Below are 72,089 nucleotides of genomic sequence, written 5' to 3' on the forward strand. Positions count from 1 at the left end.
TATGGTATGTGAATATAAAATATATACCAATAAATAATAATTTTTTTTAACTTTATATAAGATAAGAAGCATCAACAGTCTCTTCTGCTATGGCTGCTAATTTCCCAGCACTGCCAGCACTAGCAAGTTCTTTCATGAGCATCTTGGGGAATATAAGAGAGTGTAGTGACATAATCTTTCTACTCTAGTAGTACAATCATGACCAGAAACCTTGGTTTCCTTTCCTGTAGTGAATCTTTTTTTCACTATAAATGAAAGTGAAAGAAATGTTAGACATTTTGCTAGTTTAATTATTTCTCCCAGCTTGCTGATATTTGTACCAAATCTTTAACATAAAGGAATGAGGAAAGATGCCATATCTTTTCATAAACAGGGAAATAGCAAATAGGTTACACCATAACTTCTAAAATTCTTACTCTATGTTGTAGAAAGCATTCTCAAAACATCTCCCCCATGGTCTTGTTGAAATAGCATACTTCATTCTACTTAGGAAATGATCAATGTCTAATGAACATAAAATTGAACTACTCCCTGTTGCCTCAATCTCTTTAAAAATAAATAAAGCTCTCCAAAAGGGTAATATTAATAAGAAATATTGCAGATTTTAAGAAGGTACCTAAAGAAGTAGAATGTCATCTAAGAAGACTAGCAACTGCCAAGAAAGGATACCCAAGATGGTTGCTTTCCATGGTGAATTCATTGCAGACATAAGCTGTCACCACAGTTGAGAATAACCAGATCCTTAGGAACTGACCCACTTTACCTAAGCACTCAGATATTAGAATCACTGTATGATCACATCAGAGCCTCTTTCCCTGTAGACAGACTACGTGGGAATGCAAATTGTCATAAACTGCTTAGCAAGCATGGAATCAAAATAAAGGGATTTCTTACATAAGATACAGCTCTCAAGTAAAGGATAGTCTTGCCACCATGATTTCTTCACAATTTCATTCAACTTATATTTAATGGGTACCTATTATGTGCTAGTAAACAACAAATATAGGGTGCCTGCTCTCATGGAATTTATCTTGAGGAGCACATATACACTTGGCTACAATGTTCCCCTGAATGGAGCTTAGATAGTGTTCTAAGTTCCCGGCATCTAAAACAAATACCATACAATGGGTTTGTTTAAACAATAGGAGTGTATTGGTTGATGGTTTTAAGGCAGAGAGAAGTCCAAAATTGAGGCATCAGCAAGTGATGCTTTCTCCCAAAGGATAGTCTCATTCCTAGGCAGGATGCCAGCGAACCTTGGTCCTTGGCTTTTCTGTCACATGGCAATGCACATGGCAGCCCCTTCTGTTTCTCTTTGGGTTCTGTTGACCTCCAGCTTCTGGCTCTCCTCATGGCTTTCTCTCTCCATCTGACTTTCCCCTCTGCCTATAAAGGACCCCCATAATCCAAATTAAAGCCCAACCTGATTCCCTGGAGCCATACTTTACATTAAGTGGCATCTTGAAAAGCTCTGATTTACAATGAATCCACAACCACCAGAATGTGGACCAAGACCAAGAACAGGTCCAAACTGGGGTTCACAAGTCAATCCACCACAGCCAGGCACTGTCATCATCAGCTCTTGTAACTATCCTGAATCTATGTATCCAAGGCCCATCACTCCCTAATAGTCACAGAGCCTTTCTCCATACTGAGCATGAAATCACTGGTGATGTTTCCACACCCCTTCCCAATCACAACCACATTCTCATTCTTTCTCCTAAATAATGACTCATTCCAGTTCACTTTTATCGGTAATTTTAGTTGTTGCCTGACTTTGGGTCACATGTTTGCTCTCACAGATAAGCACATTTGCTGTGTTTTTATTTTACCAGTTGAACTCTCAGAAGAAAATGTAATTTTCTAAGTTACTGAAAGATATTTCATTGGGTTCTCCATATCCTGGCACCGAGAACAAAGTTCACTTTTTCACTTTTGTACACTCCATAAATTAACCATATGTTTGTATTTATTTTATCAACCCAACAGATGTTAGACTAAAATTCTATTAAAAAAAAAAAAAGGATTCTATTTTTGGAATTCATCAATGTAAGACCTGACACAATCTGGTTACAGAAGCACCTTGAATCTTGGACAATGGCTGCATTCTAAATTCGTTCCCTATGTGTGCCTGCAAGGTTGCAGCAAGAGTCTGGATATCATTGAATCTGAATACATTTTCAACGTTAATGGGCCAATACTACGCATGGAGAGTCTTGAAATTATCTCTTCTTGAATAATACTACTTGGTTATGGCTGAAAACTTTCATGTGCCACTAACCAAATTGTGTTCAGATGGGCAGGCATTTATATTGTGCAACCTAATATTACTTGCTGGTTTGATGGCTTGGCAGCCCAAGTAATCTATCTATAATCACAGCCTGATTGCACTACCACTCACTACCTCTGTGCCTTCACAGTGACACTCTACACCAATATATCATTTCCTTTTCAAAGAGGTTTTTGCTGCTTTGTTTTGATATGATCTTGAGAGAAAATAGTCTGCTATTTTCTACCAGATCAGGTGCAGAGATTTGAATTACCCTTTTGATAATAAATGGCAGGGCCAGTCTAAAATATGAAAGAGTTTTTCTGCTAAAAGGAATTGTATTTCCTTGCCATATTTGAAAAATGTATGCTCTTTACTACAAATCTAGTTCTTGAAGTATATATTAAAGAAAAAGACACTGGAAACTAAGATGGTCCAGGGAAGTTTTCAACTATGCTCAAAAATGCCTTAAGGGCTTCATAGGGTCTTCCTACGGGAAAGGAAGAAATTAGTGGATTTCATGGGCCTATCTCCAGTCCCCTATCTTACCCACATACCCTGGGTGAGGCCTTAGCAACGTGTTTACAAAGTCATCTATTCCGTAAACTTTGCAAAAGAAAAAATTTAATCATGAGTAGTTAAGATCCCTGTCTCTTTCCATTTTAATTTCCCCTCTACCATAATTTCGCTGGTGTTAGGTGGCACTGGATTGGTCACAGGCATTTGAGGGGGAGAAAAAATTAAGGAGAAATCTGAAGAAAAATTTTGTTTAGGTTTAGTGATATATATGGGTGAGCTTCACAGTCATATCTGTGTATGGTTGAGTTCTTACTAGCCACCCCAACATAAGAATGGCTTCTAGGAATGCACCCATCATTCAGTGTACAAATTCACAAAGCTTCGTGACACACAGGTGTAAGGCCAGAGATAGCACAGTGATTTGAACATGTCCTATAAAAGGGACTGTGCTGGTTTGAAAGGAGTATGCACCCTAAGAAAGCCATGTTTTAATCCTGATCCATCTTGTGGAGGGGGCTGTTTCTTTTAATCCCTATTCAGCACTGAAGGTTGGAGACTTGATTAGATTATCCCCATGGAGAAGTGACCACCCAATTGTGTTATTAACCTTTAATTAGATGGAAATGTGACTCCACCCATTCATGAGTCTTGATTAGTTTATTGGAATCCTTTAAAAGAGGAAATATTTTGGAAAAAGCTTCAGAGCCATGAGAACCACACAGCTAGAGACCTTTGGAGATGAAGAAGGAAAATGCCCCCAGGGGAGCTTCATGAAACAAGAAGCCTAGAGAGAAAGCTAGTGGATGTCACCATGTTCACCATGTGCCTTTCCAGTTGAGAGAGAAACCCTGAACGTCACTGGCCTTCTTGAACCAAGGTATCTTTCCCTGGATGCCTTACATTGCACATTTCTATAGGCTTGCTTTAATTTGGACATTTTCACAGCTTTAGAACTTAAACTTGCAACTTAATGCATTACCCTTTTTAAAAGCCATTCTGTTTCTGGTATATCACACTCTGGCAGCTAGCAAACTAGAACAGGGACCAGGATTTGCAAATTCAGAAGCCAGAAGTTAATTTATAGAAAATTTTTTCAATCATCAAATCTGTAAAAAAAAATAAGTAGACTGTTTATTTCTCATCTATGCCCAGTCAAAATTTGTCAAGAATCTATTTCATTATTTAGTATGCACAATTATAACATACCATACAGTTAAATTATTCTTATAGGTTTCTGTATGCAATCAATAGAAGTTATTCTGAAATGGGGAAAAAATGGTAACAAAAATCCTTTTCTGACCATAGTAAAAGCAGCAATTCATTAAGGAGAAGAGACAAATTTCAAATAGAAGTAACAAATCATTGGATTGTTTGATAATCCAGTATATGAATAGGAATGAACAAGACTTAATGAAAAAGATCTAAATACCTTGTTGATTTGACACTTAACATGTCACTGGTAAGGATAACCTGCAATTCAGAAATTTGAACCCAAAACTATGTTCTGTTAAACCACTTTCCTAACCTTTATTTAAAACACTCTCATCCAACAGCTGTATAATATTAGGCATGTTACTTTATATCTTGAGCCTGAGATTCCTTTATCTTCTTAAAATAAAAATAAAAGCAGATAGAGAGAGAATGAATGAGAATATACACAAAGATTAAATAAGATAAGGATTAAACAAGATAATGCATGCAAAGTAATTAATTTATGATAGGAGCAGAAAAAGTGCTAGGTCCTTTCCCATTTATTGAGCACCCACTACATACCATAGGTATATATTCCTTTCTATAATTGGCCACTTCACCAAAAATATCAAATATTTGGTGGTGGCTTTTAGCTAAAAATGCACAAACTTTTGACTCTCTGTTTTATACCCTAAGCCATTTCATGTCCTACATAAAGGCGGGTAGTTAGGAATAAAACTACACTCAAGTGGTTAAAAAGTTCAAACTTTAATAGCATATGCTAGACATAGCCCAGTGGTGGCTTATACTTCAGTGAGGGGCTTCAGTACTGCACTTAATTTATGAGGGTTAAACTTTTATTAGAAACTCTTAATAAAAAAGCATTAAAAAGATGTTTTAGTCTGTTGAGCAATTATGGTGAGAAATGAAGAAACATGACTGAAATTTGACTCAATACAAAGTGCTAGTTCTATTAAAAGCAATAAAAATGTATATATTTTTTCCTTGTTGCCTCAATTCTAAATTGGCTTATGAAACTTACTGTGCAAACACAGGCTTTTCAATGATTCTATGGATACTTTATTTAAATTTGCCTATGGCTAAGCTACCTAAGATATCCATTTTTGGTGGGGCTAAATGCATTGTTTGTTTTCTTAAAAAAAATTAATAAAAAAATAAAAAAATTTAAAAAAGCAATTGAATATGCATTCTGCTAGATATAATCAACAATTATAATATTTAAATGAAGCAGTATGGCAAGAATCTGCTGAGATTAAAGGAACCCTATAGATGCTAGCAGATGCCAATGAAGAATCTATAAAATATTTTTCATTCAATTTTTCCTGAACTCCTAAGGGTATTTTACTTTTTAGCCCAAATTCTCATGCTTCATATTTCATTGGAATGGTTTTATTCTCTTTGTTATTCCCACTCTTCCTAATATTTGACCATTAACAAGGTAAATTATGTGTCATATACATAGAAGGAGGTGACACAAAGTTTGAAATCCAAACTATGAAGTGGTATAAGGCTTGTTTTGAGTTTCTTCCAGGATTAGACTCTGAATAAAGATCAATATACATAAAATTTTTTCATTAATTATTTTTAGGTCCTTCAATTAAAAATCCACAGTCCATCTCTGTTGAAATAGGAATAAATTTCTTATAATTCTATAAAGTCAGAGAAGAAGCATTCCTCTTAAATGACTGTGGTAATTTACCAAATAATCTTGGTAAAATATATACATCAGAGTTAGCAGTGATTAGACTTATGGTATTATGTTATAGTTATCCAGGGCCCACTACCATTGTATTTAAGAATATGAAGGATACTTTAATTGTATAATTATTTTCTTCTTATAATCACAAAAACACATAGTAGAGGTCAAACCAAAATACAAAGACAAGGCACTTATCTTTGCTTTCTCACTTCGAAGGGGGGTTTCTCAACTCCACAAAACTTCTGGGAAGCCTCGTTTAAAAATCCACTAGTACCTGTATGTCCAGAGATGTCTTATTTGTTATTTTTTTCTTAAGCATGCTAGTGGAATCTTACACAAACCCAGCTCTTGCCTTTGTGGTTTTGTTTGTTTATTGATCCGTGTGTTTGTATGTTTATCCAGATATTCCTGAAATGGATGTTGTGCTGGTTTGAAAGGACATATGTACCCTAGAAAAGTCAAATTTTTATTCTAATCCCATTTTGTAGCGGCAGCCATTTCTTCTAATTCCTATTCAGTACTGCATGATGGAAACTAATTAGATCATCTCCCTGGAGATGTGACTCAATCAAAAGTGGTTGTTAAACTGGATTAGGTGAAGACATGTCTCCACCCATTCAGGTGGGTCTTGATTAGTTTACTGGAATCCTATAAAAGAGGAAACATTTTGGAGAAAGGAGGAGAACCTGAGAAAGCAGGGAATGCCACAGCACCACGAAGCAGAGAGTCCATCAGCCAGCGACTTTTGGAGATGAAGAAGGAAAATGCCTCCCGGGGAGCTGGAGAGGAAGCTAGCAGATGACACCATGCTCGCCATGTGCCCTTCCGGCCAAGAGAGAAGCCCTGACCATGTTCGCCATGTGCCTTTCCACTTGAGAGAGAAACCCTGAACTTCATCGGCCTTCTTGAATCAAGATATCTTTCTCTAGATGCTTTAGATTGGACATTTCTATAGACCTGCTTTAATTGGGATCTTTCCACAGCCTAAAGGCTGTTAACTTGCAATTTATTAAATTTCCCTTTTAAAACCCATTGAGTTTCTGATGTATTGCATTCCAGCAGCTAGCAAACTAAAACAGATGTGCTAAACTCTTTTCTTATTTGACATACAGGGAAGAAATGAGCATTAGTCATAGAAGTAAAGGACCCTTAAAAATAAAGAAGAAACAAAAACAAAAATTAAATAAATAAATAAACAAATAAAAAAGAAGTAAAGGACCCAATATAAATCAGGTTTTTCCAAAATAAATTTTTTATGCATACCAAAAACAAACCTGCAGCATTATTAAATTTAGATCATGGCTGTACATTTCTGCCTTCATTGGTGATCTTTAGGACTATGACAATGGACCAGATCTTCTATTTTTTCTATCCCCTATACAGTTTTCTAACTAGTTCTTATCTAAACAGCTGTTGGAATTAAAGGGGGCTTAAACTTGCAATTCTCGGATGCATTCTCCCAGTGAAAGTCTGAGTTGGTCCCTCAAAGCTTTATAATAATGCATATTATCATCCACCTCACTGACATATATTCCATTGGCATCTTTTCTCCAAAATAGAATTATTTCATCCTTTTTTAAGTGAAGAACTCCCCTTCTTCTAAGAAAAAAATTATATTATCAGCATTCGCAGCCTCTCTTTTCACTGTGGTGTTGTACAGATTTACATAGGCCTTGAACCTATAGAACCAGCCATAACTTGCAGCAATAATATACATCAACCTCACTTGCATCGTGCTTTGCTTTGGCCTCTTCTGAATGTACATTAAGTTATAAACATTCAACTTGGATGCCAATCCTCTAGCCACACAATCAAAGACTTTCAATTTTGTCAATCACTTTTCCTATTATCAATTGCACCTTTCACAAAGAACAGATGATTACTTCTTATGCTTTCCAATTGTTTCTACTGTAAAGTGATTCACCCTATATCCTGAATTTGCATGCAATATTTACCTTTCGATTTTGTCACTTCAGATTTTACTACTTATACCTCTTCTGAGCACATGCGTGACCAACTGTACTTCTTACCCAGAGTTACAAACTTAAATACCTTTAAATGCCAGACAGGTAACTTTAAACTCTAAAGTGGATAGGCTGTAGATAAAAGGGAGTACTGGGGTTCATACCAAACTAAAAGGTACATATTCACCTTAAGCACACAAATTAAAGAAAATATAAAAATAAAAGCAATGAATTAGCAATAAGACAAATGTATGAGTACCACCTTACGAGTAACCAACACATAAGCGAGTACTAAAGTGACTGCAGATCATTTGTCAATGGAGAGCAGTGCTGAGACAATTTGCTCTAGAACATGGCTTTGTCTTCTTTTGTCTTTAAACTGACGACAAGTAAAGGATCCCTGGGATAGCATTATTACCACAAGCAAAATAAATAAGAAAATGCTGTTGGTAACTATAGGAAAGTTGTGAACATTTTGTAGACTGGTAATATTTTTGTTTATTTATTGCCAAATTTTATTCTGAATTGGATGATAAGGTTTCTGGACATTTATATTTTCATGACCTTGGATTTTAATTTTAATCAGACAGAGAAGAAAGGAAACACCACTCATTTAAGTACTTGAATTCCTCAGAGGTTTACATTATATAAAGGCATTACCCAAAGAAAATAAATTGAAAATGCTCCATAATGTTTCAAGCTAAAACTACAAAATCTATTTTCTACACGGAGAACATAATTAAAACTGGGTTAGCATCTCAATTTAGTTAAGAGGTACTCCATGCTGTTTCAGTAATAGTACGAAACCGATGATTTGATTTTTTTTTTTAAATAAACAGCTTTCTAGAATGTGGTGAAATGCAAATTTGCCACCTGCCTTGCAGGGTTGGTGAGTGATAAGTTGAGAATACTGAGAAAACCTTAAAAAAAAGATTTAAAAGGTGATATTGTCGATGAGGAAGCAGTGAAGCAGAGGTGAGCATCTGTGAGAGGATGGCATGGGATTCGAGTTTGTAAGGCTGATTGATGGCTGTGTATCCTGGGTTAAATTTTTGCTGGTGCTGCCTTGTTGCTGGTGTGTGTTTCCCTTCTTTCATTTCAGCAGTACATGGTTGGGTAAGATTAATATAATGATTAATTAGACACTCAAGAGCCCCAAATGACCCAATTTTTTTTTCTTTTCATGAAAATTGTCATGCTTCTTATTCTCTAATTCAGAGTCTGCCACACAATAGGGACTTAAGAATTCACAAGTGAACAAATGTTCAAAAAGTCAGGAACAAGTAGAAATAATCACTGAACTATTCCAAATTTTAAAAATTATTTCAAAATTTTTTAAGAAAAGGATTATCTATGTACTAGTGATTATCCCACAAAATTGAGCATCTAATTATAAAGCATAATCTTTCATACATGCATTTCTACATGTATTAATATTTACTTCACTTATATCAGAACTGCAAAAAAATTTCAGAAGGAAACAAATGTCATAAATTTAACAATTTTCACTATTTTTTATTTCAGCATTCGACTTTGTTACAATAAAAATCTAGTGAAGCAAATATGTTCATTTTTTATAAATAGGCTGAACCTATGAAAATACAGGCAGTTACACACATTACATGACACCAGGAAAGCAACATGGACTCACCAGGCCACTTACCTTCCACAACACCCAAAATTCTTACGTTGTCATCACTCCCTTGGGCTTAACACTTGTTCCCCAAGGGTCACTTGTAAAATATATATATACAGATTACAGAGGAAGCATAGGAAGCGTGCACAATCTTTGATCAGAGTAGCTAGTTGTTATTTTGAATAATAGCACCTTGTTGAGACAGGAGCTATACAGCTTTTGATGATGGAGGCTCTGATAGGTGTAGGGATTGAAACCACCCAGATCTTGGGCATACAAGGCCACCAAGAGATAATACTTGAAGATAGGCTTGGTGGGTAGAGAATAATAACCTCATACATTTGTCTCTCCTGCATACAGCTGGCAGGAAAGACTGCTGTAGTGCAGATATCTCCACCCCACCACCGACCAGTAAGCACGGTTTTTAATTCAGAGCAGGTACTCAATAAACATTTGTGAATTGTTTTCTAAAAGACTTTGTATGGAAGATACAAAATAAAACATTATAATGACTCACTCATGTTGCATTCTTAGAAACTCAAATACCTTTTCAGTCAAGTCTACGCTAAGCATTAAAATAGCCATGTTAATATAAGAAATTTAAAATTCATTAACTTTGCTATTAAGAATGCAAGTTTTCTTTTTTCACATGTTTTTCTTAGAAATTTCCTTATACTCTCAAATGTTAGTTAGCAGCATGCATGCACACACACACTGGCACAGTTCTCTTTCCCTGCTACGTAACTTTGGAGAAAGAGAACCTAAACATTGATTTGGAAAACAGAAGATAATCGTTTGTTTAATGAGATAAATGACACTACTGCCCCATATGGCTATTAAATGCATATCTTTATTTGTTTTACTGGCAATGATGATAGATTTGTATAAAGCTATCATACGCTCTCAGCTGGCCTCTCCCATAGCCATTTGTCTCTATTTACAACATCAGCCAAATAATTTAGGATAAGAGAAGCAGTCTGTGGTTATGTACCTGAGGGACACAAAATCTATCTGATTTGATTTATTTACTAGCCTGTCAGTACTCAGAGAAGTTGTGGCTATTTTAGCCACCCTTTCAAACTGCAATAGCTGAAAACAAATGATATTAGTTTTTAATGCTAGTATCAGACACAGACGAGACTATAACATGTTAAGTCTTCCAAACTTAGAATACTGTCTTAAAAATGAATTAATGAGAATTATGGAGGGCAATATTAGGGTAGTTTTGAATGTCCCCTTTTCAACCAAAATGGACTGCTTTTCATTAAAAGACATAAAACAGATTATAGGGTTGGATTTATTTCTCTTTAAATATGGGCAATTATCATAGTTATCTCCTTGTCAGGTTGACCAGCAAAAGACACTTGGGCACAAATGACAGTGCTATCTAACTTATCTGTCTATCTAGAGAGAGAAAGTTATTCCACATGATTTTAGTTCCTTGTGTCCAATATTTATCCTAAGGGAAAATTGCAAAGGAGTCTCTGGTCATGGGCTATAATGCACCAGTAAACATTGAAAGTCAGGCATGAAATCTCCTGACTAAAATGTTCAAGTAATTTAACTGATAGATACATAAAATAAAAGCAAATCCCTCAAGGATTTTTATGTCATCTATCAGAAATTATCCAAACATAATTTCTGTCTTGCCTGTTTATCAAATGGCTTAGCCCTAAAAACAAAAACAAAAACAAAGAAAACATGCAAGAATTGCTTTTCAACAAAACTGGTTTCAAATATATGAACCATTTTTAATTATGGGAAGATAAAAGAGGCATCTTTGAGAGTAGGAGGAAGAAACTATGGTTTAGGTTGGGATCCAGAATTCCTTCACACATAGAATATGATTCTTGCAATTCATTGAATGTACTTCAGACATCATTCCCGCTAGAGAAGATGGTGTCTGGTATTAAATTAAGAGTGCAGCTTCTCTATGTCTGTAAAAAAGCATTTTACATAGGACTTGGCAAGGGAAATGGTAAACAGTGCATAGAAAATAAATTACCTTTTCCTTTGCATATATTTTTGTAACCATTACTATCTATAAGAGGTTCATCTAATTCCGGGGTAGTGAGTATCAAGACACCATCAGGAGAGTGCTGAGGGCCAAAGAACAGAGGCCTGGAAATATATGCACACAGATATGCTCAGTTGATTTTTGACAAAGTTGCAAAATCAATCCAATAGCAGAAAGATTGCCATTTTAACAAATGGTACTGCAGCAGATATCCATAGACAATAACTAAACAAATAGACAAACTCAAGCTAAGTCTCACACCTTATACAAAAAGAAACTCAATATTGATTATAGACTAAAATGTAAAATCCACAACTATAAAACTTTTAGGCAAAATCATAGGAGAAAATCTTCAGAAGCTAGGGCTAAGTAAAGAGTTCTTATACTTGACACAAAAGAACTATCTGAAAAAGGAAAAATTAATAAATCGGATTTCATCAAATTTAAAAACTTTTGCTGTATGAAAGCTCATGTAAAGAGGATGAAAACACAAGCTACAGAAAAATTTTGCACACCACATATCTAACTAGGCAAATATATCTCGAGGACGCTATGTTGAATGAAATGAATCAGAAATGAAAAGACAAATATTAAAACACCTCACTAACATGGATTAACTAATGTGCAAACTCTGAGAATTGAACTCGAGAGTGAAGCAGAATAAAATAGGGCAACTGTAAGTCCAAGGTTTCCTATTTAGCTCTGAAAGATTTAACAGACAACTGCAAGTCCCTTGCTTCTTATTAGCTCTAAAGGAATGAATACAGAGCTGTAAACTTCCTGGGACAAAAATTTCTCTAAATCTCTAAAACTAGTGAAACCTCCCCAAATCCTAAAAGCTTGTAAAATTCTAAGCCCAAAATAAATTCTTAGTTAATGATAGGAAGCAAAGGGTCATAAAGTTTGCTAACCAATTGCCCAAAGACAAATTTTAGGTATTTGACCCCAAACCACAAATTCTGCTAGCTATTGCCTCCTAGAACAAAGAAAACACGTAGTATTCAAAGATTACTAGGTGTTCTAGTTTGCTAGCTGCTGAAATGCAAAATACCAAAAATGGAATGGCTTTTAAAAGGAGGAATTTAATAAATTGCAAATTTACAGTTCTAAGGCCGTGAGAATGCCCCAATTAAAGCAAATCTATAAAAATGTCCAAATTAAGGAACCAGGAGTTACCTTCACTCAAGAAAGGCCAGTGAAGTCCAGGGTTTCTCTCTCAACTAGAAAAGCACATGGCGAACATGGCAATATCCGCTAGCTTTCTCTCCGGGCTTCTTGTTTCATGAAGCAACCCTGGGACATATTCCTTCTTCATCTCCAAAGGTCTCTGGCTGTGCAGACTCTCCGCTTCTTGTGGCTCTGCTGTTGTCTCCAAAATGTTTCCTCTTTTAAAGGGTTCCAGTAAACTAATCAAGACCCACCTGAATGGGTGCAGTCACATCTTCATCTAATCAAAAGTTAATACACACAATTGGGTATGTCACATCTCCATGGAGATAATCTAATTAAATTTTTCCAAACTGCATTATTGAATCAGGATTAAAGAAATGTCTGCTCCCACAGGATTAAAGCATAGCTTTTCTAGAGTACATAATCCTTTCAAGCTGGCACACTATGGAAACCTGCAACCTACAAAACTTAACTATACAACAAGCTAACCCACTCCACTCAGTATGTGTCCCTCCCTTAGGCACGTCCGTGTTAACCTTTCTAGTGTGTATTCTCTCTTTTTAATAAACTTCTCCTTTTAATAAATTTTACTACTTATCCCTACTGTTCCTTTTGTCTCTAAATTCTTTTAGTTTTAAGACTAATGAATCTGGATGAAGGCTCAGGTGACACCATTGCCAGACGGGCATCGGTTATGAGAGCACTGGTTAGCAGGTGAAGGACTATTGTAAAGGGCCCTAGATTGTAAGCTCTTACAGCAGCCACATCTATTCCAGAGTTGTAACTGTTATTTTTAAATTCCAAGATCCTGAGCTATTTGTGTATAACCTCGCCATTCCCTGGAAGTTCGGGTATTTGTATGACACCTAAGAGTGAGCATTCTGCAGCTACAAAAATCAGCATTATCCAATACGGCAACTGTTAAAAACACTGAAAAAGTGATCAGATTTCAATTAGAGATACAAATGAAGCCGATCTTGGTAAGACTAAGGTAAATCAGACTGAAGGGTAAAGATGATTATTGACTGTATTTTAAAACTTCAACTTCTGTGTGAAACCAAAGGAAGAGCTGTTTATTTGGTGCAAAACTTATGTTCTCTGTAACATACTATCTGATGTAACTTGTATTGTCAGCGTATATGAACACCATAACTTGATGGAACCTTGAATAGGGAGTGAGAACTTGTTGGTTTGTACAGGTCGATGTGATGCCCTAATAAATCCCAGAGTAATCTGAGCAGAAGATTAAAAAATATTTGCAAAGTCCCCCTGAGGGGCTGGGGAAAAAGGAGGAAATGTTAAACTTCCCCAACCGGGGAATTCTTGATTCTCACAAGAATTAAGTACTCCCAAATTAATAGGCCAAGCCATCAATCTTGGGGCTTGCCCTTATGAAACTTACTCCTGCAAAGGAGAAGCTAATCCTACTTATCATTATGCCTAAAAGTCCTCCCACCCAGAGAACCTCTTTTGTTGCACAGATGTGGCCTCCTTCTCTAAGCCAACTCAGCAGGTGAACTCCCTGCCCTCCTCCCTACATGGCACATGGCTCTTAGGAGGCGTAAATCTCCCTGGGAACATAGGATGTGGCTGTCCAGGATGGGCCTGGATCTGGCATCATGGGATTGATTCAAACTTAAGACTGTAAAAGACAAGGAAAATAGCCAGAAATTCCCTATTCCCAAGTATTTATAGTTCTGTATCAAGATAAGGACTGAAAAAAAAAAGACTTGTCACTTGCCTTATGCACACATCTCAATTTCCACTAGAGAGGAAAATACTTGTTTGCTAAAAGGCATAAGAAAATGTACCACCAAGCCAGTTAATTTTAATAAGCTAAGGGTGACCACTCAGGAGAAAGAGGAAAATCCAGCCCTATTCCAGGGAAAGTTAGTGGAAACCTAAAAAGGTATATCAATGTAGGCCCAGACTCCTTGGAAAGTCAGATTTTTCTGGGCTCCCATTTCACCAGCCAGTCTGCCCGTGACACTCAGACATAGCTGCAAAAGCTCTCCACAGGCCTGCAAATGCCCACTAATGACTTATTAGAAAACTGCCTTTTCAACCTTTAACAACCTAAACAAGACTGAGGAGAAAAAGGCAAAGAGAGGTAAGCAAAAGACCAGAGAACCAGCTCAGATTATTGTGGTCACTATTAACAGAGTCCTATCATCTCAAGGACACCCAAATCATGGCTCCAAGCCTCAAGAGCCTTGTTTCAACTATGGGCCAGAGGGTCACTGGCAAAGAGGATGCCAGAAATCTTGAGACAGCATCAACCTCAGGACCCACTGGTGCCTTTCCCCAGGTGCCACCAACAAGGGCTTCAGGCCAAAGGACTGCACTGTCTGTTGAGGGAGGGGCAGGACAACCCCTTGGGTCCTGCTGGTAGCAGATGAAGAAGATTCCTTACTTTAATATTTTCAAATGTGATGATGAACATTTGAGTGTTTCCTTTTTTTTATTTTGGTCCTGTTACAAACATGCTGCTGTGAATACCTTCTACCTGCCTTCTGGAGCACATGTGCTAGAGTTTCTATAGGGAATATATCCAAGAGTGCAATTGCTGTATCTAAACTGGAGTTGATATTCTTCAATTTTACAGGATAATCACAAACTGTTTTCCAAAGTATTTATAACAATTTACCTCCTTACCAGCAACATATAAATTCCAACTTTGCCCTGCCTCCCTCCTTTCACTCAGTTTTAAGGTATCTCATCTCTCATATTGCCAAAAACAAAAAGAAAAAAATCAATTCTCAAGCCATCTCATGAAGAAATGATAAAGGAGTTAGAAGTAAAAATTCTGAAGCCCAGATCCCTGGGTTCAAATACTTGCTCTGCTACTTATAAGCTGTATGACCTGGACAAAATGGATAACCTCTCCATGCCTCAGTTTCCTCATATTTTAAATTTTAAAAAAAGGGTTGTACCATATAGGACTGCTGTCAAGATTAGATTAGTTAATACATAAAACATTGTATCCTCAATGTAGGAAGCAGTAAACAACTGTTCGCAGTTGTTGTTACTGCTCTTGTTCGATTAAACTACAGAACCCTGAAGTAGTACAACGTAACTTGATGTATTTGTACATGGCTGCTTTCTTATACCGAAATGTCCTTCCCTCCATGCTCCATCTCAACTTCCTTCTTCAGGAGTAATTCTGTGACACATCCTCAGACCAAGGCAGAATCGATCACCCTGACTTAGGACTGCTTCCTTTCTATGCCTCTAATACATCACTTATCACATTGTCCTCCAATCATTTGTTTTCTTCCCGTCTCCCTTACTACAACTTCAGTTCTTTCATGGACAGAACTTTTATTTTTATTCCATACATTTGATGCTTTAGTAGCCTTTTAATAAATGCTTGATAATTAAATGATGGATAGATGAATAGATGGATGATTAATTATGAATAGTTATTCATAACTATTATGATATTCATAACTATAATAGTTATAGGCAAACATCAATGGTACTAGCCACAATTATTTATTTAGCTTCCCAAATTCAACCAGAAAGAAGTTAAAACATTTATACCACCATATTTTCCTGTTATTATTAGCATATTTTAAATATATTAAAATATTATAATATATTATATATAATATATTATAAATTAAAATATATTTGATATTTTATTAGCTATGTCATACTATTAACAGATACTGAGTTTTATCTGGAAAATGTATTTTTATTAAATTTCACCTCCTTAGTTTTGTACCATCATTGCCTATTCAATAATACAAATTTCTAATTCTTTTTTCATATAGCAAAATCATTATCTCACTTGCATCTTTATCACCTGAAAATTTGCTGAGTATGATGTCCTAGTTTGCTAGCTGCTATAATGTAATATACCAGAAACTGAACAGCTTTTAAAAAGGGGAATTTAATAAGTTGTTAAATTATTTAACAACTAATATATTTCTGTTTAGAAATATATTTTAAACGTTTAGTAAAAAAAAAAAAAAAAAAAAAGGCGGCGGTAGTGAGAGCCGCGCCGCACTCCAGCCCCTTTTCCCTCCATGGTTTCTCTCCGCTCCCGCGAGTAACTTGGCTCCGGGGGCTCCGCTCGCCAGTCCGCCCGCCGGGACTGCACCGCCACTGCAGCCAGCAGCCCTCCCCGACGGCCTCGCCCCGCTGGCCAGGACGCCTCTCCCCCCGCCGCCCCCGCCGCGGAAAGTTAAGTTTGAAGAGGGGGGAAGAGGGAGTCATGGACGTGAAGAGGAGGATCCACCTGGAGCTGAGGAACCCGACCCCGGCGGCAGTTCGAGAACTTGTCCTAAATTATATATTAGTTTTTAAATTTAATAAGTTGTTTAGGCCATGGAAATGTCCCAATTGAAACAAGTCTACAGAAATGTCCAATTGAAGGCATCCAGGGAAAGATATCTTGGTTCAAGAAGGTCAATGAAGTTTAGGATTTCTCCCTCAAGTGAGAAGACACATGGCGAACACAGTCAGGGTTTCTCTCTCAGCTGGAAGGGCGCATGGTGAACACAGCATCAGCTGCTATCTTCCTCTCCAGCTCCCTGGGAGGTGTTTTACTTTCTCATCTCCAAAAGTCGCTGGCTGGTGGACTCTCTGCTTCGTGGTGCTGCAGCGTTCTTTGCTCTCTCAGATCTCACGACTTTCTCGTCATTCTCCAAAATGTTTCTTCTTTTATAGGATTTGAGTAATCAAGACCCACCCAAATGGGTGGATTCACATCTCCATCCAATCAAGTTTATTACCCACACTGATTGAGTCACATCTCCATGGAGATAACCCAATCAAGTCTCCAACCTATAGTGCTGAATAGGGATCAAGAGAAATGGTTGCTCCCACAAGATTGTTTAGGATTAAATCATGGCTTTTCTAGGGTACATAAATCCTTTCAAACTAGCACATACGACAAAAAGTTCTTTACAGGAATGCCTAACTGACAGTCCCATTTGGTGCTCAGCAATTGACACAATGTCAGTAGTTATGTGAATACTAACACAGTAGGTATTCAATTTAAATTGAATGAATGAATTCTTAATGAGTGGGTATTCTTTAATATTAAAGTCAGTACAAAATCAAGCTCACTTCATCTAAACATGTTCCCTTTTTATCCTATTTTCCTGTCTTATAAAAATGATATACTGATCCTTTCATATAATCCAAATCCTAAACCTTGGGCTCCTTTTGGATTGAAACTTTTTTTTATCACCCCCTGCTTTGTTTGCTCTTGCCTCTTCTCCACCAATAAATTATTCTATTTCAATTGCTCATTAAGGACAGTGACATTAATAGCTTTTATTGCTGATGAGACATTTGTCTTATGATATCAGAGTTGCCATCATAAGTTATGCTTTAGCTTACTGGAAGTATGCTATTTGCAGAATTATTCCTTTTTCCAGACAAACTGCCACATCAGTGAGTGTGTTCACTCAAACAGCTGCACTTAACAGCAGGAATCACACACAGTATTACAACCGTGAACTGCCAACAATCAACTGCTGCCATTTTATATTCAGGGTAGAAATGAAAGAAATTGCATATAAATATCCAAAATGTTTTTGATTGTTTATCTAAGCACACAACAAATGTCAGATCTATTCCATATCCATTAACAAATCCAATTGTTCCAGGAGGTCTGCTGTATGAAAGATGAATGAGACAAAAATTCCTTCCCTCAAGTTCAAGTTCAGCAGAAAAAGACAGACATATGGGGGGGTGGAATTTCAACATGAATTATCTATAATGATGCAAATATGTACAAAAACATAGAAAAGGTTGTCCAAATACTGAGACTTTGGGGAATAACATTTTAGAAAAAGGTACAGGAATAGAATTAACATTCATCAAATTCATCTTCTTTGCAAAAAGTTTATTCATATTGTTTTATGTGTAACAAGAAATATATTGATAACTAATGCTGGAGATTTCTTAGTTAATAGAAAAATAAGGTTGATATCTTTCATCAAGGCACCTATGCAAATATTATATCAATGACATCTAGTCAAGATGAAACAGTGAGATATACTATCCCTGTTCCAAAATATAGCAATGATAGATAAAATATGGAAAGGTACAGTCAAAAAGACACAGCTGGAGCAAGTTAAACATCTCTGTTTTAATCTGGGCTGCCAAAAATACATGTCCTGGAGCAAAGGCTTGCTGCTCTATTAGATAGTACAATTTGGTTGTGCGTGATTGGGACCATAGCATTACTTGCCGCTCTTCAATAAGAAGCCACAGGACAAGAGAACAGAGAGTTCATGGTGAGTGTTATTTGCTTGCACTGGTGAGGATATTGTTTTGCTTTAGCAGAGTCGATTGCCAAAGAAGTGGATGTAGCAAGAATGAGTAGACCAAGTCCCCAGAGACAAGTTATAATGAGAGGATCTGAAGCATCTGAAATGTCTAAGAAGTGTCTGATATAATCTCTACACATTTGAAATGCAAAGCAGTAAACAGAGCTAAAGCCATGGTCTGCTGGGCTTTGCGCCTGGAAACAGACAATGGCCACCTTAATTACATATGAGAATGACAATCACAAATTCAGTATGGTGCTTATCCCTAGGGAGAGAGGGAAAAAAGGAAATAGGATCAGGAAACAGCATACAGATATTCAAAAGTGACAAGCACATTTTACATTTCTTCAAAAGAACTCTGAAGCAAATACGGAAAAACATAATGATGGTTTAAAATTGAGTGTTGGATATATAGTTATTTGTTGCATTATTCTCTTTATTTTGTATTTTTTAAGCATAGCTTAATAAATAAAATTTGAGTAATTATATGTGATCATGGAAATACAAAATGGTACAACCACTTTGGAAGACACTTTTGAAGTTTCTTGCAAAGTTGAACATGGGCTTACTATATGTCTTAGTTTGCCAGGACTGTTGTGACAAAAAGCCCCAAACTGGTTGGCTTAAGCAACAGGAATTTACTGTTTCCCTGATTTGGAAGCTAGAGGTCTAAAATGAAGGTCTCAGCAGGCCATGCTTTCTCCCAGAGTTTGTTGTGTTTTGGCGCTGGTTTGACTCAATGCTTAGCATTCCTTGGCTTACCCCTCTGCCTCCCTCACACAGCAACCTTCTTCTGCTTGCTCTTGTCACTGCCACTGGTTTCATCTCCCATTTTCTGTTTCCTTTGCTTATAAGGCCCAATCTGATTCAATTTGATCTCACCTAAATAAGGTTTTCAAATATCCTATTCATAAATGGGTCCACAACCTGACTCACCTTAATGTATTCTAAGATGCAATTTGGCAATGGGTTTGCATCCACAGGAGTAGAGATTAAAACTTGAACATGTCTGTTGTGGAGTACGTGATTCAATCCCCAACACCATATTGTACTCCTATGTGCTCACCCAAAGGAGTTGGAAACATATGTCCACGCAAAAATTTACACACAAATGTTCATAGCAGCTTTGTTCGCAATTGCCAAGAATTAGAAACAACTGAGAAGCCCTTCCATAGTTGCATAAACAAACTTTGGCACAGCCATACAATGTAATATTATTCAGCAATAAAACGAAATGAACTATTAAGCCATGAAAAATACATGGAGGAACCTTAAACAGATATTGCTAAGTGAAAGAAGCCACTTGGGAAAGGCAACGTTCTGTGAGTCCAACTATATAACACCGTGGAAAGACAAAACTATAGAGACAGAAAAGAGATCAGTGGTTGCCACTGATTGGAAGTCGGGATGGAGGGAAGAGATGAACAGATAGAGCACAGAGCAATTTTAGAGCAGTGAAACTATTCTGTATTCTATTGCACTGGTGACTATATGTTGTTACGTATTTGGCAAAACCCATAGAACTGTATATGCAGAGGATGAACCCTAATATAAACTATGGACTTTTGTTACTAATAATGTATCAATATTGGTTCATCAATTGCAACAAATGTACCACACTGATACAAAATGTTAACAGGAGAAATTGTAGGTATGAAAGTGTATATGAACACTCTGGACTGCCTGTGCAGCTTTTCTGTTAAGCCTAAAACTTCTTTAAAACAAAGTTTATAAAAATATATTTGTGGTCACTAAAATGATACTGAACATTTTTATAACACTATTTCTATTTACAGTGTGTTACAAGTGTTTGAGCCCAAAAGTCATATGTGTTTTAATTGATGATATACCGCTGATTAATTTTTGTGAAAAATCAGTGTTTCAGGAGTTATTTCTTGTTAACAAAAGTATCAAAGGAAATAATAATATTCTGTAATATATTTCTAGCTCTGAGCTCACCTTTAAGAAACTATTAAAAGTAATTTGAAAGTGTGGCTTGTATAGATCCTTTCACCCAGTGTCTCCATTTTTAGCTATAGGGTAAGTGGTTTGTTGTACTGACACAATTGTTTCGTAAAGAAATGCAATGAGAATCCACACTGCCAACTCCAGATCTTTCCATTAATATGTTCTGCCTTTGTATCTGCAAGAGTGCTTTGATGTCATTCTATTTGGAGGCAGGAGTACAGATGTGAAATGACTTCTCCAGTCTTATCATTCTGCCACTTCCATGCATTAATACTGAAAATCTACAGAAATCCATTTTTCCTTTCACTGTCAACTGTGTACCTTCAAAAACAAGTTGTTGGCTTCACTTACCAATTAAAGAGCAATTAATGTTTGAACATTTCTACTGGACAAAACTCAGAGTCTACAGTGACCATTTAACCTGACCAATCTCCTTTGTTTTTTTTTTTTTTACATGGGCAGGCACCGGGAACTGAACCTAGATCTCCAGCATGGCAGGTGAGAACTCCACCACTGAGCCACCATTGCCCACCCACCAATCTCCTTCTGACAGCCCAAATCAGATTATCTTTCTCAATAGAATACTCACCATTTCCTTCAGCAATGGACAAATCAATCCCACTGATTTCTTCAGGCTTTCACAGCTAATCCTTGGCCAGTCTGTGGAAGAATTACATTGAGCATCTCTTTGACAACACAGGAAAACCAAAACTCTAAATATAATTAGTGGCTTCTTTTCTGCAAGACACTTCCTATCCTGGCGATGGGGTTCCAGGAGCAAGCAAAGGAGGAGGAGGGCATGGAGAAAATGAGGAAATTAACAGGATTTAGGAAAAAATTTTGAGCCCATTTACAAGGACTTGCAATCTCTTTGTGAAAGCAGTCAAGCCATGGCATCACTGGAGCATTTGATACCCAGAGTAGATCATTTTCAGCACTCTCCTACTCTGCAAGAAAATTGTTTTCAGTAATTATCAGGGACTGGAATGAATAACAGCCAGAAGAGATATAAAGACAATGAACTTTTTCTTTTATTAAATTTTGTGTGTATAATATCATGCCATTAGAACAAAAGCAGATTTTAATAAAACAAAACTGTCTACAATTCCTAAATCATACAGATACACTGTTTTAATTTCTTGCTTAGTTCTTTGGTTTTAAAACAATTAACAAATATAAAAAGGAGAAGACATTTCAATTCTAATGATATTATTTGAATCCGATAAAAATATTTCAAGCAAGAACTAAATTTGCCCTTACCAATCGAAAATATTACATCTCACAGTTTTCACTGTTTCAAATTTTAAACACAAATAAAAACTCCATATGGTCATATAGTATGACAGGATTGAAAATAACTCAAGTTATTGCTCTTTGTCTTTACATTCACTGTGCCACCACTGTTTATTTTTAATATAGTGTTTAAATGCTGGAACAGATATTATCACTGGAGTTGGAGACACAAACTATGCCCTAAGCAAGCTTGAAGACTGCAAACCTTTACAAACAAACTGTGGAAACAAGGTATGTAGCTGATTTCATTTATGTCAGAGGCTAGCTGTATAAATGGGATTATTACCCAAAGAATAGAATTTAAAATACAATGTTTATTAAAGGATAAGTGATAATATTGTACTAGTTTTGACGTTAAGAACATAGATCAACATGACTTTTTTTCAGAGAGAAGTAGTTTATCAATGACATTGTTTAGAGTTGCCAAATGCATGTTGAAAATAGAAGAAGATAAATTTATGGTTAGTTTTATTATAGTTTTTAACTTCTCTGCAGACCAGCACCCCCTTGTTGCCAGTGCCCAAGGTAGAAAGTTACAGTGGCTTCCACTGTTCCCTGCCACCCCTTGATCTTCCACTACAGGTGAGTGAATAACTTGGGGGTTTTTTCTTCATTTTTTTTCCTGATAACAAAGGAAAATTAATCTTGCAATGGAAATCAGTTAGCAATGGCTACACTTTGGTCAATCCATTCTAATCTAACAAGTTTAGGACATGCAGGAGGCAAATATATTGATCAGTGTGAATGTTATATTTCTGAACACAATATTAATAAATACCCTATTTTCATCTGTCAATACTGTGTTTTTCCCATGTTTCTACAATGAACACACTGCTTTCATTCATATTAATTTAAGGTAAAAAATAAGATTGTAAATAAATTCAGCTCAATCCATATATGAACTCTCATCTGAACCATTTTCTTTTCAAATTTTGGAGATATATGGTAATGTTCCTTCCCAGGGAACACAGAAGGGTTTCTCTCTGCCTTTACCCCCAGAATTCCCGTGGGTTCTAGACACTTCCAAAAGCCAGACTGTTGACTGTACCCAGAGGATAAAGATTCCTTCCTTGTTATAATTTGTACCATTATTTTTGTTTATTAAAAACTCATAGATGTGCTCAAATTAAGTTATGATGAAAACAGACCCGTAAATACAAATGTAAATTCGTACAGGAAAATCTTGTATAGGAATCCTGTCACAGAGACCAAAACTACTTTTAATCCTGTTGCTTTCTGGGAATATTCCTAAATAAATTAAGTAACTCCCTAGGGTGAGTATGAGCAGGACTGGGGGAAAGACTGGGTATACAGAAGAATGTCCAGAGGTATAACAATCATTTTATTTCAGAGAGATATCTTTACAACAGCAACTCACAACCTTGGACGAGCACTGGCACCACCTGGGGACCTTCAAACTGAAACCTTATCCCAAGATTCTGATTTAATTGGTCTGAGTATAGCTGGGCATAGGGAATTTTGACCATCACCTCACCCTGACTCTAATGTACCGCCAAGATTCAGAACCACTGCTTCAGAGCATTGCTTCTCTGTCCCTGCTTTTACTGGCAGCTGCAAAATTGCTCTTTAGGAGCTAATAAAAGCCAGAAGGCTAAGGAACCTGTCCCAAAGTTCTGCCTGCATATCACACCCACAAATTTTACTATCTTGGATGATTTGGAAGTGATTAGGAGGTATTTTGATTGGGAAGAACCCCTCCTGCCGCCAGCCCTGGGTAGCATGAAAGTTACTAAGTACAAAGTACTTACTACGCAGTTACTAAGTACCTACGTAGAATGAACTTTGTACTTAGGCAGGTAGATCTTGGCTAGAATTATGCCTGTGGTGGCCCTGGCAGTGCACTGCTGAGATCTCCCTTTGCAAGAACCTGCTCCCAGAACCACAGTTGGTTGGCAGCATCCTGCTATTCACATTTCTGCATCCATTACAGAGCTAACAACGAATCCAGGCTTCTCTCAGGCTGCTCCCAATCAATGACTGAACATGGCAGGGATACTAGAAATTGGCCATTTCTAGCCAATACAAGACTCCTCTGCCGGGTAATCTTTGCTCAAGGACTCCCCACAGACCTGGAGGAGACTCTCTCCCTTTGGCCTGCAGTCTGACACTCTTCATCCAGGTCTCCTTCCTTCCCCCTCTCCCTTCCCAAGTATCAAACCTGAATCATTATCTGAAGATTTTCCCTCATCCTTCTCATTTGACCTTCACAGGCATTTCCTTCAATAAATGTCTTGCACAACTAATCCCATCTTTGTATCTGCTTCTCATAGGACCAAACTGGCACATGACTCTATCACTAATTGATATTGGGGCATCCAATGAGTTTCCATGTGCTTCAGTTTCTTCATCTGTTAAAATGGAGAAGAACAAAAACTATAAGGGATATTGTGACAATTAAATGAGACAGGTCATCAGTGAACAGAGTAGCAGATTTCCTTGCCTATATAAGGGAGTTAATAAATATCAACATCCCTACTCAGTTTTCATGAACACAAAAATTTCCCTCACCTCATGGAGCATTTTTTTCAATAATTATGATTTATACACTGTGGTTCTGCATAGGATACAACAGACAATGAATGGGATAAGGAGCATTGAAAATCAAAAGAGTTTCTAAAGACAAATTTAAAGATCATAGTAAAGGCATATAACCACATTCAAAGATATAATATATTCACCTGGCCTGAAATAGATGCAAGAATAAAAATAAAAACTCTCAGGGCAAAAGAAAAAAATGTTTTTCCCTTACATGTAGTCCATATGCATATTTGTGAACTACCACACATAGAAGTGTTTGTCCATTAAACTTCCCAAATTCAGATCATGGTAAAACAAGGATGAATGACTGCTATCTATTAATAGCGCTGAGCCTAAAGACAAATCCCTGGAGGTTTTTGTCCAGTTTCTAAGGGTTATCTCTTCAATAAATCATTGACAGTCCATGCAAATCCAGACAGGCTTGCTTCCCACTTGCCAGCAGACATCTTGCAGGGATCTTGCAAATGAACTGCCACACTGTCAAAAAAATTTGGGGGGCAAGGAAATGGAAAAATATGAATAAAAGTGGAAAAACTGAATTTAAAATACAGACCATTCTGCTGTAATGTGACATCTGTGTTCCTAAAAAATTATGCAAAATCACATAACAAAACCTACAGGGTTGACTAGAAAATGGGGTTAGAAGCACAACACTCAAAAACTTCATTCATGACACATTAAAAACAACACAGTAGTGTAGTAAAAATGGCAGCACATTTAATGTTTAATACATGTAAAGTACTTATGAAGTTCATTATAAATACTGCAATAAATATAGGATACTACCTGAAAAAGACCTGAGGTTTGCAGAAGGGCTATAGCTTGTGAGTTATTGTGAAGTGGTAGGAGGAAGATTATCTGAAATCAGTCCAAAATTTCTAACACCAGATGTGGTGGCACAGGTCATAACACATATGGTGAACTGAGGTAACTGTAGATATTTGAGATATTTATGTATGACTGTGTGTGTGTTATGAATTCCTATGCAGCTGGGCTTAGCTGGCTGCGTTTTCTACATTCACCTAGAGTCTTTCACAAACAAAATTGTGGAGAAGCAAATGCAAAATGTATGAGCATAAAACTGCTCCCTCATCTATCAATTGTGTTGGGACAACTTCACATTTCCAAAACAAACACTATAGAAGAACTTACTATATACTTTGAATTTCATAAAATACATGTTTATTAATTGAAAGATGATACTTCATTAAGACTTAGAAGAATACACCATTTAAAAAATGATTTAAACAAAAAGGAAAAGCAAGTTGCTAATTAATCCTCTGAAAAAAATGTTTATGTACACTAAATTTATATAGACGTAGAAGGGCAGAGACACTTTTTGTAATATTGTTTTATCTTTTCTTTAGAAGCTATAACTGATAAAACAATTTCTTATTCTGTCAGAAAGTCTACTTTTTCCCTTTATGATAGAAAAAGAAGAAAAGGGAGTAGGGGATTAATTCCTCTTAGGACCCAAAAATAGTTTTTTTTTTAAAGAAAAAGAAAAATCTCCTTCTCCTTCATATCTAGAGTTGATGTTACAAACATGTCTCTATAGTCAGTTTTTCACCTTTCATTCCATGCCCGAGTGGCCTGTATTTCACACGAATCTTGGCAACCAATCATTAAAAGAGCAAAACTAGCTTCTGGTCCCTCTTGGCCACTTATTAAATCAGTGACTGTAAACTCTTAGGCTTAGAGAGATCACTTACTGCTTCAGGGTTCCTGTTTCTTTACAAGGACTAGAACTGGATTTTAAAGTTCTTACCAAAATCCCTCTAAAAAAGACTATGGGCTTCAGATTGCAATCTATTTAGACAGCATATAACAGCTAAAATTTTACCTTCATGTGGTATTTTATAAGTCTGCCAAGTACTTTCACAACTATTACCTCATTTAACTTACTGTAATTACATCTCCCAGTATCAACGTGCACCGTGAAGCATTCTCCTATTCATTCAAATATTTTTCCACCCATGTTATCTGAAATCCTTCCAACCTACTTTTGGAAAATGGGACTTAACCAAACATTTTCAAAAATGTGCTGCATTGAGTGTTTGAACATATCAGTTAGAGCTAACATATATAAAGCACTTGGGAAAACCTTCTGTGGCAGAATTGAAATTGATGATACATCATTGGGCCATTCAAGTGTTGCACGTCTCAATTACTTAGAACTCAAAAGTCTTCTGTGTTTCTTCGGTTTGGTTTGGAATTTCCATTCTGGAGAGTGGAAGTGATCAAGGACAAGTTAGGAAAAGAGGCCATCAGGGGGGAATCCCAAGTCCTGTAAAAAGGCAATAGAATTTCTCCACTCCTTTGCTTTCCATGAGGGGGAGACTGTCCTAAATACCTCCAGCTTCTTGTACACAAGATTGACGAGTTTCAGAAAAGAGCTAGCCATGAGCAACCCAGCTCCTTCTTCCCATTCCCCTCATCTTGAGATCCAGCTGCCTACAAAGAGCAGAAATTCAGCTCTGTTCCTCCAAACCCCATGTTTTAGAGAACAGACTCTGACCATATCAACAACTTGGAGGTTTAATTTGAAGTATTGTTAGGATATAGTGCCTTGAGCAAGGAACACTGAGAAATAGCTATGGAGCGCAATTTGGGTAGCAAAAATAACACCAAAGCCTAAAACACTGAATGAGGTCAGGCTGTATGGATTGTTGGCCATTGTGCTGGTTTGAAGCTATTATGTACCCCATAAAAGACCATGTTCTTTTAATCCATTCCTATGGGTACAGAGCTATTGTGGGTGAGAACTTTTGATTAGGTTGTTTCAATTGAGATGTGACCCACCCAGTTTAAGGTGGGTCTTAATCCTTTACTAGGGTCCTTTATGAGAGTATAAAAGGCAAGAAAAAGTCCCAAGAACTAAGAGTAACACCCAGAGAGAGCTCAAAGAAAAAAGCTCCAAAGATGCTAAAACAGCAGCCACAGAAGCTCAGATAGGAGCCACTGGAACCAGGGGCTGAAAGCAATGAATCCTGGGAGAAAAGACTAACAGACACAGCCCATATAGGAACCACAAATGCCAGCAGCCTTTCTTCAGAAACGGTATTTTTCTCTTGATGCCTTAATTTGGGCATTTTCATGGCCTTAGAATTGTAAATTTGTAAACTAATAAATCTCCATTGTAAAGGCCAATCCATTGAAACATTGCATACTGGCAGCTTTAGCAAACTGAAACAGCCTTGGTGTTCTGTAAGGGCTTTTATTCCTTGATGCAGCTAGTTTGCACCATTGTACGATGTGCTTATAACCAGTACAGCCTAAACAGCAGCTTTGGATCTTGGGCTTTAAAGGGATAGGTCACTATAGGATTTTTAATTCAGTGGTGAGCTGCAGCTGTGGTGGCTTGTCCACAAGTGGGCAGCTATTTTCTATAGTGAGTGGCTCTTTTCATACAAGCAGGGCTTCCCAGGCTTTAAAGATAGTCACATGGGCCACAGGGGTCCTCAGAAGCTGGTTGCTGCATGACCTTGGACAATCTATTGTATGTGGAGAATGAGTAAAACAGTTTTGCTGATTTTGTCATGTTTCTCAACCAGGTATGTAGGCATTGATTTTAAAAATGAGAAGGCATCCAAGCCCCAACCAACAGTATTTCTAAAAACCATAAAGAAAACCCAGGGCTCTATCTAAGACTCTATAAAATTTTCCTTATTAAGCTTATTTTCTAAAACTTAAAACCTCCAGATTGTTCCTATGCGAAATAAGCCCTGAAACTTAGAACACCATCCAGTTGCACTTCCCAATCCCATAATGTCGACACCTTTTTCAACATGAAGATGTTAGAATAGTCATTGCCCAAATAGCCCTGAAAATTGAGAAATGATCAAACGAGAAGGAGTAGATGTAAAGAGAGTTAGGATTTAACAAATAATTATGACTACTGAATTTTTATATAGATATTTCTTCTTAGTTTCTGGTGTATTAGAATAGCAAGGAGGAAATACCTGAAAATGAGGAACAGTAGCCCATCATACACTTTGAAATTTGCTCTATAACTACTTTTTAAACTGTACTTTGAAATGTATCACTTTTCTGCATATATATTTCACAATAAAAATGTTTTTTTTTAAAAAAATGAGAAGATATTTAAGTTCTAAGAATGCTTCTGGGCATACACAGCACATGCAAGGTCCAAGATTTAAATTTTTACTGCTGGATACATTTTCTTAAAGAAATAAGGAGATATCCATCTCAATAACACCCTCCACCAAGGCTATAAGATTTAAGAAATATCAACAACAGTATCAGTTCAGAATCTGCTAAGGGTGAAGAGAATCTCTCTAGGAGGAAAAATGTTTAGTGCTATACAATTTCATAACAAATGCAGGAAAAACAGCCACCATGAGACAGGAGTGAAAATGTCAGCTCACATAAAATAGTAGAGGTTATAAAATAGCAGATAATCTTCTCCTAAGACAATAGACACAATAAAAACATTTTTATTGTGAAATATATATATATATATACACACAGAAAAGTGATACATTTCAAAGTACAGTTTAAAAAGTAGTTATAAAGCAAATTTCAAAGTGTATGATGGGCTACTGTTCTTCATTTTCAGGTATTTCCTCCTTGCTATTCTAATACACTAGAATGTAGAATGTGCATTAAATCACCATTAGTATGCCCAAAACAAGAGCCCCAAAGGGAGAAAAAGGAACCACAAAAAATGTGGAAATTTGCAAATACTCAAGCCTATCTCAAACACTCCTTTCTGAGGAAAAGAGACCATGGGGCATAAACAAATTTCCCCTGAAGATGCGGTAATTCTCAAGAAGCACCTTGCTAGGTGATTTCTAGAATCAATTTCAATTCTAGAATCAATTCAATCACAATTGAATTTAAATTCCCAAGTCTTAGATTATAAAAAACTGACATAAATGAAACAGTATCCTGATGGAACTAAAACCAATACTGTTCACTCTCCTCACAGATCCCACTGAGTCTCTTCTATAATATTTGTCATCAAAAAATGCTGAGTTTGGGGGACACAGATTTCTCTGGTAAAATTGTTCCAGGGGCTAAGGAACTGACTTTTTTTCTAAATTTGGTAGTTGTGAGACCAGTGCTGTGATAATCTTGTGAACTCCATTTTAATTTTTTTTAATGAGGTACATAAGAAATGTGTTATTGAACAAATAAACTTCTGAAGCACTGAAGGAACTACACACATTCCATGAGAAATAGCCCAGGGCAGCTGCTGAAGGAAACTCGTTCTCTCCAACCATCAAGAACTCTCTGAGGTTGATCAGAATAAGAAATTGGAAAGGATGATTTAAAAAAAAAAAAATTCTTTGAAATCACAAAGGTGAAATAATTGGATTGCGGGTTATAATTTCTTTTGACTTTAGAATACAAGGGGATTTAAATGCTACCCTTGAATTTCTGTTGAACAAACTAAAAATGGGCAGATTTATATTTCAATTTAGATTATCTGTTTTTTTTGGCAAGTTATTATTAGGATAGCTTCATTTTGTCATTTGATACCATTGATAAACCTCTAATGACCATGTAGCTGGATATCATTTGGGTTGGGAACAGAAGAGAGTGAATTTTCAGCTTTGATACAGATTGACTCTTTTGGACCCTTCTAGGAGAAAAATATGTCTCTCACCAGTAATTCCAGGCAAATCCACAAAAAGCCAGAGATCCGTAGCTTCATGACAGGGGAAGCAAGACTGTCTTGATAAGACTGAGCAGATAATCTTCTCCTAAGACAATAGACACAACCTTGCTTTCCAACAGGCTTAATGAAATAGGCAAACAAACCTGGAGAATTGTTTGGAAGGTAAGGGTGGGGACAGTTCTTTACCTGCCCTCAGATTTCTATAAAGTATTTTTTTCCATGGTTTCCTGCCCTAGAAAGGTGGGGTCAATTACCTGTTCGAAGGGTTTGGGAGGGGAACCAGACAGGCATAGCTTAGCCCCTTTCTCCCCAGATCCCCAGGGAGCCAATTTCCCTTAGGGTGTGTAGATGCCACACTATGTCATTAAATTTAATAGGGGTAGACTTTCACCCAGGAGGGTCTAATCTGCTTGTGACTGACTGAGACTGGGATTTGGTATTAAAATGCTCATTATTGCCACACCCTGAAGCCATATTCTCATTAGCTCTATCAATCATAAAGTTGATAATTTTATTTCTTTAATCTCATTCTATTTTATCCCATGCATATATGGGATAAAATTATATATATATATATAGCTACAATTATAGTTATTAACTTAGGCAGGGAAACCAAGGCTGTCATTTATTGGGCTTACTTAAGGATGTATAAAGCAAAAGAACTCCCGAATAATATTCAGCTCAGTGAAGTAATAAAGGAAAGCCTAGAACTGGCTTTGAGAACATGAAGCCTCACCAAGGGGAGCTTCTGAAATATATTACTACCACAACTTTCCAAATGAGAAAATCTGAGCAAAAACTGAGTTCCTAGTACAGTATTCACAATCTCATAGCCACTGAGGTTTTGAGTGTGTAAAGAGGTCCCATGGAATTGTTAGAGCACCGAAGCTTAAAAGGCCAAGAATACAATGTACCTTAAAGCAAGAATTGGGTCATATAAAAGTTATGAAGAAAGCAAAAACAAAAGCATAAGTGTAAACTGTTGGCAGTGACATTGCATAGATAGATTACAGGGGAGGATGAACTATCATCTACCTGCCTCATCACCACACCTTCAGGATCTATTGTTAGGCTGTATTGGGGATTGAATCCTGTCCCCCAAAAAAGACATGTTCAAGCCTTAACCTGTGTTCCTGTGGCTGTGAACCCATTTGTAAATAGGAACTTTAAAGATGCCATCATTAGTTATGATGTGGCCAAAGTGAATAAGCAGAGGGCCTAATTCAATATAGATGAAGTTCTTTTATGTAAAGGAAACTGGATATGAAAGTAGAAGCCAGATGTCAGGCAAAACCTCGTGAAGACACAAGGAGAGAGTGAAATCCCCTGTGACAGAGGAATGCCAGAACGCTGCAGACTCCAGGAGAAAGCAAGTCCTGTCAACACCTTGATGTTGGGCCTCCAGCCTCCGAAACTATAAGAGAGTGAATTCCTGTACTTTAAGCCAACCAGTGTGTGGTATTTGTCATAGCAGCCCTGGCAAACTAAGACAAGATGAAACATTCAAAATGGTCAGTTTTCAACATACCTATGTTTAGAATGAGAAGCCAGAATGCTAAAAAAAATCCAGGAATAGATAAACAGGATGTGTGGAGCCTATTTTAATTACCACATTGGCACAGACTGTAGTAACAATTCTACTGGGTTTTACAATTATTAGGCCACTTTTCATTCTCAATAACCCTTTGATAGACATTCTTTTTTTTCTACAGACAAAAAAAATAGTAATAAAATCCTAAAGCTTAGTCATGTCCATAATTTACCCAGGTAAAGCAGTTAACCACAGCTTACGACAAATCCAAAACCAAAAGCCAAAGTGTTAAAACTCTCGCTTCCTTGTAATTCAGTAGTATATTCTGTAATCCCTTCTTTCACATGGATGCCAAATTAAAATACAGATACTTTTCTCAGTAAACTCTCAGTCCAGATTTCACAATTCTCCTTCTGTTCAACTGTATCAAGTAATTAGCACTGTTCTGTTCTGATAAAGAATAAATTATAGTTTCTTACTTCAGCTAACATGGATAAGGAGATAACCCCACTCTACTTTATTTCTATCCTCAACTGAATTTAAATTAAAAAAAAAAAGACGTGATCTACATTAATAAAACAGATGAATGGAAAAATACATAATTTTCATACTCTCAGTGCCACCCAAATCTTGCTGGTCTCAAATCAAATTCTCTAGTCAGGGTTTGATGTGTGGAAGGGAGAAACATCACAATGGTGAATAATGATCAGAATCTTCTGACCCACCACCACCCGCAACCCGCAACCGGTAACTACTTAAGTCATAAAAATGGTTCCAAAAGATAGCAATTAAAACAAGCTAAAGAGGCTACTTTTGCACTAAAAATTAATATAGGGTAAGGCTGAGAATGAGAAGGTGCTTTCTGACAGACATGACCTTCTGATGAAGTAATAAAGTGCACATGAGTGTGTGGAGCACACACAAACACACACACACACACACACACACACGCCAATCCCATGACTATTCCTGTTTGAACATCAAGCCCAACCCTGCCCGCGGATTAGTCTCCTTTGTTAAGGGGAGCCGGGCAGAGTTGCAAAGCAAGGCTCTTCCAGATTATTGTGTCTGAAAGATTTTGATTATTCTTTTTGCTAATGCAAGAAAAAGCAAAACGCTTTTCCTTTATGTTCTTATTCCAGAAGTACTATATGGAAGGGCATGGTAGGGGGGAAACCCTCAGAATGTGCTCACTCTCTCTTTCTCGTTCTCTATCTCTCTCTCTCTCTCTCTGATCAAATTGGTATGCACTAAAATCTCTCCAATTTGGATACAGTTCATTTCTAGTGAAGAACTAGGATTCCTTCAGGTCTCACCATTTATTTCTGACTCCCCCCAACTACTGACGATCTTCTCTCATCTCTGTTATTACTTCATGATTGATTGAAAAGACAATAGTTAATGTGCAGAAATCTTTTGCTTAAAACTATGCTCTCTATGTTTCATCCTTAGATAAGTGGCTCCACAAAGATGCACCTGCCAGTGACTATGAACTCTAGCCTAAATGCTGTTATCCATACTTGATGCTGATACTTAATTCAACCTCTCACTCACATAACATTCACCTTAAACCCAGGGTAACAAAAACAGTCACATACATAGTTTTTCTGTACTTTCACCCCCCTGAATATATTTGTGACCTTTTGTGATCGCTGGAATATTATCTTTCAGAGGAAAAACAATGCAAGAGGATATACCTTTTCACCGACACAATAAAAACTAACAAAGACAAAAGAAAATCATAATACCAAACTTAAAACAACAGATATTCCTGGCAAAACATAGCACACATATTAAAGCTAGCTTTTCTCTGATAAGAAAGTCATGTAGCCTCACAGTTTTGTTTGGTAAGAATATATTCACAGCTTTTCCATAACAGGATTGGTTTAGATCTTTCCTAAAAGAAAGGACTAGGATTTTATTTCAATCAACTTTTGTGGCTTACCCAAACTATTGCTATTTACTTCCAACACAAACGATAAATACATAAATTGTATCCAGATACTCACAGCAGAGATCCAGCTCGGGCCCCTAACACAAACGTCGCGGCTGCAGACTGAATCCTACTGTCAGGAGGTGCTTTTATTTTCCTAACAAAGTAGCACCCTCTACTGGCTTTTCAAAAATTATCTAAAGTACCTGCCAAGCATGTGACATAATTTGTTTACTATCAAATTACAAACTGTTAGATCACTCAGGTGAGAAGAAACCCTTGCTCCAGGCATTGCAGGATGCATCTTCCTCTTGTTTCCTTGGGGATGGCTTTCAAAGGAAAAGACTTTTAAACAACATCCCTATTTCATATCTATAGTGTGCCTCTGAGAAAATATATTTTTCCTGATAATAAATTATTATTTCATTTTTATTATTATTACTGTTATTACTAGCATCAGCATTGCTATTAATATTAGTAGAACAATTACCATTTACTGAGCATTCGCTAGGTGCCAGAAAATGTATTCATTGTATCACATTCTTTGGCACATTTAAACCTCATTATAACTATACACTCTAGGTTTTATCCACATTCCATTTTACGGATGAAATAATTGAGGTCCGTATATATATAATGCACGTGGCTCAAGTTCAACCACCCAAGAAAAGATAAAGAAAACCTGCGCTTCTAGCCCATCTTGGTGTGTTTACAAAAACTCTTATAATCATGACAAGCAGAAATTACCAGCAGCTTTCACACATCCAATTCATCGAAATGTGAATCTAACAGAATTATCTAATAAGAATGAAAATAAAGTTGAAAATGTGTGTAAGTTGCTTTAAATTTCGGTTAGAAGTACAACCACTTTACATAGTAAGTAAAAGCCAATCACCAATTCTTGGATGGCAAAGGACTAGAGTACCTAGGGAATCAATTTAGTTCCCCATATTTTCCATATGCCTTACACAAAAGACAAAATGCTGGCTCAGTCATGATATTTTATTAAAAGCCAGTGAAATACAATTACTCACTGAGACATTCAACAAACATTTGATGAATGCCTTTAGTATTGTGTCATCTTCTGATAGTCAGGGAACCAAGACCTTCGTGCTAGGCAAGGAGCTATGATGGATATCAAGAATTGTCAGAACAATCATGCATAAAATCCAAGATTCCCATATACCATCCTATTAGTAACACCCTGCTTTGGTGTGGTACATTTATTACAATTGATGAAAGCACATTTTTATAATTGTACTGTTAACTAGCCCATGGTTTAACTTTAGGTCCACTGAATTGTGCAGTTCCAAGGACTTTTCTTAAAAATTTTACTCTAGTACCAAATATATCACCTAACATTTCCCCTTTTAACCATATTCAGATATATATTTCAATGATGTTAATTACATTGACAATTTTATGCTACCATCACCACCATTTATTACCAAAACAATTCCATCATGCCAAATAGAAACTCTGTACATTTTAAGCCCTAACTCCCTACCCACAACTTCTCTAACAAAAAATTAAAAACAAATTTTTAAAAATAGGTGGTACCTGAAGCAATAAGAGACAAGGAGACCAACCATTGAATGTAGAATGAGAAGAAAGGACTTAGGAAATTACTTAATTAAAGAAGCGTAAAGCAGACACTTAACAGGTCTTACGAGATTTCATTTGTTTTTCTTACTACAATAACGAAAATGTGGGTTTCTATATAACTGAGAGAAACAACATCTGTAATAGTTAAATATTTATAATATCCATAATTATGTGTAAACAACTAAAGTAACTTCTTCAAATTTTAAAGAAGAAGAAGAATTATCAGACAGGGAAAAGCACCAAACTAAGAACTTTTTCATGTCAGCAATATATACATATCCCACATTAACTGTCATATATCTGGTCCCCAGCAAGTAAAACTGTTTTTGATATTTACATGACACTTGAAGGGATCTAGAAAAGCAAAGAGGAAAGAATGTTTCTTGAGCTTCTGCTAAATTCTCATTTGTAGGCTATCCCTTTTATCTTTCACTGTAGCAGAGCTGTTCCCCAGACTGATTTCCTTTTTTCTTGAGCACAGTTTCACCACATTTCCTGTCTATACTGTTTGGGGTGTGAAGATGTGACTGAATTCCAGCCACTGGAATATAAGCAGAAATCATGTGTTCCACCTCTCAGGCCTGAGGATAAAATCCTCCCTCACAGGCTCTTCTGTGTTCCTTTGCCCTTCTGGATTACTGGAATGGAGATGGCCATAAGGCAACCTTTTAGGCCATGTATTGAAGATAGCAGACCTACAGCCAAAAGGAAAGAGGCTATGTCCCTGAAACACTGCTTGGAGGAGAGACACCCAACAATCAGGAGCACCCATTTTGAAGTTTAGTTGAGCAAGAGATAATGTCTATTAAGTTTGAGCCATTACACATTTAGGAATTTGATGGTTGCTTACAGCAATAAACATCACCTTAGTTAATGTTACCTCATTTAATCTTCACAATAAACTTAGAAATTTTATTATGAGTTTTTTCCCACTTTAAAGATGAAGAAACTGAGGCCAAGTTTTTACAACCAGTAGGATACAAACCTGGGTCAAACCCATATCTCTCAAATTCCAAAACCCCTGCTCTTTCCTGTATATTATACCAATAGTCCATTCCCCTGCCTTAATAATGATACCAGCAAATTCCTTTATGTTATTTACTGCAATAACAAATTATCAAAAAAATCTAAGCTTCTAGATTGTTTACTGTTTATTGTTTATTATTATAAACATTTATTTCTCATTTAAGTCTATGTCAGCCTCAACTCTGCTTAACATCTTCATTCTGGGAACCAGTCTGAAGGAGAAGCTCTTATTTTAATCTCATGGCAGAAGGAAAAGAATATTGGTAGAATTATGTCATGGGTCTTAAAACTTCTTTCAGTAAGTATTTCATGTTACTTCCACTCACATTCCCTTATCCACGCAAGTCATTTGAGTCAAGCCTGATATCATGGGGTCAGAAAGTATAACGGTCTAGTAGAGAAAGGAAATGAATAACTGAGAAGAAGAATACATTCAGCTGTACCCTTACCCTTGAAAACTAAAAGCATGGCAAAGTTAAGAGAAAAATTATAACCAAATTAGGAAAAAATAAGAGAATCTGAGAGAGAAATATAAAAGGTATAGTAAAGGATGACGCTGATTTTGATGGTTGCAAACATTTTCGTTGTAACCACAATCATATATATGAATGTGGTTAAAGGGGGAAATTTTAGGGTGTACATGTTACTAAAATTAAAAGTGAAAAACAATGACCAAAGAATCTGAATAGGCATTTCTCCAAAGAAGATCTACAAGTGCCCAACAGCACATGAAAAGATATTCAACAACATTAGCCATTAGAGAAATGCAAATCAAAACCACAATAAAATACCACTTCACACCCATTGGGGCTATAATCAAAGAGACAGACAATAACAAGTACTGGTGAGAATGTGGAGAAACTAGAACCCTCTCTGTTAGTCTTGTAAACATCCCTGGAGTTGGGTTTATTATTTGTACCAAGTTTCACCTGAGGCTAGAGAAGTAAGATAAGTTTTCTAAGTTCTTATAACTAGTAAGAAGCAGAATCGAAGTGAAAAAAAAATTAGTAGGCAAATATATTATTCTGCCAGAAATGTTGTTTGTTTTGTTTAGTTCCTTTTTCCCAATGGGAATCAAACCCGCATCTCTGGCATGGCAGGCAAGAACTCTGCCTGCTGAGCCACTGTGGCCCACCCCAGAAATGTTCTAATGCTTCAATGAAAGCCACGTCACTGGGTTGGTTAAGTTAGAGAGCAAGGTAAAGGATGCAAAATAGGGAATTTATTTATAAAAAATGGAGTCAGACAGTCAATGACCTTTTCATGATGAACAATGGAAGCTTATAGTAAATAGAATGAGATGCATGTATAACCAAAGGCAGCAAAGACATAGGTCCCAATAATGCCAGAAAGGACAGGAATAAGAGAGTCAAATTTCTTTGTAGAAATATGAACATTCTAATTAAAGGCATTTCTTTAACCTACAGAGGAGATGAATATACCAGAGATGTCACATGTACAAACCAGTTGCAACACACCAGGCAGTGGAAAAATGAGACCTCTTAGTTCTCTTGTTTCTAGATCTTTGATTTTCCCATTACATTATGTCCTGTGTCCTGTTACCTTCAATTAGTAAATGGTTAGGGAAGAAAAATAAGATGCATTTCCTTGTGATATACATTGGTCAGGAGGAAGGTTTAATAATTGCTTCAAATGATAACAAGATATGGCAAAAGAATGAAATAATTGTCTTTGCCTTTACTACATAGTTTTCCAGAGTATCCAAATAGTCCATAAGAGGATACAAAGTGCTTCATAATGGAAAAATGCTAGCTAATAAATACGGACAGAATTATAATATTATAATCTTGCCAGCCAATTTTTATCCCTAATGATTTTTAGTGTTCAATGTTTCTGTCAAATTTATTGACTATAAATCCTCTCACTTAAATCACCTAAATTATTAAATATAAAGCAGAAGCATGTGCAGGCTCTACCCTTTGGAACAGTGAGCAAATAAAAAGGAAAAAGTTTATGATCACCTTTCTTACTTTTCTCATGGCAGAAAAGCTGCCACTTGTGCTGGGGTTAGAAGAAGCAGGTAACTGCTTCTCAGCCACAAACCTATGACCTGCTATCACTCATAGCCCTATACAACGAGTTGGAACTAAATGCTATAAATCCATAGCAACTGCCTCAGATATCATCCAGACTTGTGGAAGGGACTGGGAAACATTTGTGGGTAGGGTTATAATGGTTCAGTACTAACCTTTTCAGTGCTTCCACGCTGCCTACTCCGACCCAACTCTTTTACACATAGTTTCCATTAACTTCGAAGGGATCAAGTGAATCCACTTTTAAGGGGATGAAGAAAAAGATATTCCCAGTAATTTCCCCCTGATTTTCCAGAATGTTTATTTCAACATGACTGGCAATGCATTTTAGTGGAAAAGCCCCCTTTTTTTTAGGAAAAGGCACTGGTTCACATTCTTTTTCTTTAGTAGAGAGTATTGAGGAGAAACTAGTCAGAAATCCAGTATAGCAGCTATGGACAGAAAGTCTTGCTTTTGTGCAGATCTCAGAACTGAAACCTTTTTTTTTATTTGTTAAAGACTTTAATGCTGTACACAGCCTCAAACTGTCTTTTGAAACTAATATTCAAGATTTGGAGGAACAGATAATATGGTATGCCATATCATTAAAAAGGAAATCACAGGAAATTGGTTGTTTTGAATCCAATATTATGAAAATCTGGAGAATACCTGCCAGATTCAAGAATTCTTAAGCTGAGAGTAAAATAGGAGATGAAAGTGAAGAGATAACTTAAAAATAATTTTAAAAAGCTGAATTTTATCTCTCTGTTCATATAAAATGGCATTTTGTCTGGATAACACACACAAAAAAAGGTTGGTGAGTTATCTTGGAAGAAATGCTCTGTAACATTATATATGTTATAATTTATAGCCATATACCACATTTAGGTTTTTCAAAGTCAAAATTCTGGAAAATATATAGTTCTTTAGCATAGAGAATTTGCCACACTTATCAAACAAATAAAATCAAATAGCCTCAGCATCATAACAGAGTAATTGGTCAGGAATCAGAATAACTACACCTCTTTAAATACAAAATAAGTTCACGCTAATATGGGACCAGATCATTACTAAATAATGAAACTATAAATTTACAAATCTAAGTATATTCCTACTTGCTTCTAACACATACCTCTCTAAAGGTATTAAACAAGATGTTACCTTCCAAAGATCCACTTGGAAACTGGGATTTGCTGTTAAACCTTCCAACCTGCTATCTGTCTGAATCTGGAGAAATTATAGCTCAAGAAAATTTGGTCAAATAGGAAGTAACATGGGATGCCTTCTAGATTGATAGTCATGAATCTGGGACTGTAACCCTAGTTCAACCATAAATTAGCCTAAAATGAAACCAGCATATTAGTGTTTCTGAGCCTCAGTTTCCATTGCATGTAAGACTAGGGGTTTGTACTTTCTGCTTCCAAAATGACTTCCATACTTCACAAATTAAAAACATTGTAAAATCAGAGGATTCTGATTTTAAAAATTCAAAGCAGTAGAGTGAAAATTTACAAAGATAAAAGAGATTAGTTGTTACAAGTCTTCTGAAAGAAACTAAATGCTAGATTGAGACACCATATTTGGATTTAAGTTTCCTGGGAAGAACAATTTTTTAGAAAGAAGAAAAATGCATTAACAGAAACAACCTTATTCCTGGAAATAAATTTAAATAGGAATTAACCAGTCTCCCAACTAGAATAAAGAAATTGGTTAACAGTAAAAATTTGCCATTTAATCAATTACCATTTTGTAAATTTGCACAAATATATGGCTCAAGTATAGGTTTCTATTATAAACACTTTCAATAAAGACAGAGCAAAACATGAAAGGAGACAAGGATGAGATACTGAGGTCTAGAAATGCTATTCTCTGATGACTTCACCAAAGACATGGAAAGAACTCTCTTAAACATCAGACATCTTAAGAAAGCTTTATGCAACAGCAGTGCTGAAGTCAGCATTGAATTGTTCTCTCTAACTGCATTTGAACTGCATGTATTCTGTGATGTCAGCTGAGATTCATAACACATGCTTTAGATATCAGAGATGGAGGCAAACTGTCCATTTTGTAATGAAAATGTGCATGCTTGACTGGTATTTTGCCCAGATAAAAGACTAATCTGCTTCATGCAGATAGAGATCTCCCAAACTGAGCCAATTAAACAAGGATGTGAAAACATACCAAGTACCAAAACATGCTACACTATAGAGAAGAAGCACTTGCCCAAACTACAATTTATAGAAATCTTTTCCTATCAGGAATATGATCCTTAAACTGTGATTTCTATTATTGCTCTTTCAGCCCATTTGTGTTTTGACTTCATATATGTTGTCTTTTGTCATATTACTTCATTTTACTTATTTTATTTTTTGGGGGGTGCATGGTCCAGGGATCAACCACAGGTCTCCTGCATGAAAGGAGAGCATTCCACCACTGAACTACCTGTGCACCCCATATTAATTTATTTTTATATAATGAATCATGTCTGCCTTTTCCTTTATGCTCCAAGGTTTCCTATCTTGTTTCCTGCCCATGTTTTCCATTTTCTTTAATATTTTCTGTTTTTAAATTTAGCTCTTCACTCCATCTGGAATTTATTTTAATACAAGATGTAAGAGGTAAGTATCTAACCTGATTTTCTTCCAGACAATTGCCAACTAAGACAGCATCAATTAAATAAACCTATATTAGGATTTTTATTTAAATGTATGTCATGGTCAGGTTCATGAGTCAACTTGACTAGGTGGTGGTGTCCATTTGTCTGGTTGGGCAAGTGCTGCCCTGTCTGTTGCTATGAGAACATTTCATAGAACTAGATAATGATCATTCAGCTGCATCCACAGCTGATTCCATTTATAATCAGCCAAAGGGGAGTGTCTTCTGCAATGAGTGATGCTTAATCTAATCACTGGAAGGCTTTGAAGGAGGATTCAGAAGAGACAATCTATCTTCTGCTTTGGTCGGCGAACCTCTCCTGTGGAGTTCATCCAGACTCTTCATTGGAGTCGTCAACTTCACAGCCTGCCCTACTGATTTTGGGCCCAGTGTTCCCACGGTTACATGAGACACTTCTATAAATTTTATATCTACAGATATTTCCTGCTGATTCTTCTTCTCTAGAGAACCCTAGCTAATACAATATAAAAAAGGACTGGCAAAATTTTTATTTTTCTGTAACTGATGCTGAGTTGCTCTTTAGGAGAGTTATAAGCTAAGAAATTTGTTTCTTGAAACTTATTCTACTTAAACAATAAAAGTTTGTCAGAGGCTTAAACATTATCTTCATATTTCTTGTAGTCTAAGTTTCTTCAAGACATAAACATTCCTTATTCATTGTTATATCCCAACACAATTCATAGGTTATTTTGACCATTATTAGGTATTCAGTATAATTTATTCAAATACTATGAAAGTAGGACATGTATCCAACTTATCCAAGATAATTGAGGATATCTTGAAAAGAAAAGATATACAAACACAACCGCATATGTCATCATCAAAGACTCACTTTATACCTTGTGACAACACGTCTACCATTGCAATTAACAGGACAATTCCCTTAAGTTTAGTGTGATTACAATATTTGAGGAAAGGAAGCCACAACATAATTGGACCTGGTAGTAGCAAATGAAGAGACAGCAAGCAACCTGTAGCAAACCCTCGATTATATACCCGACAGGAAGTACCGTTCTTCTATTTGAGACTTCAGTCTCCTATGTGCTCAATGGTTTAATCCTCAAGAGGTTAATTATGACTGGGGTCAGTCAGTCAAGACGGTGCATTCCCCTGACAGTGAGTAGTTCACATTAGGTTCACATATGACCCAATTCTGGCTGACGAGACCTTCAGAAAAATCTGCTGGAGCATTTCTTAGAAAAGTTGTCTTCAATTATATCATGAAATGCAAAAGAAGATAGGACCCCCTTCTCTTTCTCTGTTTTGTTGTTGTTGTTTAACTATCTTGCAATCACAAGGAACTAAAAGATGGGAAAAACTAGAGTCCTTAATGACATTGTTGAGCCACTAAGTCAACTAACCCTGAACTTCCCCTAACTCTAGTCTTAACATTATTTAAGGGAATGAAACCCCAGGCTGCTTAAATGAGATACTTGAAGCTGGGTTTTCTTACAGTTGGAAGCATCGCAATTGTTAGACAGAGTACAGTGGCGAAAAGCACAGACTTTGGGTCAAATCCTTGCTTCATTATTTACTACCTTTTTACTGAGATTGAAATATATTTCTCTCTAGTTCTTCTGATTTTGTTCTATGCAACTGAAGCTAATCCCAACTGAGTCTGTTAATCAATAAAATAGGTAAATACATGTTAAAAGGATACATAGATACTTTAAACATTATAGATATATTTAGAAATATATATGTGTGTGTGTATGTGTGTGTGTGTGTGTATCTGTGAAACAGACAGCAAAGACTTTTCTTTGATTTTGGAGTTCCTAATTGGCATTCCATACTTACACTGAGGGTGACCATATAACTTTAATCCAAATAGAACTTTTAAGAGTGAAAAAGGTCACTAAAATAATTTAAATTATATCATATTTTAAATATTCACTTATTGACTAACATTATATGCTGGGCTTTAAAAATGTCTCTATCAAAATCTTTTTTCAAAATTAAAATTCCTTCTAAAAATAAAAATAACGTATAGTAATATATTAAAACAAAAAATTTGGGTGGGCAATGGTGGCTCAGTGGCAGAGTTCTTGCCTGGCATGCCGGAGACCCAGGTTTGATTCCTGGTGCCTGCCTATGCAAAAAAAAAATTCATCCTTATATTATTAATCTTAATATTTAAAAATTTAAAAAAACAGAATAATTGATTAGTCATGACACATTCACATAACTTAATCAGTTTCTTAGCCAATCTGTCTACTACTGGGACATTGGTACTTTTCTAACTGATGTAGAAATCCAGTATGCTTTTAGTGTTTTTACTTTTTTCTTAAAATTACATGAAATCATCTTCAAAATTGCATTTTACAATTGATAATTTTAATGAGATATATTAACACACTGTATAATCCATCCAAAGTATACAATCAGTGGTTCACAGTATCACCACATAGTTGTACATTCATCACCATGATTATTTCTAGAACATTTGCATCACTCCAGAAAAAGAAATAAAGAGAAAAAAGAAAGCCACAAATATCCCACACCCATCACCCCTCCTTTTTATTGACCAGTAGTATTGCAGTCTACCCAATTTTAAGACTTACAATAGAGGTAACAATACAATAGATTAATTTAGACATTGTAGTATTGACAGAGATAGATAGATAGGTACCAGTGGAACAAAACAAAACATCCCAAAGTAGATCCATACAAACATGGGCAAGGGAGTTTTTTGTTTTTTGTTTTTTTTACAATATAGTTATACAATCATTATGAAAGATCAGGGCTACTGGATTACAGTTTAACAACTTCAGGTATTCCCTTCTAACTATTCTAAAACACTAGACACTAAAAAGAAATATCTATATAATGAGACAGTTATAGTCATTTGTTAAATCCCAATTTTTCAGTTATACCTCTTCCCTCTCATTTGATCTTTCACTCAACCTTCAGGGATATTTGGGCAATGACTATTTCAACTTCTCTGTAATACTCTTATGAGGGAAAGGAATGAAACTGGTTGATGTTCCTGGAGAAACTGTTACCCCTGGGTTTCAGGACTTATCTGGCCTAGGATCAATCCAGAGGCCTTGATTTCTGAAATAAATAAACTTATTAAGAAAATCTTTTCTAGAGACTTAGATAGGGCCTAGGGTTTTCAGAAATACTGTTGGTTAGAGCATGGCATACTGTGCTGGTTTGAAATATCTGGCTAAACCTTGCATAAAAGTAACCTTCAGAATAACCTCTTGACTCTATTTGAAATCTCTCAGCCACTGAAATTTTATTTTGTTCCATTTCTTTCCTCCCTTTTGGTCAAGGAAGGCATTCTCAATTCCACAATGTCAGGGCCAGGCTCATTCATGGGAGTCATGTCCCACATTGCCAGAGAAGTTTATCCCCTGGGAGTCATGTCCCACATAAGGGGGAGGGAAGTGAGTTTATTCACAAAGTTTGCTTCAAGACCACAACTTGCTTAAAGTTTGCTTTAGAGGCCACATCTGAGCAATAAAAGAGACTCTCTGGGGGTAATCTTAGGCAAAATTACATCAGGCCTAGCTTTGCCATTGCAGAAATAAGTTTCAAAAGGGCAAGCCTTAAGATCAAGGGCTTAGCTTATTAAATTAGGAGTCCCCAATGCCTGAGAGAACATCAGGAATTCCCCAGGTTGGGAAGTTTTAGTTTAAACTTTTTCCCTAACCCCTCAAGGTAACTTTGCAAATATATTTTTGTTTTCTACCCAAAATGTTCTGCAATGTATTCAGGTATTACATTAACCTTTACAGAATAATTGGATCTCATTCCCTATTCTAGTTGTTTAAATAAACTAACCAGACAGGTCAAATTAGAGAGTATGCTACAGAAAATTTAAATTTTGGACCAATTTTGGAATGCTTATTTTAATATAAATGCTAATGATAACTTGTTTGATGAAATGCTAAATTAGAATGGAGACTAGGTCATTAACCATAAACCAGAAAAGTTCCAAGCAATATAAAATGTAAAGTTTTCCTATCTACAATATTGTTTTCATTTGTCTAAGCTACTATCACAAATACCACACAATGGGTTGATTTAAACATCAGGAATTTATTGGTTCATGATTTTGAGGCTAGAAGAAGTCCAAAATCTAGATCTCAGCAAAGTTTACTTTCTCCCCCTAGACTAGCATTCTGCTGCTGACTTGCCTCCAACCCTGACTTCGCACTCACAGGACGACGTCCCTCCTTTCTCTTCCAGGCTCCATCTGCTTCTCCTTGGGGCCTTCTTTGACCCTGGCTCCTGTTTCTTCTGCATAAATCCTCCAGTAGTCTAGATTAAGGCCCATTCAGCTTCAGTCGGCCAACCCATAAATAAAAATAACATCTACCAGCGGTCCAACTTACAACGGACTCACACCCACAAGGACGTAGGTTAAGATTATGAGCCTATCTGAATCGGAGTACATAATTTAATCTACCACAAATGTGATGCTTAAAATTTCCATTTTGGTTGTTGTTTTCTTAGAGTTAAAATGTAAACACTTGCTAAGTAATCTGAATTCATAATCTTTCTACATTTTTACAGCGGACCCCTTGATCTTTACACATTTCAATCTTTTGCCTAATTCAACAGGAGCCGGTTTTAGCAAATTACCTTTACCAAGTCTTTTCACAATATCCAATACGGGGTTCATAGAAACAGTTATTTACTTTTCACACTCATGTAGGCTTAAATATTTAATTAAATATTTAGTTGAGTTATATAACTTAAAATAACAAGTTCAAGTGGCATAAACATGCTTAGGAACAAAGGAACAAATACAGTTTCTCCTGTTTGACACTGTAGAATCAGGACAGCATGAACCCCCTTCTTCATGGTGAAAAAATGTGAGATCAGAACTATAAGTCTCCCCTTTAAGAAAAAAATTAACTTTAAACACAGGGGAATTTATGAAACAATTACTGGATTTTTTTATTTTTTTTTTTTTTTTTTTTTTTTTTTTTTTTTTTTTAAAGGAAAGACAGAGAGAAGGAAGGAAGGATAGAAGGAAGGAAGGAAGGAAGAAAGGGAAACATCTTTTAAACATTTTCTTGTTTTATTGTATTCTGTTTCTCCGTTTTTGTTACATGGGCTGGGGCCGGGAATCGAACCGAGGTCCTCCGGCATAGCAGGCAAGCACTTTGCCCGCTGAGCCACCGCGGCCCGCCCTGGATTTCTTTTTTATTCCAAATTGCCCCTGCTTTGGCATATGTACTATACTTCAGAATGTATAGAACTTTACTAGCCTTGTTAGGCTGAGATCAAAGATTCTGATTCAGATTGCAAATTTTGCTATATTCTGCTGTTTCATGTTCCCTATATTTTCTGTCATGGAGTCTCTAAGGAAAGAAGAACCCTCAGATACATGCATTTTATTTTAAAACATAAATCCTAGCTCTTATTTTATATACAAATTTTTGTAAATTTTGTAAAATTGTGGAAATTGCATAAATATATCTAAATAACTGCCGAGGGAAAAATGGAGCAGTTATGAACTTTTGCCACCTACTACTTATGATAAGAAAAATTTGCAGTGAAACAGCTAGGTTTTTTTTTTCATTCTTCTATCCTGCTTTACTCTGGGTCTTTTATTCCCCAACTATATAAAAATTCAGTGTAATAACCATGAGTCCATACCGATATAAATAAATGTTTGAACAAATAAATAAATAGGGGTGAAGTAACAAATTTGTGCAGAATAATTCCAAAAAACTCATGATGATTCTCCTCCCACAAGGAGGTGGAACAAAACTTGCTACTTCCTAAGAACGCTGAGCATACTGACTTCCTTCCAAAGAGTACAGTAAAGAAAAGGGAAAAATAGAAAAACTGCAATAGAGAGAACTTATAACATTCCCTCAGACAGGTGATCAAAGTCAATGTACATGGTGATAAACCCTGTTGATCTGACGTGGTGGGAATGGCGCTTTACCTCTGTGGTTTCGTCCAAAAAATTGGTAACCCAAGCATAAACTTGTTCTGTAAAAGTTTGGAAATATAACATTTTTTTGGTAGGAAGAAAGTTAACTTTATATTAAGACTCTCCTCAAAGGTGTGTACGATCATCCAGGGGCTCTGTTTATAATTTAGGAGATGCAGAAGTATGAGTTATGCCATCCTTTCTAAACTATAAAGTTATTTTCTCAGGAATGGAAATAGTTATTCAGGGCATATTATAAACATTGCTTATAGTATAAGAAGTTCTCATGGGGACACTTTTTATTTTAAATAACCACCAAGAAGGTGTGTGTGTATTTTGTGTGTTTTGAATGAACATCTACTAGCTTCTAGATGAGAAGGCCCTGGAATAAATCAGAGAGACAATTCCAGTGAGCATTTCTGCTTCTATTAATCTTCTTATTGAGGCCGTACTGTGGAAGGTCCAGAGCTAAGCCTAAAACTTTTTTTTTTTTTAAATCCATTATAACCCACTTGGGAATTTGGTACTGTACTAGGTCTTTCCTTGGGGAAGAATGGTAAAGATGAACAGTGCTTTCCCCGGCGTGGAAGGTGGTGGTGCTGATGATAGCAAAAGCAATGATCATGACAGTCAGCAGTATCAAACGAATACTAATATAATTTAGTAAAGACTTTTTCTGTTCTAAGCTCCAGACTAGATGTTTACATTTAGCATCTCATTTAATACAATAAACCTGTGAAGAGACTATTATAAAACAGAAGTGCAAGGTAATTATTAAAAGCCATTCTAAAAATTAGTGGCTTGAATAAGTGGACCTTCTCTAATAAATGGCACTACCTCTGAAAAATATCAGTTTGCTTCTGGCATAGCAGTTATCTATACACAAAGAATGAATATCATACCTGCATTAAAGTGCACTGACCTTATTGGTAGTTGAATATTGGAAGAAATATATTGTTTCCATGGACCAATTGCACGGATGCTAACTCTCTGATATTAACCAAAAATACAGAAGGTAACCCACTATTATCCCCTCAAAAATTCTTTCCTTGTATTCAGAAAGGAAGAACCAACTGAAATCACAGACATGAGGAAATCTCTTCTGTCATCTATACTGCAAAAATCAGACAAGGGGCGGGCCGCGGTGGCTCAGCGGGCAAAGTGCTTGCCTGCTATGCCGGAGGACCTCGGTTCGATTCCCGGCCCCAGCCCATGTAACAAAAACGGAGAAACAGAATACAATAAAAACAAGAAAATGTTTAAAAGATGTTTCCCTTTCTTCCTTCCTTCCTTCCTTCTATCCTTCCTTCCTTCTCTCTGTCTTTCCTTAAAAAAAAAAAAAAAAAATCAGACAAGAACTTTGGGTCAACAGGATCTCTACCTTTGCTCCCCCATTCCGGTGATATAATTAAGGATACTCAGGTTTACAAAGATAATTCCACTGGAAACATCATAATTATCAAGGAAGAAGCATGGCAAGAACCACTTAGACCTAGAAGAACAGTTCAGTGATGAAATACTTCGAACATTTCACAGGCAAGATCAGAGAGGTAAAGAAAAGGTTACTAGTATCATCGACTGAGTACAGTCTTTGCCTGGGAAAGGTTAGAAGAGAAGAGTTAATCTAAAGAAAAGAACCACCAACTGGAAAGAAACATGAAAGAAAATTAGACAAATACCAATGATGGATGTTACTGATTTTATCCTTCTTCACAGATAGGGAAAATTTCAAATACATGTATGCTCATAGAGCATGGGCTAAGAGACAGTGTGATTGGGAACACTGGATGCCAAATATTATCCAGCAAGGTTGTATGTGAGAACTATTCTATATTCCTCAGTGTTTTCTTTCTGTTTTTCAAGAATGCCATACATGTTGAAATAAGTATTCTGTATATACTTAGAAAAATATGTAAAGCTTTTAAAGAGAAGCTCTTCAAACAGATAGATAATAAGCATAGATTTTGCATTCACTGTTGTAGCTCAAGGGGTTAGAAAGGGCATTAACAATTTGTTTGGATGGTTGACTAAAACATGGATCAAAAGGTGGCTGACATTACCTGAGGTTGAAATGCCAGAACTGCCCTGGTATAATGTGGATGAGGGGATCCAGAGGCTTAGAGAGATGGGAATGTGAGAGTGGATTTATCATGGAAGACCTGCTCACACCCCCCAGGAATGTCCAGATGACACATTTTTCACCAGAACCTTAGTGAAATAAATTCATGAGACTGGCTCAGACTGCTGTCACTGAGCTGGAATCCTTCAACTCAACGGATAAGATCAGATCCTGAGTTGGCAGAAGCTATGTGGCAACAGCTAATCACCACAGACAAGGTGGGTGTGGCCACCATAACGGACAGCAGACTCAAAGCAGCAGTCAAAATAATCTGACTTGCAGAGACTTGTGGCATTGGCTACTAGATTATGGGGTACCTAGAGGTAAAATAAATGCCAGTCTACTAAATTAGTGTCCAAGCTATGTAAGCAGAAGAATTCCAGGTCAAGTGAAGAGACATCTAACTTGAATTACAAAAACAGAGAATCACGGCCCCTTAATTCCCAGAATTTAGACAGTTTAGAGACCTGGAGCTCCTCCAATGAAGGGAGTGCTGGGTACTCTTGGGGAAGGACACTTTTACACTACCCAAAATTTACACTGTTAACCTTCCTCCCAGCCTTCCCTATGGAAACCTACAACCTTTTACCAGGGTGACTGTTCACTGGGGGAAAGGAAATGATCAGATATTTCAGGGAATATTAGACACTGGCTCAGAAGTGACACTAATTCCAGGAGACTCAAAACATCACTCTGGTCCACCAGTGAGAGTAGGGCTTTATGGCCAGCAGTATACCTTCAGTGTCCTCCCTCAAGAGTATATCAACTCTCCAGCCCTATGTCACAATCTTGTCCACAGGGACCTTGATCATTTCTCCCTCTCACAAGACATCATACTGGTCCATTATATTGATGTGCATTTGCATGTCAGGGGACGGGAGATAAATCCAACAAAAATACAGGGGCCTTCCACCTCAGTGAAATTTCTAGGTGTCCAGTGGTGTGGGACATGTCAAGATATCCCTTCTAAGGTGAAGGATAAGCTGTTGTATCTGGCATCCCCTACAGCCAAAAAAGAGACACAACATCTAGCTGGCCTCTTTGTATTTTGGAGACAACATATTTCTCATTTGGGTGCTATTATGGCCCATTTACCAAGTGATCCTAGCTTTGAGTGGGAACCAGAACAAAAAGAAGCTCTGCCACAGGTCCAGGTTGCCATGCAAGCTGCTCTGCCACTTGGGCCATATGATCCAGCAGATCCAATGGTGCTGGGAATGTCAGTGGCAAACAGGGATGCTGTCTGGAGCCTTTGGCAGGCCCCTATAGGAGAATGACAAGATTCTTAAAATTTTGAAGCAAAGCCTCACCATCTACTGCAGATAACTCTCCATTTGAGTAAGAGCTTTTAACCTGCATCTGGGCCTTAGTAGAGACTGAACTCTTAGCCATGGGCCATCAAGTTACTGTGAGGTCTGAACTGCCTGTCATGAGCTGGGTGTTGTTTGACTCACCAAGCCATAAGGTTGGGCATGCACAGCAGTTCTCCATCATAAAATAGAAAAGGTATATTAGAGATAAGGCTTGAGCAGGTCCTGAAGACACAAGTAAGTTACCTGTTACATGAGGAAGTGGCCCAAATACCCATGTCCCCCAATCCTGCCATCTTACCTTCTCTTTCCCAGACCAGAGCTATGGCTTCTTGGGGATTTTCCTTACAGTCAGTTGATTGAGGAACAGAAAACTTGGGCCTGGTTTATAGATGGTTCTGCACAATATGCAGGGACCACCCAGAAGTGGATAGGTATAGCACTACAATCCTATTCTTAGATATCCTCAAAGGACAGTGGTGAGGGGATATCATCCCAGTGGGTGGAACTTCAAGCAGTGTACCTGGTTGGAAGGAGAATTGGCCAGAGGTGCATTTGTATACTGATTCATGAGCTGTTGCTAAGGGTTTGGTTGGATGGTCAGGGACTTAGAAGGAGCATGATTGGAAAACTGGAGACAAAGAGGTCAAGGGAAGCAGTATATGTATAGACCTTTCTGAGTGGGAAAAGAACTTGAAGATATAGTGTCCAATGTGAATGCTCACCAGAGGGTGACTTCAGCAGAGGAAGGTTTTAATAATTATGTGTATAAGATGGACTGTCCTGTGGATACAAGTCATCTTCTATCCTCAGCCACTCCTGCCATTGCCCAATGGGTTCTCTGAACAAAGTGATCATGGTGGTAGGGATGGAGGTTATGCATGGGCTCAGCAACATGGACTTTCATTCACCAAGGCTGACCTGGCTACAGCCACTGCTAAGTGCCCAATTTGCCAGCAGCAGAGACCCATACTCAGTCCCCAATATGGTACCATTCCCCAAGGTGATTACATTGGACCACTTCCATCGTGGAAGGGGAAGTGATTTGTTCTAACTGAAATAAACACATACTCCAGATATGAGTTTGCATTCTCTGTATGCAACACTTCTGCAAAAACTATCACACATGGATCTATAGAATGCCTTATCCACCATCATGGTATTCCACACAGCATTGCTTCTGATCAAGGAACATATTTCACAGTAAATGAAGTGTGGGAAGTGAGGGAATGGGCACATGCTCATGGAATTTTTCTAGTCTTACAATGTTCCCCATCATCCAGAGACAGCTGGATTGCCAGAATGGTGGAATGGCCTTTTGAAGATCCAATTATGGTGCCAACTAGATGGGAATATCAGGAGGCTGCATATGCTCTGAATCAGCTTCCACTCTATGGTGCTGTTTCTTCCATAGCCAGGATTCACAGGCCCAGGAATCAAGGGGTGGAAATGGAGTGATACCACTCACTATCACCCCTTATGATACATTAGGGACATTTTTGCTTCCTGTCCCTGAAACCTTAAGCTCTGCTGGTCTATAGGTCTTAGTTCCAAAAGGAGGAGTGTTCCATCCAGGAGACACAACAGTGATTCCATTGAACTGGAAATTAAGATAGCTACCTGGCCACTTTGGGCTTCTCATGACACTGAATTAACAGGCATGAAAGGGGATTAATGTTCCGTCTGGTGTGATTGATATTGACTATGAAGGAGAAACAGGACTACAACTACACAATGGAGGTAAAAAAGATTTTTCCTGGAATACTGGAGATCCCCTAGGGTGTCTCTTAGTACTACTATACCCTGTGATTAAAGTTAATGGAAAACTGCAACAACCCAATCCAGGCAGGACTCCCAACCATCCAGAAACTTCAGGAATAAAGGTATGGGCCACCCCACCTGGCAAAGAACCATGGCTAGCTGAAATGCTTGCTGAGGGTAAAAGGAACATGGAATGGGTAGTAGAAGAAGGTAGTGATAAATATGAAGACCATATGACCAGCTACAGAAATGAGGACTGTGATTGTATAAATATTTCCTCCTTGTTCTGTTATGAGAATGTCTGCATTTGCACATAAGCAGATATCTTGTTTTCTTATCATATGACATAAATTGTATTGTTCATGTCATAGTATTTAAGTCATAGGATATGAAGTTCAAGAGTGAATGTTACCTAAGGACATGCACCCTACTCTGGAGAGATGTAGTACATTTCTGGTTGTATGCAGGGCAATTGAGTATTCTTAGGCAAAACATGTCTGCTATTGTGTCCTATTTGAAAATTAAGTGTGTTTCAAGCTGATGTGTATAGCTGTCAAGTTGACAAGTGGTGGATTGTAATAGTTATCTTCTGGTGTCATCTTGGCCAAATTATTATGCCCAGTTGTCTGGTCAGGCAAACACTGGCCTGACCATTGCTGCAAGGATATTTCATGGCTGGTGGATAAACTGGAAAGCTGGTGTATTAAATCTTCAGTCAGTTGACTACATCTGTGGCTGATTACATGTGCGATCAACTAAGGTGTGTGTCCCACAATGAAATAATCCAATCAGTTCAAGGTTTTTAAGAAGGAAGAGAGATTCTTTTACTGCTTCTTCAGCCAGCGAGCCTCTCCTGTGGAGTTCATCCAGACCCATCATTAGAGCTGCCAGCTTCACAGCCTCCCTTATAGATTTTGGACTCTTCCATTCCCATGGTAGCATAAGACACCTTTATAAATCTCATAATTACAGATCTCTCTTGTTGGTTCTGCTTCTCTAGAGAACCCTGACTAATACAGTTTATATGAAAAACCAATAACCAGCACTGCACTCAACATGAGATTGACAGCATTTCTCCTAAGGTTGATAGCAAGACAAGGATGCCCACTGTCACCATTACTATTCAATATTGTACTGGAAGTTCTAAAGCTAGAGTAATTAGGCATGAAAAAGAAATAAAAGGCATCAGAATCAGAAAGGAAGAAGTAAAATTTTCATTAATTGCAGGTGACATTAGCCTATACTTGGAAAATTCTGAGAAGTCTACAATAATGCTACCTGAGATAATAAATAGATTCAGCAAAGTGGTGAGATACAGGATCAATGTACAAAAATCAGTAATGTTTCTATGCATAAGTAATGACCTAACTGAGGAGACAACTAAAGAAAAAATTCTATTCAAAATAGAAACTAAAAGAATCAAGTATCTAGGAATAAACTGAATCAGGGATGGAAAGGAGCTATACACAGAAAACTACTCATACCTATAAGAATGCTGCTATTAAACAAACAGGAAACTACAAATGTTGGAGAGGATGTGGAGAAACTGGAACACTTATGCACTGCTGATGGGAATGTATAACGGTACAGCTGCTGTGGAAGACAGTTTGGTGGTTCCTCAGAAAACTAAACAACAAGTTGACCTATGACCTGGCACTACCACTACTTGGTATTTACACAGAAGAGCTGAAAGCAAGTACATACAGTCATTTGCACACTAATGCTCATAGTGGCATTATTCACAATGGCCAAAAGATGGAAACAACCCAAGTATCCATCAACAGACAAGTGGATGAACAAAATATATATGCATATGATGGAATATGCAGCAGTAAGACAAAATGAGGCCAGAAGCATATGATAACATGGATGAACCTTAAGGACATAAAGCTGATTGAAATAAGCCAGACATAAAAGGATAGATACAGTTCGATTTCGCTATTATGACTCTGGTAAATGTAAACTGAGAAGCTTATAATGTAGAGTCTAGGGGACCTACAGATACTTGGAAGCTAGAGATGGGTGAATGGTTACCTAATGAGGTTGAACTTAAATGTAAGGGAATGGATAGAAGTGACAGAAATTCATTAGTGAGGTTATAAGTAATATTGCCATATGGAAGGCGAATATGATTGAAAGAGGTTGTAAAGAGCCATGTTGCCCAACAATTAACACTACAAATATAAATAAGTTCTTGTGTGAACTACTTCAAAGGTATGAATCTTGCACAAAGAGTCAATAATAGAGGGGTACTTGGGGAAAACTATACTATTGCATCCTATGGCCCAAGTTAACAGGAAGATATCAATAGTACCACAGCAATTCCAGGGGTAAATAACTGGTGGGGGGAAGGACAAGAGTTAAGGGGAGGCTTGGATTTTCTCTTTGGTGAGGGTGTATTTGTCTGTTATTTTTCTCTTTGGAGCAATAAAAATTGTCTAAAATTAAAAGTGTTGATGATTGTACAACTGAGTGAGGATACTGTGAAACATGGATTGTTTATTTTGGACATTATACATGATGCCCAATGGGTGGAGGCAGCCAAAAAATACACTGACTGACCAGCAGAAAGGTGAACTGTGGTGTTTACATATGATGGAATATTTGTTCAGCTACAGAAAGGAACAAAGTCATGAGGCAGGCAATGAGGTGGAGGAACCACGGGGTCATTATGTGATACAAAATAAGCCAGAAACAAAAGAACAAATATTGTATAGTCTCTTTTAGAAAAAAGTTATATGAAAATTGTGGCTTAGCTTGTAAGCTCCAACAGCAGTCACATTTAGTCTGGAATGGTGTTATTTCTATTCTGAGAAGTTGCACTATGTATGTATAACCTGGTATTTCCCTGGAACTTTGGGAACTTGTGTGACACCTAAGCTGGAGCTGTACAGCTCTGAAAATCAGCATTGCTGCATACAACAACTGTTAAAGAAACCAAAAAAGAGATCAGTCTTCAGAGATAAGAATGAAGCCAAACTGGTTAGGATTAAGGTAAATCAGAATACAGGGCAAAAGATGTTATTTTCTTTTTTGGAGCTTCACTTACTGTATGAGACCAAAGTAGAGAGGTTTATTTTGTCCAAAACCTTTAATCTTCTGTAGCCCACAATCTAAATCAACCTACCTGGATAGCTCACGTAGACAAACCAAACACATAGAGCCCAGAATGGGAACATGGGCCTTATTCTTGTTTTTTGTAAAAATATATGAGCAGGTCACAGTGGTTCAGTAGGCAGAGTTTTCATCTGCCATGCCGGAGACCTGGGTTCAATTCCTGGTGCCTGTCCATGAAAGAAAGAAAAAAAATGTATATATAGCTAATGTACTATCCAGAGACATCCCAGAGTATGTTGGGTAGATAATTTGAAAGTATTGGCAAAGTCCCTTGAAGGACAGGAGATAAAATATGGAAATATTAAACTTTCCCATCTGGGAACCCCTGATACTCTCTCAAACATTAGGGATTCCCAAGTCAATAGGAAAAGCCCTTGATCTTGAGGTTTGTTCTTATGAAACTTATTTCTGTAGCTGAGAAAATAAGCCTACTTCTAACTATGCCTACAAATTACTTTAGCAAATATCCTTTTTTGCTCAGACATGGCCTCTCTCTCTCTAAGCCTAATTCTACACGGAAAATCATTACCCTCTCCTTTAAATGGGACATGACATCCAGGGGTTGAAAGTCTCCATGGCAACGTGGGGCATGACTCCCAGGGATGAGCCTGGCCCTGGCACTGTGGGATTGACAATGCCTTCCTGACCAAAAGGGGGAAGGGGAAAGAAACATAACAAAATATGGTATCAGTTGGTAAGAGAGTTCAAATAAGGTCAAGAAGCTATTCTGGAGGTTATTCTTATGCAAGCTTCAGCTAGATATTGCTAATTGCCACAGTTTGCAAAAACCCAACCAACATCATTCCCATGAACCCTAAAAAACACCCAGGGCTCTATCTGAAATTCTACAAAACCTTCATGCACTAAATTTACTTTCCAGAAACCTATAACCTCCAGATGGTTCCTAGTCCAGATAAGTTCTAAAACCCAGAGGGGACAGCCTCTTCAAAATATCAACCAGTTTCACCCCCCATCCCATATTGTCAACACTCATTTTCAACATGAAAAAGTTAGAATGAGCATAGCCCAAATATCCCTAAAAATTTGGAGAAGGATTAAAGCAGAAGGAGGAGTTATAAGAGAGAAGCTAGGATTTAACAGATGAGTATGGCTGCTGAATCATTATATGATATTTCTTCTAGTCTCCAGTGTCCTGAAGCAGCTAGAAGGAAAAAACTGAAATTGTGGAACTGCAACCCATACGAGACTTTGAAATACATTCTATAACTATTTGTTAAAATGTATTTTTAAATGTATTGCTTTTTTGCATATTTATTTCACAATAAAAATGTTTAAGAAAAAGAGAAATGTAAAAGATAAGTTAGTGGGATTTGAATAGATTAATATCTTTGGTAAAAAAGTTTCAATATCTAAGCTTAAATTCATTTAGCACATATTCCAGGCACTTATGAAGAGTTCATTCTGTGCTTCTTGGATGATATAAAAGCTAAAATATTTTATAACTGGCAAAGTCACACGGTAAACATAATGAGCTTTCCAGGATTAGAATCTTGGACAGAGAGGCCTTGGGCTCTCATCTAATATAACTTTGCTAGCTGGCAACCTCTTATAATTTTCCTCTAAGGTGAGGGATAACAGAGAAAGTTTAAGAAAAGGCAGAAAAAAGAAATTCTGTAGGCCAAGCCACAATTAATCAAATGCATTGGCATCTCTTCACTCCTCATACTTGCATACCTAGCACTTACATCTCACATTCAACAAGTGCCCTCTAAAGATCCGGAGGATGCTGACATTCTGAGCCTTTGGCAGGGAAAAAATGCAACAACACAAACAAAAGAGAGGAAAGATATTTTAAAACAAGTGTAGTTAAATGTGATCAATTATTTCCAAAGTTAAAGCTATTATTTCCCATTCATATATAAAATTTGAGGACTTCCGGAAAAGATGGCGGCTTAGTAAGACGCGCGGGTCTTAGTTCCTCCTCCAGAAAAGCAACTAAAGAAACAGAAACAATACAAAACAGCTCCCGGAGTCACGACAGAGACCAAAAAAGACAGCGTACCCCATTCTGGAACGGTTGAACGGGTAGGGAGAATCCACTGCTGTGAGATACCCTAGGGGTGCACGTTTTCCCGGCTGGGGTGGCTGGTGTCTGGGGTCCCCTCCACGCACGTGGCTCCCCGGTCTGACTGGGAACATTGGATAGCGGGGCCCTCCCGTCACGCTTGGCGTCTCGGGCCAGCTGGGCAATTTGGACCAGCACTCCCCCAAGCCACGGCCAGCGACCCCCGCCTCCACGCGCGGTTTCCCGGGCCGACTGCCCCGCAGACAAACGACCGCCACGAGCGCCACCTACTGGGCAGGAAAAGAAAAACAGAGCCCAGAGATTCCACAGAAAAACCTTTCAACCAGCTGGGTCCCACACCCAGGGAGATCTGATCAAATGCCCAGACACCAGCAGAAAATAATGGATGACGCTCGGAAAATTGAAGATATGGCCCAATCAAAGGAACAAACCAATAGTTCAAATGAGATACAGGAGCTGAGACAACTAATGCTGAATATACGAACAGAAATGGAAAAACTCTTCAAAAACCAAATCAATAAATTGAGGGAGGACATGAAGAAGATATGGGCTGAACAAAAAGAAGAAATAGAAAATCTGAAAAAACAAATCACAGAACTTGTGGGAGTGAAGGACAAAGAAGAAAAAATGGAAAAAACAGTGGATACCTACAATGGTAGATCTAAAGAGACAGAAGCTACAATTAGTGAACTGGAGGATGGAACAACTGAATTCCAAAAAGAAACAGAAACTATAGGGAAAAGAATGGAAAAACTTGAGCAGGGGATCAGGGAACTGAATGACAATATGAAGCGCACAAATATACGTGTTGTGGGTGTCCCAGAAGGAGAAGAGAAGGGAAAAGGAGGAGAAAAACTAATGGAAGAAATTATCACTGAAAATTTCCCAACTCTTATGAAAGACCTAAATTTACAGATCCAAGAAGTGCAGCGCACCCCAAAGAGAATAGACCCAAATAGGCGTTCTCCAAGACACTTACTAGTTAGAATGTCAGAGGTCAAAGAGAAAGAGAGGATCTTGAAAGCAGCAAGAGAAAAACAATCTGTCACATACAAGGGAAACCCAATAAGACTATGTGTAGATTTCTCAGCAGAAACCATGGAAGCTAGAAGACAGTGGGATGATATATTTAAATCACTAAAAGAGAAAAACTGCCAACCAAGACTCCTATATCCAGCAAAATTGTCCTTCAAAAATGAAGGAGAAATTAAAACATTTATAGACAAAAAGTCACTGAGAGAATTTGTGACAAAGAGACCAGCTCTGCAAGAAATACTAAAGGGAGCAGTAGAGTCAGATACGAAAAGACAGAAGAGAGAGGTATGGAGTAAAGTGTAGAAAGAAGGAAAATCAGATATGATATATATAATACAAAAGCCAAAATGGTAGAGGAAAATATTATCCAAACAGTAATAACACTAAAAGTTAATGGACTGAATTTCCCAATCAAAAGACATAGAATGGCAGAATGGATTCAGCTTTAAGACAAGATAAACTTATGAACCATGTAATAACATGGATGGACCTAGAGAATATTATGCTGAGTGAATCCAGCCAAAAACTAAAGGACAAATACTGTATGGTCCCACTGATGTGAACGGACATTCGAGAATAAACTTGAAATATGTCATTGGTAACAGAGTTCAGCAGGAGTTAGAAACAGGGTAAGACAATGGGTAATTGAAGCTGAAGGGATACAGACTGTGCAACAGGACTAGATACAAAAACTCAAAAATGGACAGCACAATAATACCTAATTGTAAAGTAATCATGTTAAAACACTGAATGAAGCTGCATCTGAGCTATAGGTTTTTGTTTTGTTTTGTTTTGTTTTGTTTTGATTTTACTATTATTACTTTTATTTTTTTCTCTATATTAACATTCTATATCTTTTTCGGTTATGTTGCTAGTTCTTCTAAACCAATGCAAATGTACTAAGAAATGATGATCATGCATCTATGTGATGATGTTAAGAATTAATGATTGCATGTGTAGAATGGTATGATCTCTAAATGTTGGGTTAATTTCTTTTTTTCCGTTAATTAAAAAAAAAAAAAAGAGAGAAGGGATAATTGGAGATGAAGGGATACAGACTGTACAACGGGACTGGATATAAAAACTCAGAAATGGACAGCACAATACTACCCAATTGTAATGCAATTATATTAAAACACTGAATGAAGCTGCATGTGAGGTATAGGTTTTTTGTTTTTGTTTTTTTTTGTTTTTTTTTCTTTCTATTATTGTTTTAATTCTTATTCTGTTGTCTTTTTATTTCTTTTTCTAAATTGATGCAAATGTACTAAGAAATGATGAATATGCAACTATGTGATGTTATTAAGAATTACTGATTGTACATGTAGATCGGAATGATTTCTAATTGTTTTGTTAATTCTTTTTTTAATTAAAAAAAAAAAGTTAAAAAAAAAAAAAAAAAATTTGAATTTAGATCTATAGCCACATCAGTCAAAATATCTGTATATATTAGGCAATTTTTTCCCTTTGAGAATTGGCTTAAGGTATAACTTCAGTTTATGTGACATATGTCTTTCAAAAAGTCAATATTTTTCAATAATTCTTGAAGAAATTAAGGTAAAGGCATCCCTAGAATTATAGGCTCCATTTCATACCTTTTTAATATTCTTTATCACACATTACTTAGTCAGGTAACTCAAAAATCCCTGAAGCATCCGTCCTTCACTAGGGAATCCTTCACTGATTCTCTACTCTGGCTATCACAATAACTGTTTTAAAAAAGAACAGCTTTTAAAAAGGCAATTTAATAAGTTAAAAGTTTACAGTTCTAAGCCTATGAAAATGTCCAAATTAAGGCACCAACAAGAAGTTACTTTCACTCAAAATAGGCCAATGGGTCTGAAACAGCTCTGTCAACTGGGAAGTCATGTGGCTGGCATTTGCTGGTCCCTTGCTCCTGGGCTCCACTGCTTTCGGTTTCTCTTCCTTTAGGGGTCCCTCACTTTGCTTCTACAGGGCTGACTTTCATCTCTTGGCTTCCCTTGGCTCTCTCCATGTTCTGGCTTGCTTAACATTTCACGGTGACATCTGCTGAGCTCCAAACATCTCCAACATCCGTGTGTCTGTATTCTGAAGCAACTGTTCTCCAAGCATCTACATCTGCTCCCTCTGTTGGCTCTGAGGCTTCTGTCATTTCTGTCTCTCTCCAAAATTCTCTTTTAAAGAATTTCAGTAAGCAAATCAAAACCCACATGGAATGGGTGGAGTCACATTTCCATCTAATCAAAAGTCACACCCACAATTTGTCATGCCACATCTCTGTGGAGATAATCTAATCAAAAGATTCCAACCTACAGTACTGAATTAGGATTAAAAGGAACAGTTGCTCCTATAAGATTGGCTCAGGATTAAAACATGGCTTTTCTAGGGTACATACTTTCAAACTGGCACAGCCACTTAGAAAGAAATAAACCTTGTCTATTTTCTCAAGGATCTGTTGTCCTCACTGATATCTGACAGGAATTTTTCTTTTATTTCTATTATACTAGAGTAATTTATTCTGTTATAACTGAAAGAGAGTATAATTTAAAAAATAATAAAAATGAAAAACCATGCAGAGAATAGGAGCGCAGTGAGACACTTAGACACACTGGTTAAATAAAAAACTGGATGGGTTGTCAAAGGCAAGTTGTGCTGTTTTGAAACTATGTACCCCCAGAAAAGCCATATTCTTTTAATCCTAATTCAATCTGGTGGGATCAGACCTATTGTAGGGTGGGATCTTTTGATTAGGTTGTTTCCATGGAGATGCAACCCACCCAATTATGAGCCTGGGTTTTAGTTAGTTTACTAAAGTCTTTAAAAGACCTCATGGAGAAAGAAAGAGTTCAGAGCCAACACAGACACAGACATTTGGAGATGTTAGGAGAATCAACATGGAGAGCAGAGAAATGAAACCAAGACACAGAAATTTGGAGATGCTAAGCTAAGAGATCAAATCCAGAGCCTGCTCCAGAGAAGCTAAATGAAGGCCCAGAGATGCTTAGAGTGAAAGCCATCAGAATTAGAAGCTGACAGCAATGAAACCTGGCAGCAAAGGACTGGAAGACATCACCATGTGAAAAAGAAACCCTGGAAGTGATCAGTCTTTCGAGAGTGAAGGTATACTCTTGTTGATGCCTTAAGTTGGACATTTTTATGGCCTTAGAATTGTCAACTTATAAGTTAATAAGTCCCTTTGTAAATGCCAATCCATTTCAATTATATGGCATTCCAGCAGCATTATCAAATTGAAGCACAAGTCTTTCAATAAATTGAAGAAACCAAACCAAAGTCTTTCTCACTTTATACTCAAGTTGTAGAATCCAACATGTCTTTCTTATTCAATTGTCTTCAGTACAGAACACTGTATTTCACTCAGTCACAGAATTGGAATCTATTGTATTATCATCAAAACCACAAGGTTGGGTAGATTGGAAAAAATGCTGTCAAATCTCAGAAATTCCTAAGATACAAGGTAAAGAATACCTGAGAAGACCCCTCACAAAAAGGGCTGAGGAGAAGCCTACCCTCAAGCTGTTTATTTTTTTAATTCACTGACCTTTTTCTAATTCACTGACTTTTTTTAATTCACTGATTTTTTTTAATTCACTGACTTTTTTTTTAATTCATTGACTTGTTTTTTAATTCAAGATGTTTTTGTTTGTAAAGGGGCATCATAAAGAACACTGATAAGATTTTAGAATATAAGTGCATGCCACAACTACAATACAGGAATAACATCTCTCAACTTAACTTAGTGTTTGGTTATTTTGAAGCATCAAGCAGAGAAGAAAGAGGCTATGAATTTCTCATGAACTCATAAGATTAAAAATATAACCTTTCTAAAGTTTATTTTTGGTTACACTATGTTCATTTCCATTAGTCAGCAGAAAATGACAAGTGGCTGGGCATTGTATTAAAGTATAACTTCACTTTAAGTAGAGTTACATGTTACTGAATGGGTGAGGAGGGGTCTTAGATTGCTAGGCTGCTATGACAAAATACCACACATAGGGTTGGCTTAAACAATAGGAATTTATTGCCTCGTGGTTTCAGAGGCTTGAAGGTTTGCTTTCTCCCAGGGTTGGTAGCATTCTGTGCCAGCAGTCTTGGGGAGGTGGGGGCATGGGGCTCTTGCTTTCCCGTTACATGGGAATATCCTCTCTTTTTTCTCCTTGCTCTTCTGGTTTCTACCGACTCACAGCTTTGAGTTCTTTATAAGGTCTCTAGTAGCCTAGATTAAGACCCTGTGCCAGTTTGAATCTGTGGTGGACCCCAGAAAGCCATGTCCTTTAATCCTCATTCACTATTGCTGGCTGGGAGCTTTTTTGATTGTTTCCATGGAGATATGACCCACCCAATTATGGGTGGTAACTTTTGATTAGATGGATTCCATGGAGTTGTGACTCCACTCATTCCAGATGGGTCTGGATTAGCTTACAGGTATCCCTTAAAAAGGAGAAACATTTTAGAGGGTGAGAAAGCCACGAGACCATGAGAACCACAGAGCCCATTCAGCCAGAGACCTTTGGAGATGAAGAAGGAAAACTACCCTGGGGGAGTTTCATGAAACAAGAAGCCTAGAAAGAAAGCTAGCAGACATCACCATGTTAGCCATGTAACTTTCCAGTTGAGAGAGAAACCCTGAACTTCATTGGTCTTTCTTGAGTGAAGGTAATCTCTTGTTAGTGCCTTAGACATCTTATAGACTTGCTTTAATTGGGACATTTTCATGGCCTTAGAACTGTAAACTTATTAAATTCCCCTTTTTAAAAGCCTCACCATTTCTGGTATATTGCATTCCAGTAGCTAGCAAACCACTCTGATTCAGTGGGCCATCCCTTAACTAAACATCACATCTTCAAGAGGAACTACTTGCAATGGAGTCACACACACAAGGATGAAGATTAGAATATGTTTAAATTAGGTTACATAATTCAATCTACCATAGGAGGTAATAATTAATCAATTATTCTCTTATTATTTAATTAATAAAAATCTTGCCCTAAGCTGCAAATACTACAATAACAATTTCAATTTACTAACAAACCTATATATAAAATTAAAAAGGTCTGGTTTTCTGTCTTTCTGGCTCCAAATGAGAGCAACTAAGATAACCTCATGGTTTAAAATTATGTATTTTTAGAAATGGCAAAGCAAGTCACATTCCCTTACAACTAAAATCTCATATTGATAGTTAAGTTTAGGACAAGTCATTTTTATGGAAAGAACATGTCTTAGGGGTCCAGAGGGTGGAATGTGCTATTTTGAAGCTGTTACATACCCCAGAAAAGTCATGTACTTTTAATCCAATATTGTGGGTACAGACCTAATGTGGGTGAGCCCTTTTGCTTAGATTATTTCCTGGAGGTGTAACCCTGCTCATTCAAAGTGGGTCTTAATTAGTTTACTGGAGTCCTTAGAAGAGCTCATGGAGAGAGAGACAGCTTAGATCCAATACAGAGAGCAGATGCCTAGACATAGACATCTGAAGATGCAGAAGGAGGATGTCCAGGGGATGCCAAAAGGACCCACAGGACCTGAGAGAGCCATTTGGAACCAGAAACCAGGAGAGAAGGACAGCAGACATCACCATGTGCCTTCCCATTTGACAGTGAAACCCCAGATGCCACAGGCCTTTCTTCAGAGTCAAGGCATCTATCTCTGGATGCATTAATTTTGACATATTCATGGCCTCAGAACTGTAAATTTGTAACCTAATAAATTCTTTTTGTAAAAGTCAACCCATTTCTGGTATATTTCATTCTGGCAGCTTTAGCAAATCAAAATAAAGATCTTAATAACTTAAGATTACATACCTACTATAAATTAAGTTTTCTCCTATCCTCAAGATTAAATGACTTACCAAAGTTAGTTGCAGAAGATGAGTTAAAACTTAGGTTATTTTACTCCCAAGTCAGTGCTCTTACTACAAGAACATTGCAAAGACCCTCATCCTTACAGACACAGAGTCACTTATACCTCCCTTGCCCTTGTAATTGGTCTGAAGTCAATACTAATCGCATTACCAAACTTTGAGTTGTTCTTGTGTGAACAATTGACCCAGGCTTTTTCAAAAATGTAATTCTTCAGCCCTCTAGTCTCACATGTATGACACAATTCTCAAAGGCATATTTTATTTGACTCTTATGCTCTTTTATGGAAAGAACTGGCAGTTGCTGTTTGTAGAGGAATCTCTCTAGACAAATTGCTTGTAGAGACCCAGGGCCTGGGACCCCCTTCCATATTGAGAATAAGTTACTGCACCTAGCTACCTATAATGACTGGGACAAAAGGTAAATGTCATCAGACCTCCTCAGAACAGAGTGAGGAGAATGTACAGATGGTATCATAAACAAAGCATTAATCCCCTCATTTGATCACTGTTGATAATAAACCTCCAAACCCTTGTGTCACAGGACCCTGCTAAAACTCTGTTCTTACACCCTCATAAGTCCTTGCACTTCCCCATCTCTTTTGAGGAGCATTAACTCCCATTTCCTGACCAGCCCCATCATTGGGAAGAATCTTCTCCTGTTTGTAAATTCCAATAAAATTCATGCCTAACTTTCTGCCTAGTGTGTTCTTTGGCCTTAAGGCTGTGTCAACCTGAACTCTTTGAGAGCTGGGTTGAAACACTGCTAAAAGTATCCTTTTGAATAGTAAAATGTACACAATTAAGCATAATGTGATTCCATTTTTGTAAAGCAAGCAATGAAAAATGTCCTATAATTATGTATTTGAATATATATAATTATACACGCATATATAAATTTTTATCGTTATAACAGCATACAGAAGACAAAATACAGAAGGAAACAAAACAGGTTATCACTCTGAGGTTGAAATAACAATGTGGATAGAAGATAACAGATGAGGAGAGAAAGGAGAGGCAAATAAAAAACAAAAGAAAAAAGCATCCCCAAATTGCATGCATAACATGATCCCATTCATATAAAATAATATGTGTGTACATAGGTGTATATATATTTGTGTTTGTGTGCATATACATAGAGAGAGAGAAATAAATGTTTTTTTTAATGATCTCTTTAGTGTCCTGTCATTTGACCAGTTTATAACTGAGGGCTAGGTACCAGCATGATTATCTTTTAAAATTTGCAGCCTTGAGACTTGCAATTCGATTGGTGGGATTTCAGGAATATAAATTTTAAATATATTCCATATAATACAACGATTACTCTGAAAGATTAATTCCATGGATTTAAACATCAGTCAAGCAATAAATATTTGTTGATTACTTTCTATGGGCTAGGTACTAGTGCTAAGGACATAGCACAGAACAAGAATTTATATCCTAATGTGTAGAGGCAGATGGTATACATAAAAAATAATTACAATTTCAGGCACTTCTAAGTGCATTGAATAAAACATAGCTATACTTTGGTCTGGGTTTGTAACACAGGAAATAATGAGATGGGATCATATTTGGAAAATACTTTGGAAATATAGACAACTGGACTTGCTAATGTATTTGAATTAGGTAGTGAAGGAAGAAGAGGATTCGAGAATGATTCCCAGGCTTTGGGCCTCAACAACTACTATGTGAATGATAGTGCCGTTTACCAAGCTGCAGAATACCTTGATGAGGAGAGTTTTGTTTTTCTGTTTTAGAGAAAACTGTTGCCTTGATCACGTCAGGTTAGAGAATCCTAATTACAGCCAAGTGAAATATTGAGCAAAAGTTGGATATATGATTCTAAAGCTCAGGGAAAAGTTTCAGGGATGTAGATAAAAACTGGGGACCCAACATCAAACCATTGTTTTTCCATCTGCATTTTTTCTTACATAAGCTATTAAAATTACAAAAATGTATAAATAAATCTATAATTCAATGCCATAAAACCAAATGAGATCTCCTGAGGAAAGTAAAACTAGAGGAGATTAAAGGGCTAAAAAGTAAGCCCTAAAGCACTCCAACATGTGGAGATGTGCTGAAGATATATAGCTGACAAACATAAGAACAATTTGAGAATGCAAACTGACCCAGAACACAAGCCAAAAGAAATACAGGAGAAAAGTCAGAGTATGTGGCTAAAGACACAGGAAGCTGGTAAAAAAAAAAGTGAGATATTGCTGCTGATTGCCTCTGTTTTGTTTTGTTTTTTTTCTATGAAATATAACACCAGGTTGCCAATTGAGAGTAAGAGGGAATAAGCAGTGTGTGGTATTTGGAAAGAGAAAGGAAAGTGTGGAATAGTTATCTAGAGAGGATAGAAGTGAATTAACTAGAAAGTGAGGATCATCTGCCAGTGTTCAGTGCCCATTTGAGATTTGGACTCATAAATCTGAGGCAATGTCAGTCAGCATCTAGTGTAACTGCTACCCAGTAACATTCAGCTGCATTGGCGTAGGGCCAGGATGAGTAGATAACTGGGTTTAACCAGGGCTGGAGTTTGGTCAGGGACATACAAGGGAGGGTACAGGGGTCAAGAGAGTTAAGGACATCAGCAAGGGAATGGTTATAGTGCTAAAACATTGAATCTCAGTTGGATAAAAAGGGGAGCAAGGACATGAATAGCAAAAACGTGGAAGGTTAATAGATTAAAAGTCTTAAAGAGGTAAAATTACCAGGATGGGGTACAATGGTTATGAGTTAGCATGCTAGAAAGCAACGTCTGGGAGAAAATGAGTTGTTGAAGGTAGTGCAATTATTCCAGGTTAGTATATGACTATACACGAGTCAACCCTACATACATGGGGTGAGGTAGAGAAAAGAAAGAGATTCTTCAAGCTAAGAAAGCCAAGAAATGAAGAGTTTAGCATAGCAACAAAAGAAGGGAAAGAGAGAGAGATTGAGCCAACGTTACAGTCATCTGGGAGTGAGAGGAAGCAACCAGAAGGATTTTGGACCGCACACAAGCTAGGGTGTGCTAAAATGTAAAGCTGTGAACTACCAAAGAACTATGGGTTTGAAAAGAGGAAAGAGAGGTTCGGTGGCAGCAAAGAACGCCTTCTATTCACCTCCAGACCCTGAAGTTCAAGTGAAATATGAAAGAAAACACAGCTACCTCCGGAAGGGCTGCGGAGGAAGTTGTCTCAGTAAAAGCTGATGTAGTAAACTGAACAAGAATGTGAGGGGAATAATCAGAGAAGAGGTAAAGATGTAAAGGAGTTTTCAGAGGACAGACCTGGGATTCCAGAGGAAAGAGTGGGAAGGTTTAGTTGGAGAGGAAGATAGGATTAGAAAAATAAGAGGATAACTGTCTTTGAAATGTTAGATAATCTGGGAGGCCTGATCTTTTCAAGGTAAAACTTAAGGTAAATTGGGAAGTGACACTTGTTAGAATTGATCCCAGAAATCTTGGAGCCCTCAACTCACACCCATGGGGAAAGACAAGTGGCTCTCTGGAGCACTCAGTAGCTAAAGACCTGCTCACAGCTGGAGAGATCTAAGTAGTATCTTCAGCTGTATTGCCTGTTGTTATGAATATAATACCTTTTATTCCCATCAAAAGGACCAAGGACTAGACTAAAATTAAACAAGGCAATAACCTAGGGCCTAGGAGGCTGGAATAGAAGATAGGAAATACTTAGAAACAAGTTCCCAGACACTATCGCTTTCTACATGCACAAATCAATTTAATTTGCAATACAGAAGAAGAAGGGGAGGTGCGTGGGGTGGGGGTGGGGGGGTTGCCCAGGGAGGAGAAGAAGGAAAAGAATGAGAAGAGGGAGAAAAGGATAAGGTCTCCTTAAGCACCAAGGCCATTTTTCTGGAGTGGAGTCTAGAAGGACCCTGGGATGGAAGATGAATAAATCTTATAGTTTTCCAACCTGTATTTATTATGACTTATTTGCTATTAATTTCCTAGACATTGGCTACGATCAATATCTGAAATCTTTAAATTCTCTGATGTAAAAACGTATATTAAAACCTTGTTTTTAGAGTGGGCCGTGGTGACTCAGCAGAGAGAGTTCTCGCCTGCCATGCTGGAGACCGGGGGTCAATTTCTGCTGCCTGCCCATGCAAAAAAAAAAAATCTTGTTTTTAAACGGGAGGGTAGAGGCCAAAAAAAAGGGGGAGGGAAAGAAAGAAATAAAAAGAACTAAACAAGGACAAAGATACAATATGCATATTTTGGTTAAGGAAATAATTCCCTTAAATAAAAATTAAACTGACCATTAATCTCATGTATTTTAGGTAGCATGATGAGAGCTCCTACATAGATGTTGCACAAATTAGTTTTCCAAATGTAAAGGTCACTCATTGCAATAGTTGAATTTCCTTACTCTTTCCAATTACCAAAGCAATGCATGTGGAAAATAAGAAATAATAAAGTCCCATTATGATAAAAGTGAGAAAACAGTCTCTTGGGGAAGTCAGTAAATAGGCAGCTTAATGGAATGAATATTACACTTGCGTTACTGTCTGAGCAATATATTTTTTTTAATTTGGAAATGGGAAAATTAGCTCTAAGGACAGTTTATTTTCTAAAGATGATTTTACTCCACAATTACCAAATAATTAAATTCACAGTGATACATGCTCATCCAAATGCTCTTAAAGCTGAAGAAATGCACCATCTGCCCTGCATACCAAGAGGAATCAGAATGGCTATTTGCAGTGGTAGTGACAGGAAGACTTCCTGCCACACACTGCCAGGCTCACCTTCTCACTCCACTCAAAAGGCAAGTTGATGTAAGTGTCAGAGTCAGCATATAGCACATGAAGCTTTTCAGTAAACAAGGGTGTAATATGAAAGCTGCTTTTTTAAGAATAAAAGCACATTCCACGTACGTAAATGAATTTAAAATAATAAATTGAGGCAAACAGTTGAGGTCTTATTTTTAGAACAAGTTAACTGTAAATATTTTAATGTTAGTTTTGTTCATCTATGATCTGAGATCATGCTGAAGTGAGAAAAATATCCCCAAACTACAATTTAATTTATTTGGTAAAAGAAAAGCTAAAACCAGTAATTCCAGCTACAATCTTTAGATCACCCTTGTAATGTGTTAATGGGTCCATTTTTCCTGGAATAGCTTAAACTGAAGCAGTTTCTCCTGTTTTGGAGATTTTGTAGTTAATTTCCATTTTGGCCATTGTTTGGAAAAGATGGGCTGTCTGTGTAGATATGAAGTATAGTTTTTCCATAAAACAGATATTTATTTTGTATTAAAAATACCACTGTACTTGTTTTACACCATTTGTATACGTGTGGTGATATTAATGCTGAGCTGTAAAATTCAAGAATTAAAATGTGACCCTGTAATCCAAAAAAAAAAAAAAAAAGGCAAACTGATGCCTCTAAGGCTAATTCCTCCATGAGTCACAAAGAACCTGATATCATCTTTAATACAGGGGATAGTTTGAGTCAGAGGATACTCACATTGCAGCACACACACCTACTATCTCATGTAAATAGAATTTTAAAAGCAATTTCTTAAAAACATATGTCAATAGATGGTGCTAGAAATATTGTTCTCTTGGGGTCCTAAGCCAAGCATGTGGTTTCTCTTGAGCCACATTTAATACAACTCAGGCGATATACCATTCCTGCAAACAACTGGCCACCTACCATATGAAATGAACTGGAGTAGATTCCTTGTTTTTAAAATTCAGGGAGTTCACAATCTTTCCTTCTTTCTTCTGTTTCCTCACTCTCTATGACTCCACATAACTCAACAAGGCTATAAGTCCAAGTGTGCATGATCTTACAGGCCTAATGCTGCCCACTGTATATTTGAATCAATCTCTCAGTATCCCAACTCCAAATTCTAGACTTTGCTTGGGTCAGACACCCATCCATAGCCTGGATGATGAAGTCATGTGAACTTGGGCCTAGCCCTTACAGGGATTAGAGGAAGGCAGATTCCCCACGGAAAGGGTAAGGGCAAGGATGATTGGCAACTCTACCCAAACGCATTCATTCTTCATGGTCCCACATGTCCTAGCCTTTCCACTGTGCTCAACACAGTAGGAGCAAACAACTTTGGCACTGCCATGGAAGCACAGGTAATAAAAGCCATAATGATATTTTAACATTTTGATTCGGCTGTATGAGGTCACAAAAGGCTGTCTTATGAACTTGCTAATGATATGAAATCCTTGCCACCTCCCCTACAGTTCTCCCAATTGGAAGTCATAAATAATCCACACTCTAATGTTCTCAAGGAACACACTTTTAATTTTTATTGTCCAGCACAATAATTACATAGGGCAGGCATTTATGAATGGAGTTTATGAATGAATGAACCCTGCCTTACATTAAACCATGTTTATCTGAGTTGCTAAATATAATAGTGTTGCCTTGATAGCTGAAAGTTACACTTATTTCCTTAGTTGCCATTTCACAATACCACATCTATTATCTATCCTCAGATTTTTTCCATCATTGGGTCTGTTCAGAAAAGAAAACTTTTATCTTGTTGTTCTCTCTTTGGGCTAATATTTTATATGATCTCGTTGCTGGAACATTTAAGAAAAAGAGTAGATTAGGATGTTCACATTTGTTACAACAAAGTCCTTCAGAATCATTCATAATGACATTGACCTGATAACATGATGGAGTATCAATAAATTAAAGAACAAATTAGAATTTTCCCCCACTATAATTACTACCCAGACCAGTAATTAGGGACTTGATTACACCCTGTGTCGTGGTTAGGTTCATGTGTGAACATGGCCAAGTGGTACCTGTTTGTCTGGTTGGGCAAGTGCTGGACTGTCTGTTGCTATGAGGACATTTCATAGAATTAAATCATGATCACATCAGCTGCATCCACAGCTGATTCTATTTGTAGTCAGCCAAGGGGAATGTCCTCTGCAATGAGTGATGTTCACTCTAATCACTGGAAGCCTTTTAAGGAGGATTCAGAGAAGACAGGTTCTCGTCCTGCTTCAGCTGGTGAGCCCCTCCTGTGGAGTTAGTCCAGATCCTCCATCAGAATCATTGGTTTCACAGCCCCCCTGCAGATATTGGACTCTGTGTTCCCATGGTTATGTAAGACACTTTTATAAATTTTATATTTGTGGGTGTTTCCAGTTGATTCTGTTTCTCTAGAGAACCCTAACTAATGCAATTTAGTACCAGGAGTGGCTCTCAAGAAACAAAATCTTTAAAATGGGTTTTTATGAATGGTTTTCTATTCTGACTAGACTCAAAGGCACTAAGGACTTTGATCCCCATAATCAGAATGCCACTCCCAATCCATGCAGTGAGTTGGCAAAAGAGATAGCCAAAATGTCACCATTCAATTTTCCTAATGCTTTGCTTGTATGAAGCCAGGTTCTGTGGGATAATTTTTTGACAACTTTATGGAGTTTTGTGTAAATAAAAGGTATAGAGATGTTGGCTGGTTGTTGTTAGATACACTGGCTACATTAAGGAATGAAAGAGATGGGCTTAAGGCTTCAAAGGCCATTCCACCGTTCTATCAATCCAGCTGCTTCTGGATGATGGGGAACATGGTAAGACCAGAGAATTCCATGAGCATATGCCCATTCCTGTACTTCATTTGCTGTGAAGTGTGTTCTGTGATCAGAAGCAATGCTGTGTGGAATACCGTGACAATGGATAAGGCATTCTGTAAGTCCATGGATGGTAGTTTTGGCAGAAGCATTATGTGTAGGGAAAGCAAACCCATATCCAGAGTATGTGTCTATTCCAGTTAGAACAAATTGCTTCCCCTTCCATGAAGGGAGTGGTCCAATGCAATCAACCTCCCACCATGTAGCTGACAGGTCACCTTGGGGAATGGTGCCATATTGGGGGCTGAGTGTGGGTCCTGCTGCTGGCAGATTGGGCACTCAGCAG

The sequence above is a fragment of the Tamandua tetradactyla genome, chromosome 24 (assembly GCF_023851605.1).
Source record: "Tamandua tetradactyla isolate mTamTet1 chromosome 24, mTamTet1.pri, whole genome shotgun sequence".
Classification (NCBI taxonomy): domain Eukaryota; kingdom Metazoa; phylum Chordata; class Mammalia; order Pilosa; family Myrmecophagidae; genus Tamandua; species Tamandua tetradactyla.